General features: G+C 41.3%; 2 protein-coding genes across 2 annotated transcripts; both read left to right on the plus strand.

Annotated features, from left to right (window-relative positions):
- Positions 1–15,500: 15,500 nt before the first annotated feature.
- CALM2 (calmodulin 2) lies at positions 15,501–31,818 on the plus strand. The gene is made up of 6 exons (XM_035001619.1): positions 15,501–15,615; positions 22,049–22,079; positions 29,475–29,618; positions 29,708–29,814; positions 30,278–30,413; positions 31,175–31,818. The coding sequence occupies exons 1-6, from the start codon at positions 15,613–15,615 to the stop codon at positions 31,201–31,203; spliced, it is 450 nt and encodes a 149-aa protein (XP_034857510.1). The 5' UTR covers positions 15,501–15,612; the 3' UTR covers positions 31,204–31,818.
- A 3,315-nt stretch (positions 31,819–35,133) lies between these two features.
- Positions 35,134–48,712, plus strand: STPG4 (sperm-tail PG-rich repeat containing 4). The gene is made up of 5 exons (XM_035001620.1): positions 35,134–35,529; positions 37,653–37,712; positions 38,785–39,042; positions 47,468–47,532; positions 47,745–48,712. Exons 1-5 carry the CDS (start codon positions 35,449–35,451, stop codon positions 47,812–47,814), a joined length of 534 nt encoding a protein of 177 aa, XP_034857511.1. The 5' UTR covers positions 35,134–35,448; the 3' UTR covers positions 47,815–48,712.
- Positions 48,713–72,089: the final 23,377 nt, after the last annotated feature.

Here is a 72,089-nt window from a genome sequence, read left to right on the forward strand (position 1 = left end):
TGTTCTTGGGGGAGCACCGTCCTGGTACAAGGGGAAGATGTGGGAATATGCATGGTTGATGTGGACGACGGAGGAGAGAATTGCAGAGCAAAGAAGAGCAAATGGGTTCAAGCCTCCCAGCTGTGTACACTGAGGTACACACAGTAGCTGCTACTATTTAACATGGCAGACCACTCAAAGTTCTTCCTAGACCAGCAAAGGCAGAACAAAGGGAGCTGACGTTATGTTTAAGCAAATGACAGAATGAAGTCAGGTTTCACAGTGAGCTCCGTTATGACGAAAAAGCAAATATTCTCTGGTGAAGGTTGACTTAATTAGCCATCTTAATAATTCATGAATCTTTAAAATGTTTGCCACAAGATTCAGAGCTCATATTCTGCTTCTGGTATTTAGTTCTGGGTTTTCTCTATCACAAATTGTGCTGCCTTATGGAGCAGTGGCAGGAGCAAGCCTGGGAATGAGCAGTTTGGTTTGGCTAGACTGTGCACAGTTCTTAACCTTAACCTTGTGGGACTTAGAACTTGTTTGAGAATCTGGTGAAAGTTCTAGACCTTTGGCCTAGGAAAACATATGTAAATTCAGGGTCTTCCAGACTCCCCAAGGTCCTCCCTTGAACTCCAGCTTAAGAATCCACAGTTTAGATGATCTCTAAGAACTCTAACATTCTTTTTAACTTATCCACAAGCTAGCCTGTCAATATGTCACCTGAAAATGTTGTGACTCTTTGGGCTTGCAGGCAAGCAGCTTCATGTGGATGTTTGCAAAGTGAGAAATGCATAATGCAACATTTGTTCATTAGGCTTCAGCAGTGCTAATGCAGAAAAGAGGACTGAATGAATCAAAAGCCAATGAGTCAGCTCCCTCCCCGCCATCTGCCAGCAAAGCAGCCTGCTGAAGCTGAGGGGTGAGCTGGGGGTCAGACAGACTGGGGCCCTCAAATCCTGGCCCAGGTACTTTCTGGCTATGACTTGGGGGACCGACTTAACCTCTCTTAGCCTCAGTTTCTTCATTTGTAAAATGGGGCCAATAAGATGTATCCTATATCCCATGTTCTGAGGAAGCACTGAGCCAACCTTTGTTAATTAGGTATAGTTCCTGGGCCACAGTCATGCTTAGTAAAGGTAGTTCATTCCCCTGGTCCCACCCACAAGGAAGAGGAGTGCTGTGAATTTAATGCTGTGGGACGGGACAGACTGAGGTGTGGCTGGGAGCTCTCTCTATGAACTCTGTGGATATGTGGTCCCTCTCCCCATCCCTTGGTCCCCATAAGACTCCCCTAAAGGCATGTGGGCTGGGTTCAGCTCAGGAGGCTGGGGAGGGAGCCTGTGTAGCAGTGTAGGTCTGGAGCAGCTCCCTGTCTTCTCCCCTCTGCCGCTGCTCAGGAGTGTGGAGGCTGCAGGAAATGATGGGGGAGATCCTGGGCTTTTTTGGGCTGCAGGCCTGACTGCAGCAGAGAAGAGAAAGAGGCGGGTGGAGGAGGCACTCTCGCTTCTGAGCAGGCAGTCTGTGTGTTATTCAAAGGCCCTCAGTGAAGCTGGGGCTGGTCCTGGGGGATATGCGGAGCTGGGCAAGACACAGCTCCTGCTCTCAAAGACTGCACAACTCTGACCCGAAATAAGACAAGTCCCAGGAAGGAGAGTGGAAGGGCTGCATTTCTGGATGCAGAGCATTCTGTCCAATATGGGGTCCGGAAGGGAGGGGGTTATGAAGGCAGGATGGTGGCAAGAACGTTTGGGCAGTGCCAGGCACCTGATGTACACTAGGTCTCACTCTCACATCACCCTCCAGAGTACGTGCTCTAATCCTTTCCTGCATGACGAGGAAACTGAAGCTCAGAGAGGTAGTGCTTCACTGACGCGACAGCTGTGACGTGGCGCCAGGGCTTTTGAATCAGGTCTGCTGCCTCTGAAATCCTTTCTCCCCGTCCCCCATCCAGGCCAGCTAGGTGAAGTGGGAAGCCTCCTTGGTCGTCGCTCGGAGGCCTGTGACGCCATTACCAGCTGTGGACAATGCCATGCGCAGAATCCAGGCTCGGTAAATATTTGCCCCTTAAACGGGAAGGAGAGAATGCTCTAGGAAGCTCTAGGCAGCTCTAGGCAGTTCACATGTACTGTTTACCTTTCTTCCCACATTCTCCCATGAGGAATCATCATCCCTCCCTTCCCTCAACTCTAAACAAAGGCAGAGTGGAATGAGTGAAGTGCCTGGATTACACACAGCCTGTCCTAGAGACTGACAGTGGACCAGGGAAAAGTAGGTCTGCAGCGGGCAGCAGCAGGGAAGCTTCGGCCCAGCTTGGGCCTCTGACGAGGAGGAACCCTGTCATCCTAGGGAATTTTCTGAGCAGAGTCTCCTGACCTGATTTGTAACTAGTGATGTGACTGCGTTACCTAAAGCCGGGTGCCAAGCAGAGAGCAAAAGGAGACCACCTCTCCATTCATTTCCAGCCACTGATTCGATGATGTTGATAAACTGTGATTTGTAAATGGAAAGGGCTCTGTCATCATGATTTTTCAATAAAATTCTAGCACAGCTCTTTATTTCCTGACCAAGGCCCTAGGGATCTGTTTTAACATGCTGGATATGACCTAATCCCTAGGGTCGGCTTTTTATTTCATTGCCATTTTAAGGATATCAGAGCATATGACTAGAATTTACCTTAAATAATAGATCTGTAGATGGTAAGAGCCTATATCATTACTTATACTTAGTAAAGTCCCTTTGGATAGTAAGAACCAACATAATATTCATTTTTCTTGCTGTCACTTGACAATATGAATTGGTTTTGTGTAAGAACCAGGAGCTCATTGGATTGAATTTAGGAAATTGGAAAAACAAATTTGACTTCAGTGGGTTTGAATGATTACAATGTAATAAATGTATAAAGGCTAGGAAGTTAATTTATCATTGCTTTCAGTTTTATTTATTTGAAACTCCTTCATGGTTGGTATAAACAGGCTTTATTCAAGATTATGAATTCAATTTCCAAATGAGTTGTAAATGGCTTTCTATAGAGAGATTACTCGATTTGTTGTTTTCCTGAATAAAACATGTTTTTGCCCAGTGGGGTTATGTAGCCCACGTATTAATATTGGAACATCATTCTGTTGAGCTTGGCATCTATGATGTGCAACATTTGATTTGTTCTCTGATCTATCTGTCTTCACTTTCTTTAATAAACACTGAGACCAAATATATAACCTCTTATGACCTGCACTTCAATGAATCATAAGAGAATGTCTGTCTGTGTGGCAGTTTATCATTTGAATGATAATTCTGGTTCCCTTTAAAAATCTTAAAGGGTCTGCTCTCAAAATAGACTGCTGTGAAAGACATGAGGGATGCTGTTGGTCACTGATGGGGAATCATAATCGACCTTAGCTTTTGTTGCATGGTAACAGACTCTCTCTGGTTATTAGATCACTGCATACTGCAGAACTATCAACACATTGCCTTCAAAGGGGAACATTTTGTATTTATAATTTAGAAAACTAGATATAGCAGACGCTTGTAGAAAGGCAGCCTGTCAGTAGAGTTGGAGCCTCTGTGGAGACGGCCCTCCAGAGCCTGCCATATACTGTAAAAGCCTTTTCAATTTCAATCCTTTCACAAAAGGACTGTGACTTTTATAGCCCAGTGCCTATTGGAATAATGCACTGCACAAATGAAAACACTGAAAAGGGAATTAGTATCCATGTGAAGTATCTCAGAATGCTGAGGCTGGGGAGAACCTTGGGAGGCCATTTATTTTCATTGTCTTAAGGCCAGTTGGCATATTTTCATATATTAAAGCGATTGTCTAAAGAGCTAGGAAAGCTAATTGCCTAAAGAGAATAGATTCTACCTCTCCCCAGGAAACCCTGTTTGTTGTTGTTGTTATTTTACTATATCATAAAACTCCAGACAGAAAGATACAGAGTTCTAGTGGAGAGGAAGTCATTACCCAATGTGACTTTTGAAAGAAAGGATTCCACCATTAATGACAGTAGTATGTTCACACCATAATTCAGCAACTTTCAAGCAGTCTCCAACAAAGAGACTTGAGTATCTTAGATCAAACTAAATTGGTTCACAGACTAAACTGATTTTAAATTTATTGCCTTTAAGATTTGAAGTCGACTCGATAATTCTGAAGACTAGCCAAGATACACAGTTAAACTATTCACTCAAAAAGGTGTAGCAACCTCAAGAATGAGTCAGTCTAGAAAAAGCAGTACAATAAAAGCAAGTCAAATTCCCATCTTGAGGGAGCCTGCCCCTTGATGTGGAGGGTGGTGAGAAGGCTGGAAGATTGCTGATCTACTTTCTAAGTTCCTACTTAAACCCCAAACTTCCTCTCCTCTTTTTAAACTACCCCAACATCCAAGGTTGTCATTTTCCACCTCCCATTGGAAGATAATTCTTTTCCCAAGATGCTTCAAATAATCCTAAAGCCCAGCCCCTTCTGATCATACCAGCAATAAGGCACTGTATGGACCCCAATCCAGCCTTACCTCTGATTGGTCTGAATGTCCTAGTTGTCCTCCTTGTCTTTGAGTCTTTCCGGTGTCCATTATTGCACCTAGCATATATAGTAGATACTCAACTTTTCCTGTGGCTGTGGGACCTGCAAATTTGACATAAATTTATGACTTTAATTCGACTCTCAGCATAAACCTACTTTCTCAACTCCGACCACTATTTTTTTTATCTGACAAGAGATTATTTCCACTATCCATCTGGAGGCCACTGTATTCTAGAAACCATGGATTGAACTCTGCCTTCAGAAAGTTTTTAGTTTATTGACATAAAAAAGAATGACTTGGAATTCCTGTATCATACATGTTGCCTTGAATTGCATTCTAGTTGTTTCTTCATATTGATAGATTTTGCATCTCCAGTTTGAACAGGGACTTCTCTTTCTTTTTATTTCACATAGTGCCTAGAATGGTGCTGGGTACTAGTAGGTACTTAGTAAGCAATGAATGGGTGAGTGACTGTAAACTGTATTCACAGGCAGATAAGCGCTGTGGATAGGTGTGGATGTCAGACAGAGATGAGTTAGAAATCTAATTCTGAGAGCTACTAGCTGCGTGACTGGGCAAATTATGTAAATCCTTTAAGCCTCAGCTATTCCATCTGTAAACTTGGATGATTGTAGAACTGACTCTATTAAGTTTGCCATGAGGATTAAATGTGATACGAAATATAAAATGGCTAGCACAGAAATTAGAATTTAGTATTTGAAAAATGTTAGTAACTACGACTATAATCAGAAGTGATAAAAACACATACAAAGAGGTGAGAAGGGTGGGAGATGGGGGTTACTGGAGTTACTATGGCTGGGTTAGAGAGCAGAATTTTAAAGAGGGTGGCGGTGGGAGTTAGTCGTGTATAGTATAGAAGGGACTAGTTTGGTAGTCAGGGAAACTGGGTTCTAGACCTGGCTCTTCCTTCAACTACATACAGGACCTTGGGCAATTCCCTCATGTTTAGGGACTAAATTTCCTCATTAGACAGTTATATTAAATGACCTGTGAAATCCCTTCCCACTCAAAACAATCTATAATTTGAGGAAAAAGATTCTGATGTTTCTCCCCTTCAACCTTTACTAAAAGGGACCTCAAAATCAAGAGATCATGTGACTAATATGCAATCTGAGGTCCAGAGAGGTTATGAAAATTACCCCAAGATCACAGAGCAGTTGATGGTGACTTGGATACAAATCCCTACCTCTGAGTCCCTGTGCAGTGATGTGTCCTCTATATGATGTCAAATGACTGGGAGACAGGAGAAGGTATAGACCAAGAGACACTGGCTGCGGTGGGGGAAGTATAATGCAGGGCTTATGGGAGATAACACCACCAGATACAGAAGGACACAGCTGAAGGAGACCTCTGGTCTAAGAGTTTTAATATTATAAAGATAATTAGAAATCACTGGTAAGTAAAATTATTCCAACTCTATTTATTACTAAAAGATATAGTAAGTCCAGACAGAATATATTCAAATAAACTTGAACATGAACCCAAGAGATAAGTTAACATGGGAGTTTCCTGTACAAGTAGTCAAAATGACAGTCCTATGGGTTCATATAATATTGGGAAGGTCTTTGGGGACCTAGAGTAATAGCTATCTCCTTTTGTCTCTCCTGACCTTGGGGGTCACTCTACCCCAAATACTGAACTCTGAGATTAAAGCAAAACTCCTGTTCTGCCCCAAGTCCTCTCTGCCTTCGGGGAAGTAAGCAGGTGTGAGGATCAGAGGGGCTACCGCGGGAAGCTGTGGCCTCTCGGCCGAGGGCACTTGCACCTGTCTCCTGCTGGCTGAAGGTCTTGCTTTTCTCTTGTCCTGGCCATGCCTATTTAGGCCTTTCACTTGCAGCTTCCAAACAAGCTTTGTGATATTATCCATTTTCCAGTCTGACTCAGTACTCACATTTTACACCTTGGGAAATATGACACAAGTATGACACCTCTGGAAAGGACTGAAGGAGCTGCTACACAGAGGAAACACAAAGAACCCAGCACTGAGAGCAAGGGTCCAGAATAATAGCTGCACTGAGAAGAAAAACTTCTGAGGATCGAGGGAAAGCCATTGAAGTGTTTACAGATAGGCTGAGTGCAACAAATACAGAATGATGACTTTTTACAAGTTTGGAATGAGACGCATTGAACTTCTCTGAGGATCCTGGAATAAAATGGCTGATTCTAGATCCAGGCAAAGAGAGTAGAAGGTGAGCCTGGAATATTTTGTGTCAGAAAGCAACAAACTACTCAAAAACTGACAGAGATAGGCCAAAGGAACCTAAGAACTGGACTAAACAGCCAATATTGGCTAAATTTGGGACAACGTGAGCACCCAAACCTAAAATAAATGTAATTTATTATACTACACTGAATTAAAAAAAAACACAATTAATAGTAATGCTTAGAAAAGGAGAGAAGAGGGAAAGAAAACTTGTTTGCAAAAAGAATACCAGCTAATACATATAGAAGGGATCATAGAATTAAAAAACCATTTGCAACCCTCAGTGTAACTATATTATCAGACAATGGGGTGCCTGGGTGGCTCAGTCGGTTAAGCGGCTGCCTTTGGCTCAGATTGTGATTCCAGGGTTCTGGGATCGAGCCCCGCATCAGGCTCCCTGCTCAGCGGGGAGCCTGCTTCTCCCTCTCCCTCTGCCTGTGTGCACTCTCTCTCTCTGTCAAATAAATAAATAAATAAATCTTAAAAAGACCAAAACTATATTATCAGACAATGATCATCAATGCATGATAAAATCATAGGTGAAGAGCTGCTAAAGAAAGGATATTTACATGCTGGCAGAGTATCACCCCACAGGTTCCTTATCGATTAAATGTGGAAAACACACCCTTACAATGGTGAGGTCTGGTAGATGCCATCTTAACTAAGTGATCAAATTTATTATCATCAAGAATGAAACAATGGCTCTTATGTGCTCTTGAAATGATATGGTATAAAATACACAATATTGCCTATGAAGTATTTTTGCCAAAAGTCTTCTACCAGAATCTTGTCAAGTCTTTAGTCCTAAATTCTAGTTCATAGGAAATAAAGGGGATAGAGCAGACTGTTAAATAATACTATGAGAAAGCAATCAGACAAATCTAGAATGTGACATTGTAAAAGAAAACTGTTCTGGATCCTTCAAAATATCAATGTCGTGAACAACAAAGGTAGGGAAACTATCTAGAGTAAAATTAGAAGTCTAAAGAGATGTCACCTTGCAAAGTGCAACCCCTGTCAGATCCTAGTTAGAAAAAATAAAACAGCTATAAATAATTTTGGAGACAATTAGGGAAATTTAAGTAGAGATTGGATCAAAGATAATATTTATAGAATTTTTTAAAAGTGTGGTACCAGTGTTGTGATTTTGTTGGAGAATATCCTTATTTGTAGGAGAAATATGCTGAAATTCAGGGCTGAAGTACTATGCCAGCAACTTTCTTTCAAATGTTTCATCCAAAAATAATTTGTAGATTGGTGTGTGTGTGTGTGTGTGTGTGTGTGTGTGTGTGTGTGTGTAGAGAGAGAGACAGAGAAAGAGAAAGCAAATGTGGCAAATGCTTGCCATTGTGGTAGTTAATCGAAGTGGATAGCATATGAATGGTTTATTGTACCATTCTTTCAACTTTTCTGTACTTTTGAAATTTTTCAAAATAAATTGAGAACTAAATTTCTTAGGAAATATTTGGCAGTTTAAAAAAAAGCTTACATCCAGGAAAAAAGCAGCTCTTTCATTCCTAATCAATCCTGTTATTGTAATAGCAGCACATCTATGTCTCTGCCACCCTACCTGCCCCCCCTCCATGAGTGGCAGGGGCTGTGACTCTTTACACTTTGGAACCAACGAAAGTGATAATGTGGCAGTAAAATAAACAATATGTTTTCCCTAATGCAACTCCCGTTTTCTCATGCAGAGGGGAAACTGACCTCCCTCCTTCCAGGAAAGACCCTGGAAAGTCACAGGGATGATAATTCCCCAGCAAGTGTACTTTCTTTTATTAATATGATTTCAGGGCATCAAAAATAAAACAAATAACATGAGGAATTTAGCAAATCCAGATACTGGATTCATAGCTTTCTAATCGAGTTCTAGTAGGGAGCATCTGATTCCATAGCCACATCAAGCTGTATACCTTCTTTACAGACTGGCCCCTGGTTCTTGGTTTCTCTACAGAAGAGAGGTTGGTGAATCTCACACAGAGAGCAAAGTGGTGGATGGGCTTCCAAAATGAAATTATTATCAAGAGTTTCATGGAAGATATAGTAGATAGTATGATTCAGAGCATACTATAAAGAAAATTGAAATATGAAAATGAAGGGAAGAAAAAAGGCAAGTAGGTAGTTAAGTTTAGAACATTTTGAAATCTTTTTTCAAAGCAGACAATGATTTACTACTACAAGGTCCATGAGCAGAACCTAGAAATATTGGCTAGATGGTTAGATGGGGAATCGGAAGAGAGGACCCCAACAGTGCCAAATTTAGAGTCTTGAGAATGGGAATCCTGATTTTTTAAACCAAAGGATAACCACAAACTAAGCTAGTATGAAAAAAATGATATTAAAATTTGAGGTACAGATCTGAGGTTAAAATTTGAGGTCGCAGAGAATTCACACCTCCATGTAGGCCCCTATGCTGTCAGTACAATACCAACCATGACATAAATCACCTCTTTTCTGTGAAACCATTCACAGTTGAAAGCACAATTTTTAAAACTTAATTATGTGGTGGTTAATTGCTTTAATTCTTATTTCATTAAGCTAACGCAGTCTGAACCATAAATTCTCTAAATAAGATGAGAAAAAAAATAATTTAAAAATTGCATAAACTATTATTATACAATGACATAAAAATTCCAAGTAAGATGAAAATTACATTTGATTTAATATATATTTAGTATTTTCAAATTGACTTTAAATAGTAATTTACATTAGAAGTTGAGAATTGTCCTGCTGGCTACTTTCTCTGTTTTTATTATTTATAAGACAACTTACACTTTGTAATAATCTGTTTTTTAAAAGCCATGTGAAGAGGGCATATGCAAAATGAGAGTATCTTTGTCCATTCATCTATCTATTCATTTGACAAAATGAAAAAAATAATTTACTGGGCATCAACTGTGTCCCAGCACCAAGCAAGGTGGTGAGGGTGCAAATATAATTACAGTCCCTCACGGGACTAGTCTAGTTGGCATCACCAACCTCTAAGGACATAGTACCATAAGGTGTTATAAGGTTATTTTGAGAGAGAGTGATTATTTCTCTATGAGTCAAGGGGAGAGGGCTAGTGGATTAGGAAGACATCACAGGGGATATGATACTTGGGCCAAGGATGACGGGATGTGCAGGAGGCAGTGGGAAAGGGAGAAAGAAGGTTCTAGGCAGAGGGAGCAACATGAGGAAAGATGAGGACTGGGAAAACAGCATAGTGCATGCAGATATCTGCAAGTTGTTCAGCGTGGCTTAGGTGATAGGGTAGAGGGAGGTGCTTTTCGATGAAGCCAGAATAGAGGAGAGCAGGTTGGGGTGAAAATATGATAGGTTCAGTTTGGATGTGGTTTTAAGGCCTGAGGACCTCCACAAGGAGTTGGCAGTAGGCATTTTCAGGACTGCAAGAAAAGGCCCTGGCTTAGCCTTACTTTAGAGAGCCTGGTTATGACCCTCCTTCAGATGCACCTCTACACAAAGGGCCAAGGGGACAACCTACCTAGAGCCTACATTCCCCCACCCCTTAAGACTACTCTTTGTCCCTAGGATCACAGGATTCCTTGGTCAGATAGCACTGAGGCTGCTTCCGGGGCCCGTGTAGGCTTTTTCCTCAGGTCCAGAGAGCAACTGTGTTTCCAGAGAGCACACTGTGTCTCTAGGGTGCATGTCTCTAGGCCCTGAGGGATGGATAAGAAGCAGCCATTTGTGGGGCTATTGATGGGAGCCTGCTCAGGACTAGAGTGTCCATACAAGTGAATGCAAGACCTCTCACAGTGTGGATGGAGCTGGGGATGAGAAGAGAAATGGTGGGCTGTGGGTTAAAGGATGGCTTCCTTATACTTCCACAGTTTGGTATATAAATCCAAGGTACTAAAATTGGCCATGGCCATCCAGGTTGTTATGAAAGTTTATCTGTTAAGGTAGGAGAATAGAACATATCTGTTTGTTAGCTTGATGCACAACTTTAACATTTATAACATAGGCTATATAAGCCTCAGTTTGTACTCTTGACTGAACCCATGTCATGTAAGGGCTGGCCTGAGTGATTGGAAATACTGATCAGGAGTTTAGGAAAGACTCTGGCCATCCATATTTAGAGGTCATTGGCACAGAGTCAATGCTATGGGAGTGGAGAGTTTGCCCAGGGCAGGTGTCAAAAGTCACAAGGAAGAGAGCCATGGCTTAAACCTGGAGGAACACCATCTTTTAAGCAACAGGTGAAGGAGTCAAGGAGCTTGAAAGAAACTGCCAGAGTGGTAGGAGAAGTACTAGCAAGGCGTTGTTCCCAAAGCCAAGCAAGAAGAATGTTTCAAGAGGAATGGAATGGTCAACAAATGGACCATGCATGTAAAGGGATCAGCACAGTGCCTGGTCCACCGTGAGCACCCAGTCACCAGTCACTGTGAATGTGCTAATAATGATGTCAATGATGGAGGTGGCAATGATGATGTCTCCATTCCTCTGTGCTTCTTCTCTCTGCCTCAAACATCTTTTCCTTTTTCTCCATTTCTACTCAAATTTCTATGGATCACATTCTCTAGGAAGTCCTCCCTTTGCCCATTAGGTTGTCCTCCTACATGTTTCCATGGTCTCCTGTGCTCATTCTTACCATTGCACATTCAGCAAATAATAGGCTACTGGTATTTATTGATTGAGCGGTCACAGTTTCTCGGGTGCCCAATCATCCTGGTTTGCCTGGGACTGTCTGTTTTTAGCACTGAAAGTCCTGGGTCCCAGCAAACCCTTCAGTTTTAGGCAAACCTGGATGGTCATCCTAAAATGACATCTCAAATTTTTGAATGAGTAAATGAATAAAAAGCAGAGTGTCAATATCAAAGCTAATAACCCTCAATTTTTCCTGTGTGTATATGAGCATAAGCCCATGACAGATGTTCTTTCCATACTCTTTATCCCTTATTAAACTGAGAATGCTATGGGCAAGACATTCTCATGACGTGGTTGGATTCCTGTCCCAGCTCTGTTTTGCCCCATAATCCTGGAAAAGGATAGCTTCACTTTCTCAACCAGGGCTCCTTATCCGATCCACAGAACAAGAAAATGATTTGAGTACTATTTTCTCAATTCTCTCAAAACTGACACACAACAAGTGCCATTCTAGATGCAAAGGAGAGAAGCTGATGCATACTATTGATGCCTTAAGGCATTTAGGGCTTAATTCTTTCACCTGTCAAGAATCACACAGGCCCTACAATCAAGAATGCTGGTCTGATCATCCTCTGCCCTTGTTGGTTAGCACAGGTGGGTGGCTGGAGGAGAGAAGCTATGGAAGGAAGTATCAAAGGATAGGGCTTGTGTTATCTGTGTTCTGCAAATTGAGGAACTGGGGCCTGGAGAGGAAGTGCATTCTCATTTTCCCAAGATGGACAAAGGTAGAAAGCTATGAGGTCTCACCAGTCAGGAGGGGGGCACAGAAAGACAACCAACCACCTCCTAGGCCGAGGTGTGGTGGCTGTCATCAACATTGCTTCTCAGTTGGCAATTGCCAAAGTCAGGCTGCACTGTATGTCATCTCGTGGAAGACAAATGCTCTATAAATAAATTGACTTGGAACAGTCTCAAATACACATAAACCACAATGGCTTTAAATGTTAAGTCTTGACTTTTTTCTCATTTTCGTTCTTGGAGAGGTCAGCAAGGAAGTTTCTGCAAGAGAGGCCTTACTGAAATTGAGCCTAAGAAACCAAGAACTTTACTGTAGTCTCTATAACAGGTATATTTCATTACCAAGTATTTGTTTAAAAGCTTATTGATTCAATACATACAATGCTAAGCATGCACCTGTATGTTAGACTTAAGCTTGTGCTTGTTATACATTACACATCAATCCTCTTAAAAATTCATTTTCTAGAAGAGGTGATCATTTTGTCATTCAATTTCCTATCATTAAAAATTTCATATGTAAAATCATGCATACTTATGGGGTACTGTGTGAAGAGAGAATATTTTTAGTGACTGAGAGAAAAAATTGTTGATGGCTCTTCCATCTGAGGAGGAGTCAGAGACAAATTTCTGAGGAATACCCTGGAAAGAGTTGGAAGCTACCAGAACACAAACCAGTGGAACTGTGGCCTTAGGGCTCTTGTCTCCAGCTCAGATTCTGAAGCAGAGGTACCCACTTTTAAGTAACATTGTCTATGGTATTTTATTTGTGGGATAAAGCTAATTACCTCCTCTGATCCCACCTCATTACATCACTACATTAGCAAGGACAATAGAAGCACAGGGGTCCTGAGTTTTCATTAAAGAGTCATTCACTTGAAAGGAAGGTCACAGTGCTGCCAACACTAATTGAAAGAGCACTTACTATATGTCTGATTCGCATGACTGAAAGAAAGAGGATCCATCCCTGGCCTAGGAAATACTTTCGATGGTATGAAGAAATGTCTAAATAGGCTAAAAGAGGTTAAATTCCACGGGAGCTTTCCAAGTATGTGCAGATAGCAGTTACAGAACATCTTGGTCTTGCTGGGCAACCTTCTCAGTAGGCAAGATTTCACCTTGGCCTGCTAAAAATGCTGCTCACTTAGGTTTCAAGGGTCCACACGCCTATGCTTTTTACTGGGAAATTTAGGCTTATTGTGGCCTAAGATGATTCTTTCTGGACAACAGCTCTACCAACAACCTTCTTGAGGATCTGCAGTTTGAGCATATAACCCTAGTTCCTTTCTAACTTCCCAGCAACTCTCTCCTGTGTTTGGCTGGGTCCAGTAATGCCTAATTGCTGGCAGCTCCTCCATCATGACATGCAATCGCATGTCTCTGGGCCTCTGCTCTGTTCTTTCTTTCATCTAGAACTTGCTTCTGTCTTCCTCTTTGCCTGTTGCTTGTTGCCTAGGCCATTTATCATATCAGACTCAGTTTAAGAGTTATCTTCTTTAGAAATCCTTTTGGGAACCTCCGTGCCTTGTAAACCCCCTCTATGGGTAACAATTACACTGTAGTCAAATCAAATTCACACAGGTGTTCACAATCTGCTTATTAAATATGCCTACCCTTGCTTTTCTGGGGTGGGACCGATGAGCTAGTTAAAATGTGTGTGTGTGTGATAAAATACACATAAAATTGACCATCTTAATCATTTTTAAGTGTACAGTTCAGTGGTATTAAATACATTCATAATGTTGTGCAAACATCATCATCTCATAACTCTTTTCATTTGTAGCTCTGAAACTCCATACCCACTAAACAGTAACTCCCCATTCCCCCTGTCCCAGGCCCTGGTAACCACTATCTAACAACTTACTGGTAAGCCCCTGTGGTAAACTACTATCTGTCTCTGATTTTGACTACTCTAAGTACCTCATATAAATGGAATCATACAGTATCTTTTTCTGACTAGCTTGTTTCACTTACCACATGATGTCCTCAAGGTTCATCCATGTTGCAGCATGTTGTAGTATTTCCTTTTTGAGGCTGAATAATATTCCAACGTACTTATATGCCACATTTTGCTCATCCATTTATTTACTGATGGACATTTGGGTTGCTTCCAAGTTTTAGCTACAGCGAGTAATGCTGCCTTGAATATGGGCATACCATTATCAAGATCCTGCTTTCAGTTCTTCTGGGTACATACCTAGAAGTGAAATTATTGGATCGTATGGTAATTCTCTTTTAATTTTTAAAGGAACTGCTATACTGTTTTCCACAGTGGCTGTACCATTTTACATTCCCGCCAACAGTGCACAAGGGTTCCAGTTCCAAGGAGCCAACTCTTAAACATATTTTTTTAAATGTCCACTTAAATCTGAGAGGTTAGAGATCCAAAAGGGCAAATTTGTCCTGAGGGGAAGGTATATTACAGCGACCACTTGTTGGGTGCTTACCTTGTGCCAGATACTTTAACATTTTACATTAACTCTAATCTTTATATTATCCTAATCCTTACAATAACTTTTTCAGAGAAGTATTATTATTCCATTTTCTAAATGAGGCTAAAGATGAATGACTCATCCAAGGTCACACATCTTAAGAAAGTGCACCAACCAACCCAGGTCTGACTCCAAACCAGTGACTAATCCCACCGAATTTCGGATACCGTGGTTGCTGAGTGACTTTTCTGGGAAAGTACCCCTGGTAAGAAACGAGAATGGCAAGTATAAACGGAAGGCCCTTTCGGATTCGTCTCTCAGCTAAGCAACTGCATTTATCCTCACCTAGATTTTTATTGGTTTTGTGAGGGAGTAAAATGGAAAACGTGTGGCCTCCGCAAGGCCGAGAGGCTGAGCGCGGGGCCTTTCGGCGTCAATCTTTATCTGCCTAAGGTGTTTTCGCCTACCCCCGCACAAGGGGCGGGAAAGTGTATGAGTGTGGGAGGGAAGGATGGGTGGAGGAGGCAGATTCTCAGCCAAGCGCAAGAGAAGAGACTCTGCCGCCTGGCGCAGTTGCCAGGACAGCGCGGCCAGAGCAGCAACGGCAGAAGCCGCACCGCGTCCCGGCGGCGGCTGCGAGCCCGAGTGACGCATTGCAGGTACGAACCAGCCAATCAGAGGCCGGTTCAACGATCATCGGGCACGAATCGCCACAGTGATTCTCCTCCGCGCCGCAAAGTAGCGCCCCTCAGGCGCGACTCCCCTGGCCTTTAAACGGGCTCGCTGGGGAGTGAAACCCACTTACGTCATTCGTTCGCCTACTTTCCTTTATCTCTTGCCCCGTCGGCTAAATAACAGTGGATAAAGGAGTCCCGAGAAGAGTTAGAGAGGAGGGGGTTAGCCGGGACTCGTTTGCGATGTTCCGTTATCTGGCTTGCGGCGGAGGGATCTGGCGGAGGGAGGTGTTTATGAGGCGCTGGGGGCGGAGGGGGAGAATTAGTCCGAGTGGGGCGAGCGAGCCGAGTGGTTGTGTGGTCGCTTCTTGGAGACCGGTAGCGCTTGCAGCATGGTGAGTGCGTCGCGAAGCTGCCGGCGCTTGGCCTGAGGGGGGACGAGGCTGAAGCAAATTTGTTAAAGGGAACGCTGCTCGCCCACATCCTTTAGGAGTGGTCTTCGCCAGAGGGATGGTGCGAAAGAGACTGGGGGCACCGGGGCAGTTGCGTCGCAGGTGCTCCCCCATCGTCATTCTCCTCAGGGAGGAGTCCCCCAGTGTTTCGGGGGCCGGGAGCATTGCCTGTGAGGCGCTGAAGCTCCTCAGGGGTTTGGCTGGGTGAGGTTGATGGATCCGGGGTGGGGGGCAGCCCAGCACATGGTGGAGACGAGGGAGTGGAAGGGCGGGGGAGAGCGGGAGGGCAAAAGCCTCGGGTCGGGCATCTCGAAAGGTCAGTCCCGGGGCCGGATTCAAAAGCCCAACGGACGGTTAGTGCTGGCGCCAGGAAGCGCCTTTGTCCGCTTGCGGCCGCCATGCGCCGAGGGGGCGGGAGGTAGCGCGAAGCCCGGGGCGAGCGCCAGCGCCGCCGTTAGCCCGCATCCCCCGCGTGCCGGCTGGGGGGGGGGGGCGCGGGGGGCGCGCGAGCAGGCGCGGCGCGCTGTGTGGGCTGAGCCCGCGCGGGGCGGGGAGCAGCCGGGGGGGCGGGGCCAGGGCCGCCGCCCGCTCGGCTGGGCTCGCGCTCCAGCTGCTGCGCTGGCACCTGCAGGGCTGCGGAGGTCTCGGCGGCCCGCGAAGCTGCGGGGCTGGCTGGTTGGGAATGGGTGGGGGAGGGCGACTTCGGTAGTTTCCCATCCCCCTCCGGTGGCGCGAAGGAAGCTCGGTGGATCCTGATCTTTCCACTCGATTTGGGGTCCTGGGGCCTTCTTCCACCACCCAGGCTGGACTTTAAAAAAAAAAAAAATTAAGTGGCTTTGTCGTTGGAAGTTTGGCGCACCCTCAGAGTGCGCATCTTGTTTGAGAAAGTCGTCAGCTCCAGCTTGGGTCTGAAAGGCTTTTTCTAGTCACCTACCGAAGGCAAGCTTTGGGGTGACTGACGTTCTGTTGTGAAAGTCGCTTTTATCCTGCCGTAACATTTGAAAAGGGCCAGTGTCTCTCTCCTATTCTTAAGTACTCACGTGCACTCCTAATGTTAACCATCATCACAGCATTGCCCCTGCTCCAACTCCCTTGAAAATGAGTCGTATTTCCGTACAGAAAATGCCAGACCATGGTAACGTGCAGTTCAATTCTTTTATATAGTAATGGCTGTCAAGTACTGTAGTGATAGAAAAGTATACCGGGGACAGAGGGAGCAGGGAATTTTAAAAAGCATTTTCCTGTCACTTGAGACCGGAACCCCTGTTTTTTTCCTGTTAAAAAAAAAAAAATCTAATGAGGGCGGTAATTTGCAATACCTACTTGGTGTTTTCGTCTGCCAAGTGGTAACAGCGATGGGTGTGTCCAGAAGGCAAGGTGACATCTTAAACAGGAGTTGGGAATCCTTGCCAACTGAAACCTCCAGCCTGTATGGGTGTGGGGAGAGGAATTCACCTTGGATAAAACTAGTGTTCATTTAAGTTTGATGCACTCGTTCTATTTTGATATTTTAAATTATTTTATTCTGAATTTGCACATACTAGTTGAATTTTTTACTTTTAGATGAAACAAGGTGTACATTATATGCATGTAATCAAGGTTCTGAATTGCGCAGTAAATTTTTAAAAACTTAAATGAATGGTAAAATTTTTACCTAATCAGTCTGATACTTGAGTCAGGAACTTGGATAGATTTTCTTAGTGATGCATACAGTTTGTATTTACACTTACATGGTCCTGTGCCAGTGATGATAAGCTTTTGTAGTTACTGTTTACATCATTGTTGCTTTGGGGGTTTTCAGTTAGTTTGTTCAATTTGACAGTCATTGTTACATAAAATTAACATGGAAGTTGTCCTAAGGTAACTTCATAATTATAAGACCTGGAGATTTAAAATTAGGACTCTGTCAGGTTTAAAGAATAAGAGTTTGTGTGGAAGGGGAATAAGATTGCTCACATAGCTCTTGGGTTTACATGTAGTGTTTATGCGTGCATTGAAAGAGCCAGGGATTGCTTTAAGAGGACTTGGGGCCCAGGTGATAAGAGATATGAAGAGGTAGGAAGTTTTGTGCTTGTCTGAATAATCATTATTGTATCTCAAATTGCAAGTAGATCAGTGTGTGTTACACTGAAGAACTTCGCTATGGCCCTATTAAAAATATATAGAAAGTTCTAGATTTAGGTACAATGATCAAAGTAGGCCTTTAGTGAAAGTCCTTATTTCTGTGAAATAATTTGTCCATTATAATGGTTTCTCTTTTGGTCTAAGATGCTATATAGTAAGTGCTGTTCTGTAGAATTAAGGTAACTGTTAATTCTGAAATAATTTAAAGACTGCTTTTAATATAGGTAAAACAAATATCCTGACTTCTGAAATTGTGAAAAAATTTTTACTTAATGCTTTGTAGTATCTAAATAGAACTTGGAATAAAGACGAATGATTGAAAGCTAGAAGTTTGTGTTCCATTTTAAACCTGTGGATTCATACATTTATTCAGATAAGAATTTTGGATTATTTTTAAACTGCCATTCACTAGATAAACTCCAGGAGTATCCATATATACTTTGAATGCCGTTTAGGAAATGTTTGATAGGTACATAATGCATTCACTTTTCAGGTCACACATTAGTCTAGATTAATGTTTCTCAGTGTTTACAAATCTTCAAAATGCAGATTCTAGTTCAGTAGGTCTGGTGTGGAATCTGGGAGTATACTAATGCCCGGAAGCTTTCTCTGGAGTGATGAACAGGAGGAGGAATTCTATCAATTGTTGTAGAAATAAAGGAGTAAGAACAGTCATCTCTGTAGTGGATTATTATTTACTGAGATAAACACACATGTTAATGAGCTTGAGTTTTCCCAAAAGGATAATTCTTCTAGTTCTAAAAAAATGGCACTCTCCATAGACAGAAATAAGAACCAAATTTATTTGCATGTAGTTGGAAAAGGCTTACAAATTAGAGTGCTAGGGAATGGTGTGTTTTTGTTTTTAGTAGGCCTTAATCTGAATGTTGCTGGTAAAGTTTATTTTAAAACCCTGAACTCTGGATTAGTAGTAAATAGAAAAACTTCAAGTTTCTTGAAACATTGCAACAAAATCGAGGAGCATTTTTAAGGCTGTGTGAGTAACTTAGCATTCTGTTTGATAGTTCATTCCTTGAAGTTCTTTTGTGAATTTTTTTATTTTGGGGGAGGTGGGGGAGGGGCAAAGGGAGAGAGAATCTTAAGCAGTCTCCATGCCCAGTGGGGAGGCGGGGCTTGATCACAACCCTGAGATCGTGACCTGAGCTGAAATCAAGAGTCATCGCTTAACTGACTGGGCTACCCAGGCACCCCTCCTTTGTGAATTTTTCTAAGACTGTGTCTGCCTAGAGTTGGAGAGCTGGACGAGATGGTGTGGGGCCATTACATTTGGACTTTCCAAGCAAAATCGGATAATTTTAAAGTTTTGTTTTATAGCTAGCATCCTTTTCTTCCTTCCTTCCTTCTTAGCTTTAATATAAATGCACTTTCCCAAAATCCACCCCTACCTCCCTGTTGAGAGAACAACACTGTTTCCTTTCCTGGGCATAGCAATCATTCCTTCAGCTTTCACAATACTGTGCCTTTCCATACATTCAGCTTAACTAAGTCTTTAGTCCTAAACTGATTTTCACCTGCCACATCTGTCCCTGGGCTGCACCTCGTGCTTGCAGTTTATGGAAATGTATTTTCTCAGCTTAAATCAAAGATAACATGAACAATGGTAGGTTTGCTGTTTTTTTTTTTTTTTTAAAGATGGCTAATAAATACTTATTCATGATGTTTAATTTTATATTCTGATATCTAGGAAAGACACTAGACAATGTTATGCAACGCTTAGTTGTAAATGAATGGGAAGGGTAAATTAAATAAATTTCCATGTAGCAGTAATACGTTTTAAACTTTTTTTTTTTTAAAGATTTTATTTATTTATTTGACAGAGACATAGTGAGAGTAGGAACACAAGCAGGGGGAGTGGGAGAGGGAGAAGCAGGCTTCCCACGGAGCAGGGAGCCCGATGTGGGACTCGATCCCAGGACCCTGGGATCATGACCTGAGCCGAAGGCAGATGCTTAACAACTGAGCCACCCAGGCGCCCAATACATTTTAAACTTAATAACTTCCTAGAAAGGCTAAGTTTAAAATAGGCATCTCCATATTATATGACAAGAAAAGCACACATGTGCATATGTATATTTTGGTCCCCATAAGTATTTCTTAAGAATTGATCTGGTATACAGATGACTAGGATAAAAGACAAAGTATACCAGGAAGAAAATAAACTTCAAAATGCCTGCATATAATAACAGTCTCTATGAGGGCTTTAATGTGGGCCCTGCTAGTCTCTGAAGCAAGAGGTGATGATGCCATGCATGTTTGCTGTGTGGAAGTTGAACTAGTCAGGTTCATATTTAACATTACAGATTCTTTGATTAGTTAATATATATAAAATAATTATCACTGAACTCTTTGGGTTGGCCCTTTACATAGCTTCTCACTCTGTGCAATAACCTTGTAAGGTAGGTATTAATATTGTACGACTGAAATTGACTGAGCAGTTGAGTAACCTGTCCAAGGTCACATGGCTCTTTAAGTGGCAGAGCTAGGATACTAGTATGTCCAGCATTGATTCAAAACACTAAGCTTTTTTTCCCCACTCTGCCATGTTGCCCTTTTTTCAGAAATGATAGAAGTCCTTCAAAATGGAATCAGAGTAGAAGTAAATCCTTTATAGCCTCTAACAAAGTAATATGGAGTCAGTGGATTTACCGGGTTTTGAATCTTACTCCTTAGGGAAAACAGAGGATGACTGATTTTATATCAGATGGAGGATTGGGATTTGGAAGGATAAAAGTTGATCCTTTTTTTTTTTTTTTTTTAACTCCTGCATTTGAACTTAATTATTGCCTCTTCAATTTTAAGTTACGAGGCTTTTTGCTTTTTTTCTTTTCTAAAATAGAAACAAGTTGAGTTTGCATCGAGGTCAAATCAAAATTGTTGAGCAGGGAGAGAAACTTACGCTTTCTGGGTTCCTCCCCAAATTTTCTCATGCTGTCCCCTAGAGAAATATTATGCTATTATTTTTCATTAAGGTGTTCTTTAAAAAGAATGAAACCAGGCAGTGTTTATTCTTTCATACTGATAAATGGATTAATCACAGAATGCTTGATTCCATATAGGTAGGAATATTAGAAGGTTGGGTCTGATTAGTGGTAGTACCACATAAGCAGTTGCTTCATGGGTTTATGTACTGGTAAATGGTGAAATGTCCAAAGATGAAGGCCACATAAAGAAAAAGGAGCCTTGGTATTTTGCAGATATGTTTATTGTATATTATGGTACTCTGCATTTAAAACTTACAGGCAGTGAATACATCTAACACCTTTGTGTTTAATTCTGACTTCACTAGTTACTAATTTTGTACTCCTCCCTGAAATTTAACCTGAACCTCTTTCCCTATGTGTAAGATAGGGAAGGTTAGTGTGAAGATTGAATAAAAACAATATCTATAAAGGCCTTTAGCAAATGCCTGGCCTTTTTTTTTTTTTTTTAAAGCAAAAATAGTGACTCTTTGTATGCTAAAAACATCAAAAACCTTGGGCTCACATTGGGATTTCAAAAGTGAAGAGAAAATGAATGACTTGACTTAACATTTAGTAAATGATGTAGTTCAAATGTTGGGAATCCTGGATTCTTTGCATTTGCCTGGCAGGTGAGGAGAAGTAGTAAAAACTGGTAGCTTTCATGTTGCCCCAACCGGGACAGCTTGGATTTTTATCTTTATAATAGATGGGATTTTTGCGTAGTGTTTTGAGGTTTTTTGTTTGTTTTAGGTTTGGAAAATCATTTTCATGTCCAAATGATGTGTTTAACCATTTATAGAGGTAATTTTGAATGTAGTCCTTGGACATTTTTATTTATCAGAAGAGGTGAGCTTAAGTTTAGGTATCTTAACTTTGAGAAAGTTAACAGTGTTTTTGTTGGATTCTCTCTTTGCTTTAGAAGAATAACAACTTCCTTTAAATTTTTTAGTATGCCAAATTGCTTTTTTTTTTTTCAATTTGTGTGAAATTGAGACTTTCATATGTATTCTGAAATAATACTTGGGGTTTAGGTATTAATCTTGGTCAAGACTACTTAGTTTTGAAGATAAATCTATCTACTTAATATGCATTTTCTACCTTAAAACGTATTCATTTTCTATCTATGTTTGTTGCTCATACTAAGGAGTGTTATACTAAATGTAGTTTATGGTACAAGGTGAACGCTGAAAGTTTTGAAACTTGGTTCTTTAACTTAACTGCTGATCTACATACTCTGAAGTCACTTACCTATCTCTGTGATCTCTTTATAGGCTGACCAACTGACTGAAGAGCAGATTGCAGGTAAGAAATACTTTGCTAAACGGTACCCACTGGATTTTATTATAAATTGAACAGCCAACCTCAAACTAAGATACCTTTATGAAAGAATTGACTTTGATCTATGTAGTAGATAGTAACAGACGGTATAATACAATACAGTGATTGAACCTGCTTGGCAAATGAGAAGGTACGCTTGCCTGTGAGAGATGTATGGGGGCTAACTAATGAAAGGCAAGTTTTTAGGCTATGTGGCGGCGTACTTTGGAACTTGGTGGTGGTGGTCTTTGTTTTTCTTGAAGATTATCTTTAAAACATGAATTCTGGGCAGTTCTTTTTTTTTTTTTTTTTTAAAGATTTTATTTTTATTTATTTGAGAGAGAGAGAATGAGAGACAGAGAGCATGAGAGGGAGGAGGGTCAGAGGGAGAAGCAGACTCCCTGCCAAGCAGGGAGCCCGATGCGGGACTCGATCCTGGGACTCTAGGATCATGACCTGAGCCGAAGGCAGTCGCTTAACCAACTGAGCCACCCAGGCGCCCCAGTTCTTTTTTTTTTTTAAAGATTTTATTTATTTGACAGAGAGAGACACAGCGAGAGAGGGAACACAAGCAGGGGGAGTGGGAGAGGGAGAAGCAGGCTTCCTGCCAAGCTGGGAGCCTGATGTGGGGCTCAATCCCAGGACCCCAGGATCATGACCTGAGCTGAAGGCAGACGCTTAACGACTGAGCCACCCAGGCGCCCCATCTGGGCAGTTTTTAACACTGCAACTCCAAATTACTCTTCATAAGAAAAAAAGAGCCAGGTAGTAAGTAATAGGTAACTTGAAATGTTGAATCAGAAAGGAACATTGAATTTACCCCAGTTTAAAGTAGCTAATATTTTAACCTTAGAATTGCATGTAGAATCAGTCAGGAATAACCATTATGTCTAGAGAAAAACTTAGATCCAAAAGTTACCATTCTATTTTCTAAATGTGTAGTAAGTTGAATTTTGTCTTAAGGAACAGTAATAACAGCTGTTGAAATGAGCTTTTTAAATCTTGTCTCCTTTGGTATGTCATAGAAATATGTGAAATTGTTATGTAAAACTTGATGTCATGTTGTCTTTATGCTATAACATTAAACATTGGTACTTTTGATTTTATTCTAACACTTTGAGGTGGCTGGTTAACTTCAAAATGTTGGGGAAACCTGGGGCGCCTCGGTGGCTCAGTCATGTAAGCGTCTGCCTTCGGCTCAGGTCATGATCCCAGAGTTCTGGGATCAAGCCCTGCATCGGGCTCCCTGCTCAGCGGGAAGCCTGCTTCTCCCTCTCACACTCCCCCTGCTTGTGTTCCCTCTCTTGCTGTGTCTCTCTCTGTCAAATAAATAAAATCTTAAAAAAAAAAAAATGTTGGGGAAACCTGCTAAAGGATTTTTTTTCTTTTTTAGTTCATTGTAGTGTTGAAATGCTTTTCAAACTCTTCCTTTACTCTCTTTAGGCTTTTATTAACACAAGCATCAAGCAGTTTTAACTACCATAGTTTTCCTGGCAGGCAAGAAGTTTGAAGTGTTCAAAAGCACTAAAGCTCTTTTTTTTTTTTTTTTTTTAATGCTAGAGAAAACTGAGAAGCCCAGTTGGAACTCAGCTATATATAGCCCATTTAAAGTAAGCCCCCCTCTCCACATAAACAAATTTGGGGGACCCAGAAATCACTAATCTCAGATATTCATCACAAATACTACTTGATAGGACTATATGAAGTAGGAAGCTATTAACATGAAGGACCAAATGTAAGCAGGTTTTATTTTTATTTACTGTGCGAATTTGACTTAAATCTGGGATTTGCTTTCTAGGATTGATAAATTGCATGTATTGAGTGTTGAAGTAATCAAGCAGAGCTTGGAACTAGTTTCTTTGTTCATTTATACTATTTTAAATGTATCCATGAAATATAAATTATTCTAAAACAGTTTTGTTTTGTTTTTTAAATAATGTATCCTTAGGAAGTGACAGGCTAATTCATATATCCAGCCTTAAACTCTTAACTTCTCTAATACATTTGGCCTTCCTCTCTACCTTTAATTTCTTGGTATTCCCAGTCAGGTAGTTGTCCCTGCTGTACACAGCACAGCATTTTCACTTTAAGGTAGAAAATGTATTATTTAAGGTATCTATCACATAGTTGATGCTCATACTGATCCCAAACACACATACAACTATTAAAACTGTGTGTCTTTTAAATACAAGAGGATCAGTCTTCAAAGACTGATAGCATTTTCATAAAGAATACTAGTAGTAGTTCACTGGAACATTTACTTTAAGATAAATTTGGTCTTTTTGTTGGCTTTCATTATATAATTAAATTTCCAGTGGGGATGGGAGAAAATCTATTCTAGATTCTCTCCCTATCCTGTGTTTTCTTAGGCTTTTAAAACCAGTCCTTGTACCCCAGGTTTTAGTGAACCTTTAAAGGAGTCAAAGCTTTTATACTGTTAAAGTAAAACCCTGTGAGATTGGGGACCTTTTTGTTGCCTCTTGTATCCCCTGTGACTCCCACATAGTTAAGCACTCAAGAATGGATACACTTCTTTTCAGAGGTGTGTGACAACAAAAAATGTTCCAGAATACTACCTACCCTATCCTAAGAATTATTCTGCCTCCTTCCGAAATCCCTTCCTTCTAAATTTGATTATGTTTCAATGTCCACCTTTGAAGGGGAAACAAATTATTTTCTTTATCCTGATAAATTGTAATTGGTGGTAATCAGTAACATCTTAGAGTCTTTACCAAAAAAAGTTTACAAACTCCGTGCGTAAATCAACATTGAATATACTAAGGTTCTTTTTAAGCTATTTTAACTTTATATGATAACCATTACTACTTCAGATTTGTTTAGAAAGTCTTTTTTTTTTTTTTTTTAAGATTTTATTTATTTATTCATGAGAGACAGAGAGAGAGAGGCAGAGGGAGAAGCAGGCTCCCAAGGAGCAGGGAGCCCGATGCGGGACTCGATCCCAGGACTCTGGGATCATGACCTGAGCCGAAGGCAGACGCTTAACCATCTGAGCCACCCAGGCGCCCCATTGTTTAGAAAGTCTTCTAACAGCAAATAGAAAAAGCATGTTTAGATGAAGTTACTAGAATTGTTTACATTACCTAGTCTTAAAGAGCAATCCAAAAGTGTTCATTGTGACATCACTAACTAGTTAATTTTGTTGATGATTCTGCCATGATGTCATTAGTTGTTGGCATTTGACACTTCAGGGACTAATAGGAAAATCCTACAAGAATTTTTCTTTTTTAAAGGTCAGTGTAGGGGTAAAACTTAATTTGATGAAAGATAGTAAGCTTATTCAGTTTATATAGTGCCAACAAAAGTCTGATACAAGCCCTTTAAGAGATTATTAAGTTCAGAATTTTCTAAATAAATGGAAGTTGGTAAATAGGCACTTGATTCAAGTCATTCCTGGGAATTACAGTTTAGAATGGCATGCTTCTATACATAAAGATTATACTAGTTATGAAGTAAGGTAGTGAGCTGTAAGGGCAGGTGAATTTAAATGGTACTTTTGAGTTTATTTTTATTTCAAGGAGTTTTACAGGTATTTCTGGCTCGAGTGTAAAAATACAAATAAAAATTGGGAATAAATCTTGCCATTTGTTCCTTTCTTGTATCCATAAACTGGTAGTTATAGCATAGATATGGTCTTATTTTCTGTTTTTCACTTACTCCAGCAAGCATTTTATTTTATTTTATTTTTAAGATTTTATGTATTTGACAGAGACACAGCGAGAGAAGGAACACAAGCAGGGGGAGTAGGAGAGGGAGAGGGAGAAGCAGGCTTCCCGCCAAGCAGGGAGTCCAATGCAAGGCTCGATCCCTGGGCAGACACTTAATGACTGAGCCACCCAGGTGCCCCTCCAGCAAGCATTTTAAAATTAATGTACTTTAGGGGCACCTGGGTAGCTCAGTGGGTTAAGCATCCGACTCTTGATTTCAGCTCAGGTCTTAATCTCTCAGGGTTGAGTTCAAGCCCTGCGTGGGGCCCCATGCTGGATGTGGAGCCTGTTTTTAAAAAAAGTTAATATACTTTAAAACTCCTTGAAAATAAGAACACACACATACAAACTTACTATACATCTTAATAATTAAGTCATACAGTAAAATGATTATAGTTAGTTACACATTGGAAGCCTTTGCACGTAATGATAGTGTTAATATCTGTAGCTAAGTATTATAGCAGCAAATGTAATGTAAATAAAATCCTGTTTCTAAGCTTTAATTTTCTTGTAGCCTAAGTTATTAGGTGATAAATGCCATGTGTTCAAACCCTAATAGTTTATGCATTTCTAGACAGTATTTCTACATCCTGTTAAAAAAAAAAACAAAAAACCCTGAGTAAAATGGAAATGTCTTCGTCACATTCTGTTTGTGGGATTTATTTATCTATTTTTGTCATTGAGTCAATCTAGTTAGTCTACTGTAGGCTAATTTCATAAAATCAGTTTGCTACTAAGCTTGTGATACCAGGGGAGTTCTCTGAAAACAATTTCAAATGGAACGGAACTATGTTAATACTGAATGTAGTAAACTGCCAACTAGTCAGTGATAACCTGGTCTAAAAGGTAAGTAAGTAGTTAATAGATTTTAAACAGAAGAAAGTAATGTGGTAATCTAAAAAGGTAATATGACCCGGGTAGTTGTGTGGGTAATTTTAAATAAAGAACCCAGTTAGAAGGCTATTGTAATAGTCTAGGCAAAAGATGACGGGGCGTGAAACAAGATACTGCTTGTAGAGATGAAAAAAGAATCAGGCAATATTGACATGGGAGAATTCAAAAGGACTTGTTGACAGATTTCACAAGGGGAGAGTTAAAGTGTCTTTTGCTTGCATTCCTAGGGTTGCTGGGGAATATAGAATTGATTTTCGTAAGTCTTGCTTGGGGTCAGCCCAGGGGACATGTCCTGTAGGAAGTCAGAAATAAAGGTACAGTAGCCCCTCCCATCTGTGGTGGGAAGGATACATTCTAAGACCCCAGTGGATGCCGGAAACCACTGACAGTACCAAATTCTGGTTTTTCTTATACACATATATGTATGATAGAGTTTAATTTATGAATTAGGTGCAGTAGGAGATGAACAACAATAACATAATTATAACAATATACTGTAATGTAAGTTATATGAGTGTGGTCTCTTATATACTGTACTCACCCTTTTTGTGATGATGTGAGATGGTAAAATGCCTATGTGATGAGATGAAGTGAGGTGAATGATGTAGGCATTGTGATGTAGTGTTAGGCTGCTATTGACCTGATGGTATGCCAGAAGGATCCTCTGCTTCCGGACTGCAGTTGACTATGGGTAACTGAAATGGCAGAAAGCGAAACTGTGGATAAGGGTGGGGAATTACTGCATTATGTTGAGAGAGATGAGCAGACTAAAGAAGCCTTCATTATGAGTAGGCATAGATGAGATGGTCAGAAAGAGGAAAGGGGATAAGAAAATTGGTTACATTTACGTGTGAGAGATAAATAGGAGCAAGAGCCTTTGGCAGTGTAAGGTAGGTAAACTGAGGTACTGTTGTGAAACCCAAGGGAAGTTTAGAGTTTCTCAGTGTAGTTTTGGATGCTGTAGGAAAACGAGATCATCTTTTTCTTGACACTTAACTACTTGCCAGATATAGTTCTAAGTGCTTTATGCTTACTAATTAATGAAGTTTATAAACTTAAGTAGATAGTTATTCCAGTTAACAAAAATGAGGAGGCTGAGGTGGAAAAGGTTTAGTAACTTAACTTGCCTAGGTTACATTACTAGTAAGTAGCAGAGCTGGGATTATTTAACCCAAGCAGTTGAGTTCCAAAGTCTGCTTTTAGTTTCTATGCTATATGGCCTCATGTACTTAAACACACTTGTTTGATTGGGCAACTAGGTCGTTACTGGTAAATTTGGCATTTTCAACTGATGAGTTGGAGCTGGAAGTAATTTTAATAGTGGATTGGTAGAAGAAAGGGATACGAGTAATGGTGCTTCCCAAGATTTGGGGAGAGATAAGGGCAGGCATGCAAGAAAAAACAGAAGGTTTGAATTTAGTTTTAAGCTAAGAGACATGATACGTGTTAATGGCGAATCAGTGGAAGAGTAGTTGAGTCCAGAGAAGAGATTATGATGGATTGAAACTGGGATGTATAAATTGGAGCAAGGATAGAAAGGCAGGGGGGAATAAATAGCCTTGGACGATATAAGAGGAAGCAAACTATTAAACATGTCAGGTATGTATTTTCAAATGCATAGAAACGTTGAGGGAACTTAGCCCTGTGAACTTTGGAACTGCCTTTGGATTTGCTTGCGAAGAGGGTCTGATAGCATTTAAAAAGTACCCTACCAGAAAATACTGCCTTTTTGTTATTAGTTCATTTATATGACCTTGCACTACCAAATTCAATCTCTGCTTTAGTTTATGAAATAAATGGGGAAGCCAGGTATTCTAGACTGTTGCTTCAACAGCTTTCCATGTAATCTAGTGGTGAGTTAAAAGGAACATAATTTCACAAGATGATTTTTAAGATGTTAGGTAATAATATTCTAAAGAAAGGTCTAAATTATCTTTGTTGTCAGTGATACAATACTTAGCTAAAACTGGCCATTCATATCTTGATCATCCCATTGTTAATATCATTATAGATTTTTGGTGCTAGTTCCTTATATCTCAGAAAAGGAAACTGGCCTATTGCATATTGTTCTGAAGTTTAGAGGGTTTGTTGTTGTTGTTCTTAAATTAGTAGGGTTTTTTTTTTAAGATTTTATTTATTTGCAAGAGAGTGAACAAGAGAGAGAGCTCGAGCAGAGGGAGAGGGAGAAGCAGACTCCCTGTTGAGTAGGGAGCCCAACATGGAGCTCAATCCCAGGACTCTGTTAATATGACCTGAGCTGAAGGCAGACCTGTAACCGACTGAGCCACCAGGTGCCCCTTAAATTAGTAGGTTTTAAGAGACTTAATTTTAACTTTCGAGGATTACTCTGAATATAATGCATATAGTTGTTATAGAAACACATGTTGGGTACCAGCAGTCTTATTTTTATATTCTGAGCTTTAATAGAAAATAGAGAAGCCACTCATTTGGGGCTTTGATTCTTTGCCTCCTTCAACCCAGAATAATTTTGACTTTTATCTGGTCTAGATATTGGAGTTTTTTGTAAGATTTTAGGTGAAAGAACTTGCTGATAGGTCAATATGAATATATATTGGTATGATTAGCTAAAGATGTTTGAAATATCACAAGATTTTCCCACCTAATTCTTGAGGAATCAAAAGCTGATTTCAGGTGTTAACCTCCATATATACCTTTGCTTTAAGAGTTAATACATGTCATTTAGGAGGTTACTTTTTATTGTTAACCTGTATGTTTGGATTGTGGTCTCTCTTTAAAACAGAATTCAAAGAAGCTTTTTCACTATTTGACAAGGATGGTGATGGAACTATAACAACGAAGGAATTGGGAACTGTAATGAGGTCTCTTGGGCAAAATCCCACAGAAGCAGAGTTACAGGACATGATTAATGAAGTAGATGCTGATGGTAAGTTTTTTTAAATTGGGGCTCTGGGGAGGGGGAATTAAAGGGGGACATTTAAATTCTTTAGTACTATTTCAACTAAACTATTTCAGGTAATGGCACAATTGACTTCCCGGAATTTCTGACAATGATGGCAAGAAAAATGAAAGACACAGACAGTGAAGAAGAAATTAGAGAAGCATTCCGTGTGTTTGATAAGGTAGGTGTTCACGGATTGGATTTGTTAAATTTTGAGGATGAATCTTGGCAAAGGAGGCATCACTGACTTTAGAACTAAGAAACAGATTTTATTTTATTTAAGATTTTATTTGAGAGAGCGCGAGCGCATGAGCAGTGGGGAGGGGCAGTGAGAGAAGCAGACTCCCCACTGAGCAGGGAGCCAGACCTGGGGCTCCATCCCAGGACCCTGGGATCATGACCTGAGCCGAAGGCAGACGCTTAACTGAGCCACCGAGGCGCCCAGAAACAGTGATTTTAATGTATGATACCCTGCTTTGTTCTCCGTGACAATTTATTGGTCTGCTATAGATTGGTTTTGGTTGGTATGTATTTCTAAAGTATATTTTTCTCCCTAATGTGAAGTTTAGTGTAAACTTACTAAACTTTCATTCCAACTCTGAGTCTCTAATTTTACTTAGGTATCTTACTAAATTTTTTTCTAGGATGGCAATGGCTATATTAGTGCAGCAGAGCTTCGCCATGTGATGACAAACCTGGGAGAGAAGTTAACAGATGAAGAGGTTGATGAAATGATCAGGGAAGCAGATATTGATGGTGATGGTCAAGTAAACTATGAAGGTAAATCTTTCACTACCTCATTCTGTGCGTTGATTTTAAGTTACAGGTATTTGTTGTATATCTCATAGGTCAAAATTAGTGACTCCTCCCCCCCCCCCCACTCCCCTCCCCGCGCCAAATGAAGATGCTAAAACAGTTTTTATATTTACAAACCTTTTCCTATTCAGAGTATTTTCTACAGACTAGGCAAAAATCACAATCACCTGACAACTTTTTAGAACTGTTTACTGTCGGGTTCTACCATATACGTAGAATCTCTTCATTTTAACAAAATTGCTGGACAATTTCATATGCACATTAAAGTTTGAGAAGCACTGTACTTGAGACTGTGCTAAAACAATCTTTTTATAATGATTGTGGAACAATTTGAAAAGCTTTAAACTTATTTCAGGATCCTCAAAGTGAAAGGTGATTTTCCTTCCTTCATTGGATGTATTATCCCTCTAATTAGCTTTAGTCTGAAACTGTTTACTTATGCTTCAATTCAAAATTATCATGTTATACTAAAGAGCAAAAATGCTTAAATAGCTTGTCTAAAGCATTAATTTGGTTTATTGATTAATAATCCTAAATAATTTTGGTTTATGAAGTTCCAGCCTTGACAAAGCTTGACAACTCTAGCCTAAACTAGCATTCCTTTGTACTGTAAATTTTTGAGGAAAGAAAGGGGAATTGGAGACTGCTCAGAGATTGAGTAATGTGATTGGTTTTGCCAGTCTTTTGCCATTGACGCAACTTTTTGTGTACTTCTTCTTTTTCAGAGTTTGTACAAATGATGACAGCAAAGTGAAGACATTGTACAGAATGTGTTAAATTTCTTGTACAAAATTGTTTATTTGCCTTTTCTTTGTTTGTAACTTATCTGTAAAAGGTTCCCCCTGCTGTCAAAAAATATGCATGTATAGTAATTAGGACTTCATTCCTCCATGTTTTCTTCCCTTATCTTACTGTCATTGTCCTGAAACCTTATTTTAGAAAATTGATCAAGTAACATGTTGCATGTGGCTTACTCTGGATATATCTAAGCCCTTCTGCACATCTAAACTTAGATGGAGTTGGTCAAATGAGGGAACATCTGGGTTATGCCTTTTTTTTTAAGTAGTTTTCTTTAGGAACTGTCAGCATGTTGTTGTTGAAGTGTGGAGTTGTAACTCTGCGTGGACTATGGACAGTCAACAATATGTACTTAAAAGTTGCACTATTGCAAAACGGGTGTATTATCCAGGTACTCGTACACTATTTTTTTGTACTGCTGGTCCTGTACCAGAAACATTTTCTTTTATTGTTACTTGCTTTTTAAACTTTGTTTAGCCACGTAAAGAAAATCTGCTTATGGCACAATTTGCCTCAAATCCATTCCAAGTTGTATATTTGTTTTCCAATAAAAAAATTACAATTTACCCAACTGTTGCTCTGAATCTGAGTCCTTTAATTAACTTGAGGTCGAACAATTCTGAGAATCATATATGGGGGTGGTTTTTACTTGGTGTAATTTAGATAAGTTTTTGTTGGTATTGTTGTTTTACTGCCTAGATTGTGTTTAGTTTTTAAATTATGATATACTTCCTTCAAAAAGTTTAAGTGGAAGATTAAAAAACCTTTTATAAGTGTACCTAGCATGGGAGCTGACATAATGTAGGTGTTTATTGTTTCCAGTCTTTTTTACATATTTTTCAACTTTGGCATATCCATTTGTCCATATTAACTTTAGCCAGGCAATGATTTTTAGAAATATTTCTGTTACAAACAATCCAAAGGAGGGGGGGTGTCATTATGTTCTTACTTCTGTTTGCTAAATGTTTTATTCATAGTGCTTTTTCCTTTTTCATAAAGCAAGGGAGAATTTTCAGTTGTTCTGCGTGTCCAGGACATGCTTTATAAAAAAAAGGTATCTTTAGGAGTGGATTGGCAGTAACTAAACCTTGTTTTAGTTTTTGCTTGCTTCTAAACCATTGCTTTCTCTATAATTTTAAGCTACTCAAAAAGTGCTTATCTGGTTTTTTTGTTTTGTAGCTACCTTTTAAATACTTAATGAAAGATTCCATAGCAAACGAGAGCCAAGATTAAAACATTAAGTATAATTGTTACCTGATTATTATAGCCACAAGGTTTATCTTCCCAGGGAGCAATCCATTTGGCAGGTTACTGCCCATCTTGGACTATTTTTAATACCATTGTTAATTCTACCAGAAAATAAAAAATTGGTTATTGAAGAACAAGAGAAATAGGGAAGTTACAGGCATTGATAGGGAATGATAGTTTTAAAGGGAAGTTACAGGCATTGATAATCCTAATGGGGTATTATATTATTACATATTAGGCAGGCAGTCAAATAGGAAGAACTTCATTACATGTAACTGTTAGTCAAAAGGAAGGCCAGCAAGATATTTGGTGGGAGAAGATAAATGTGTCTGGCTACTGAGGCACAATAGTCTGCAGTGTATTAAACATGGGCTTTGGAGTTTTATTTCAACAGTGCTCAGATCACTGCTGTGGATAAACTTAAAGAGGTCAATATTATCTTAAGCTTCAGTTATGTTACCTGCAAAATGGGTATGATTTACCAACTTGGCTTTTACAATAGTGAAGGTTAAAGCACTTAGCATAGTCCTTGGCATTTGCAATAAGTGTTCAGTTGATGTTACTATGCTGTTAGGCCAATTATGACTCTGTAATATAAGGGAATTTAGTCAAAGTTATCTTTACCACTTCGGTAGTTCTTCCGATTCCTACATTTTCAAGTTTAAGTTAAGGTGAAAGGGAGCACACTATTTTGGGGTGCTTTTGTACCTCACATTAATTGCTGATTTTTATATTCACAAAAGTCACAAAGTTGGCATTATTTTGATTTTATAGGAAATCGAAGGATACAGCAGGGTTTTTTTTTTTTTTTAAGATTTATTTTTGAGAGAGTGGGGTGGTTTGGGGAGGAGGGGCAGAAGGAGCTGGAGAGAGAAACTCAAGCAGAGTCCTTGCTGAGCATGGGATCATGAGATCACGACCTGAGCTGAAACCAAGAGTCAGATGCTTAACCGACTGCACCACACACAGGCACCCCTGAATTGTATAGAGCAGTTTTATATAATTTAACTGGTCATATTGGGCACATACTGAGCTAAATTCTTACCTCAATTCTACTTACTACAACAGTCTTTTTTAATTTATTTTTTTAAAAATTTTTAAAATTTGACAGCGAGAGAGGGAACACAGCCGGGGGAGTGGGAGAGGGAGAAGCAGGCTTCCCACTGAGCAGGGAGCCCGATGCGGGGCTCGATCCCAGGACTCCGGGATCATGACCTGAGCCACAGGCAGACGCTTAACAACTGAGCCACCCAGGCGCCCCTTATTACAACAGTCTTACTGGAACTCAGGACTAGTCCTATCTTCACATCTTAACCATATTGCCTGTTTTGTTTTAGCAGGATTGTGGTAATTGATAATTCTTAACTCAGTACTGTGCAGCATGTTTGCTCTCAGATAATTCTAACAAAAATCATCACTACAGTTAAAAATCCATATTTTAGGATGTATTTTACAGAGTTTTATTAAAGATCTGATGCATAGAGAGGCACTGTTGGCCTCTACTTAGTGTAGTCCCAGAGAGAAATGCCTACCCCCCCTTTTAAAACTGCTGTTAATGATAACCTGAAAATCTTAAATTTTTCTCAGTGATACTGTACAAGACTGTGTTTTCTTAAGAGGACATTTTGTTTATCCTACATGCTTTGTCTGTCTTATTGGTAAAGTCCTTGAAGTCATTGACCTGTGCTGTTTCTATTTTTGAGATACTGAAACTTTTCTCATCTAGATGTTCTTTCTATTTCACATCTTGTATGGGTTTCTAGACTTCTCTGTACCTTTCATAGTTCTTTAGTCTCTAGGGTACCAGTCCCTAGTCGGCTGAGCCACTTTTACAGGCTCAGCCAAAATAAGAAAGTGAAATGAGGAACAGTGATGGACTTGATTGAATCTCTTACGTTTGTGAAAACTCTGGCTATTAGCCTCTTGGCCTTATAATTTCAGTTGTGATTTCAAACTTCGTGTCTGTTTGGGTTTTTTTTTTTCCCCCTCGTATTTTTTTTTTTTTTAAGGCTGTGTTAAATTTAGAATCCCATTAAGAGAAATGAAATGGAGTCTTCTAGTCTCTCACTACTCAAAAAATCACCTACAGAATCTTAGGCCCTGCCTCAGAATCCGAATCTGTATTTTCATAAGATCCCCAAATGTTTTGTATGTACATTAATTTTTGAAAAGCACTGTGCTAGTCCATTGTCTAAACTGGTCAGTCATTCAAATATTTTAATCACTCCGGTGTTCAGAAGACTCAGAATTAAGACAAAAACCTGTGTTTGGGACGTGTTTAAAAATTAAGGGAGAAATGATTTGTCCAAGTGAATCCTCCCATAAAGATAGGCACAGGGTCCTTAGGGCTACAAGAGATTAGGCCAAGGAGGACTTCTCAGAGGAGCTGACTTTTGAGGTTTGCCAGGCTGTCGAAGAAGGGAATAGCATTTTAGCATTTTAGCTAGGGAAGCCCACTGTGTCTAGTGCTCGCTCCTAAAATGAGAGGCAGAAGAGACACCCCAAAATTTCCCTCCGGAGGAGCTTAGAAACCACCTTAGAAAGTGGGCGCTAAGGCTGATTTTTGGCGCTAAAGCGAAGTATGCCTACGAAGCATACCGTCTACCTGCTTGGGGGGGGAGTAGGGTGGGGGTAACTTGGAAAAGGCCGGTGGGGATTATGGTGCGCTCTGCCTCCCACAAACCGTCTTTCAGGAGCCTCCCTTGTGGCAGCCACCCACCCCGGGCTCCGCCACGCCTCCAGAGCCCTAGACTTCTCGCCGCAGGTGTGCGTGATGGCGCCTGACGATTTCCCGTGCGCGGGGCGTGGCGCGGGGCCTCGGCGCGCCCGCCTCCCTTCCCGCACCCCTGGACACCAAGCTGGCGGGTCCCCTGCGCACGCTCGGCAGCCCGCGGCCCCGGGCGTCTCCTGGCAACCAGACGCCATCCCAGGCTGAGGGAGCGAGGAGGCCGCAATGGACCAACCAGTCATCGCCATCACCTCCAATTCCCTGAGGGAAGACCTGGGACCTGGCAGTTTGGTAGCCACCTCCTCGGTACAGACACCCTCCCCCAGCTCCCACTACCCACTGCCGTCCCCTGCCCCGGCTCCCCTGGCCGAACTCCCACTTTCTCTAACGCTGGGCCTTGGCGCCCCTTGGTTTGCTCTTCGCACCTCTCCCTGCCCTCCTACCTACCCTGCAGTCCAGTCGTCCTGATCGTTATCTGAGTCTACTTGGTTTTATTTCCGCTTCCCTTGCTCTCCCTCATCCTTCCATTCGTCCTTTATTTTCTGTATTTTCTTTCCTTCTTCCGTACTACCATCTGCGCAGGGCAACTGCTTTGATTTCCCCCTTTGCCGAGAGGATGGGTTTTTCCTTAGTCGAACGCACATGTTTTTGCCCCTGCCTCTTATTTTAGTATTTATAAAATATCTTAAATACCTTCGTTTAGTTTTTTTTTTTTTTAAAGATTTTATTTATTTATTCATAAGAGACAGAGAGAGAGAGAGGCAGAGGGAGAAGCAGGCTCCCTGCCGAGCAGGGAGCCCGATGCGGGACTTGATCCAGGGACTCGATCCCGGGACTCCAGGATCATGACCTGAGCCGAAGGCAGACGCTTAACCGACTGAGCCACCCAGGCGCCCCTTCGTTTAGTTTTTAAATATATTTGGGCGAAGGATGTTTAGTCTATCTTTTGTAAAGTGATTCACCCCTAAAATGAATTTGAAGTGATAGGTGGGTGGAGTTTAGATCGCCGCCTGGGGCAAAACAAAACAGCGGCTGCCAATCACCTTCCTTTAGAAGTGCGGTGTTTACTTCTCCCTTCTTGCCGCTTGATTTTCCTGGTCCTAGGTAGAGGTGGGAGACTTGCCTTGATCTGCCTGACAAAGTTTGATTTCTGTGACTATAAATGTGCAACACAGAAGATTCAACATAAATCTAATAAAGGGAACGTATAGGAAGAAATTCAGACTTAGCAATGTGTATGAAACCGTGGTTTTTTTTTTTAGAGAAATGCACATTTCATAGTAAAACTAAAGCTCTACTCATAAGTAGAGTGGATATAAGTTGCTAAAAAGGAAGAATGAATTATATCAGTTTTACTGATTAGTTTATTATCTCTAATGCACTGTTGCTTGAAATAACCTATATTTTGTAGTAGTAACAAAAGCATTATAAATGGAAGTACAATTCAATGATTTAATGACTTCACCTAGTCAAAGTAGCACAAAAGGAAAAAACTGAACAACCGTGTTCTGTTGGTGGTGAGGCTGAAACAAATGTGGGATAATAATAAATGGGTATAGGGTACTTACTGTAGAAACCAAGAGCGTCCTTGGAAACTAAGGAATACCAAAATCATCTGCTTTTTAACTTGGCAGGTGAGGGGTTAAAAATAAAAGGTACCGTTTATTGAGCCCTGGTTGTGGGTACAAGTCTTTAAATGTATAATGGCTTATTCTCATGCCAGCCTTGTTATGCCTTACTTTTATACTCCTAAGAGGGAGTTGAGACTCATAAGGGTTAAGTAACTTATGTAGTGCTCCTAGTTAGTAAGTGGCAGAGCTGGAGTTCAAGCCCAAGTCTGTCTGGGTCCTCTATCGTTCTGCCTCTTTAGTGTAACAGCTGGCTGGACAAGCTGAGAGAACTAGCTGTATCATATTTGTATGATACATAATAGTATATATAAAAACAGGAAAGGGCAGTTTTTAACATTTGCCATATCACTGGGAATTGGTATCCCAATATCACATTAATTTGATGACTATACACTTCTACCTTGAACTCCCAGCACAGCACCTGAACCATAAATCTATTATAATACAATTTTGGATTGTATTATAATACAATTATTATAATACACTCTGTCCTTCCTAGGAACACCAAATTTTGTGACATCTAATTTTCCTTACGACATCTCTTGTGAAATGAGGATGTTTATTACTCTCATTTTTCCAAAGGGAATTTAGATGGGAATTTAGAAGCACTTCAAGTCGTAAAATAGCAATTTAGGGGAATATGTTAGGCAAAATTTATCATTATGTAGCTTTTATTTTAATTCAGGCTGACCAATTTGATACAGGTATTGATTTCTTCAAGCAAATGTTTTATAAAATATATTTAACTTCCAGGGATCACCTCTCAAATGAATAAGCACGTTTTATGTTTGTTAATAGAAACCAACCCGAAAGACATCATCTGTTGAAAGAGAAGGATGGTGGAGAATAGCATTAACAGTATGTGTGTTTTTATTCTTTCTATTCAAGTGATTCATATTTCCGTTGATATTTTAATCAGCCTTACCTTTTAAGTCACTAACAATTGTTAAGAAAACAGTGGACCTCATTTCCTGTTTATAATTTTAGTATCATTAAATTTTAGATGCAGTATAAACTAAAACAACTCTAGGAATCTAGGTGCTTTACAGGATATCTAGATAAGGTCAATATAGCTTAAGATCTCGGTGAGATTACAGAAGAAAATGCCTCCATTCTATAAAAGGAGTTTGGGTTTCAGTTTGTATCTTAGATGGCATAGAGCTTGTGATAAGTTCTGTTAACATGGTCAGTGTAGGAAAGCAAGGTGGTAATAATGAAAGAAAAAAAGACCAGAAGATCCCCGTTCAAGAGACATCATTTCTATATTGTAGAAATATTTTCTGTCCACACCCTTCAATAATAGAGTGGCCCGTGGGCCAAAGCCTTCTTGAAGTGGAATTTTAATGGTGGAACCGAGCCGGGTGCTCAGTGGAAATTCGTCCACAAAAGCAGCAGTGACTAAACTTTCAGGTCTGGCCATTCAGCCACACTGCTTGTGATTTGAAAGAACCAAACCTCCTATTGGGCTGATGAGACCACATGCTCTGCCAGTTCATCCTCAGCCTCATGTTCTTATTTTTTAGCTGCTCTTTGAGGGCTAGAGAGAAATGTGTAGTATCTACCTAGCAGAAGTAGGCTAACTTTTTTTTTAGTCAAGAACTGTCCTGAGTGGTCTCAAGAGAGACCTGACATTTATAGGTCCAACTGCATCTCAAGTTTTAGTATCTCTGAAGTTACCTTTTAAAAAGTCAAAACTTCCAACTATGGCCGCAACCCATTTGCTATAATTCAGCAATTGTCTCAGAAAGGAAATAATTATGATTCTCTCGAAATATTGTTCTGTCGGGAGTGTTTACTATATTTGATAAAATTTTATTAAACCTTAAAACAGAAAGAAATGCTCCTTAAGAGTGACCCTTTTAAGAATGATGCTTTAGGAGATGTTACCAGTTTGCACACTGATCTGAAAAATGATGTCAATTTTCCACAGAACACTCCTATCCCTGGCACTTACCACTTGAAAACTTTCATTGAAGAATCCTCATTAAATCCAGTGATACCAACCTACAATTTTAAAAACGAAGGAAGGAAAAAACCACCTCTTGTGCAAAGAAACGATCCGGTACTAAATGACCTTCCCCTATATGCGCCTCCTGACTTCTTGGACTTACTTAAGAAGCAAATGGCCACTTACTCATTTAGAGACAAACCGCGGTCAAGCCCCAGCAAGCTGGTTTACAAAGATCAGGTAAAGTGCTACTAGCCGCCGGGTTTTTGTGGGAAAGCTACCAAGAGCCCCTGAGGAAAGTACCCTGTGTACTTTGAGTGCATCTTCCCCAGGAGAAATTGAAAACCTTTCGATGCCTTATTGCCTATAGCAATCAAACAAAGGCTCCCTGATTTGCAAGTATGTCCAGCAGGATTTTCCCTTGTGAGGCCTCCTTAACCTAAGGAGAGTACCTCTCCAGGCACTCTTGGCAGGATTCCCCTGATGTGGGGAGCTTCTGGAATCTTATCTGTGATTGGGCCATACTTCTGTTCCCTCAAGCAGTTTATACAGTGTACCCTCTTCTTTTAAAGAGAAAATTTTTCCAGTCAGTAGTGTCCTTTAATTAGAGTGTGAATATAACTGGATACCATAAGGAAAGCTTTTAAAAAATGTCTTATAGAAGTGAACACGGTGGTACCAGGAAGGCCAGATTCTACTCTCTGCTCTGTCGGTTCATTCATAACATTGGTAATAGAGAGAGCAGTGCTTGCTTACAGTCTCGGGCTAGGTTCTGTGCAGGGAAGATGTTCCTGACTGGGGAGTATTTGAGTAACAATACAAGAGCAAATATATCAAGGGCTAAGATAAATAGCATGGCAGGAAATGCCAGGGGGAGTTCAGTGTAGGCTGGGTTGAAAAGCTGGAAGGCTCCCTGGCTTAAGTAAGACCCAAGCCAGACCTTGAATAATACATGACATTTATGTGGCTCTTAATGGCTTACTGTGAGTTTCCACACGTATTCTCTTAGTTGTTCTTCCCCAGCATTCTGAAATAGGCGCAACAGATGTTATCCCCATTTTATATGTGAAAACCAAGGTGAGTAGATACTAAGTCACTTGTTCAGAGGCATGGAACTGATAGGTAGGTGAGGCAACACTTTTAACTGAGGGTTTCTGAGCCCAAATTTGGTGCTTTTTCCAGTGTGCCTCTGGCTACAAACGAGGGGCAGAGTTTGGATGTGTGGTCCAGAGTAGGTGTTTCAAGGGAGGGGCATGACCTTCTGGAAGGCCTGTTCCAGGCTGGCAGAGGTAGACTCGGGACTTGGCCTTTGGGACTTGGGACGTTAGGCCTCCCATTTATTAAAGATTTTATTTATTTATTTATTTGAGAGAGAGGGAGAGAGCATGAGTGGGGGAGGGTCAGAGAGAGAAGCAGGCTCCCCGCTGAGCCGGGAGCCTGATGCGGGGCTTGATCCCGGGTCTCTGGGATCATGACCTCAGCCGAAGGCAGACACTTAACCAACTGAGCCACCAGGCACCCAAAGATTTTTTTCTTTTTTTAATTCATGAGAGAGACAGAGAGCACACAAGCAGGGGGGAGGATCAGAGAGAGAGGGGTGCTTGACTCGGGGCTCCATCCCAGGACCCCAGGATCATGACCTGAGCCGAAGGCAGACGCATAGCTGACTGAGCCACCCAGGTACCCCTGGGCCTCCCATTTATAAAGAAGCCAGTAACAGTATCAACCTCTACAACTTTATCAGGATATTGTTGTGATAACCTGAGAAGAAATGCATTGTAACTGGAAGTTGAATGAAATACAAGGGCTGTGGTTATGAAGATGGACAAGAAATTTTCAGCAGGATGAGCACATCATAGCCAACACGGAAACCCTTCCTACTGCTCTGCAAATTATAGCTTTGAAACAGGACGGAGTGATAAATGTTCATTGGGTAAATCTTACCCTGTTTGCTTCAGTGGATGAATACAAACACTAAATTATGCTGAGACTTTTATGGCTTGGTATCGGGTAACCATGCTACATGTGAAATCATTCTGGCCACCTCCAGTGCAAAATCATTCTTCCTCATTCTGCACCACTGTTTACTGCCCTTCTACTTCCTCTCTTCTTGCTTTTAGGGGTTGTTGAGGGTAGGCCAAGTAGAAAGTAGAAAGAATTAAATGTTTTCCTAATTTTCTGTTTCAAAGGGTATACGATAATGTTCTCAGGAGGAGAGAGATTCAGATGTAACATTGTTTACTCACCAATAAAACTCACAATTCTGGTTTTTTAAAAGCAGAGCTCAGTAAAATAATAATTTGAATCTGAGGTAGATAGAGTATACATTGTTGTTATTTATTAACACAGAATAACATTCTCCAGCTTCACAATTTTTAAAAAAATTTATTTTTATTTTAGAGAGAGAGAGAGAGAGTGGGGGTGGGGAGGGAGAGGGAAAGAGAATCCCAAGCAGACTCTGCTGAGTGCAGAGCCCGATGTAGGGCTCGATCTCACAACCCTGAGATCATGACCTGAACTGAAATCAGAGTCAGATGCTCAACCGACTAAGCCACCCAGCACCCCCAAAGGATCCATTTTAATGTGTTCAAAAGACATCCTTGAACAGCCGATTGGGAGACTGAGGTTGAGAAAATCTGGCTGATTCCTTGATCATTGGTAGCTGTGTTTATAGCTGTGATGATGATGTCTCTGAACACATGTTAATTTGAAAAGCCTTCCATGGTAAAAATAATGGCTGGTGGAATTTTCAACGGAATGGTTTTGCATTGAGCAAAGTATCAATAGAGAGAAACCTTGTGCCCAAGGAGGGACTGGCAAGTAATATTGTAGGGAACTCAAGACTTCAATGTAGGGATAATGAAACACAAAATGTAGATGGAACAATTAATTGTGCATTTTTAAAAAGATTTATTTATTTATTTTAGAGAGAGAGGGCAAGCACGTGAGCAGGGGGGAGGGGCAGAGGGAGAGAGAATCTCAGGCTGACTCCTCACTGAGCACGGAGCCTGTGGTCGGGCTCCATCTTACGACCCTGTGATCGTGACCGGAACTGAAATCAAGAGTCGGTCACTCAACTGGCTGGGCCACCCAGGCCGCCCCACATCATGCGCTTAAATAAAAAACATGGCAGCCCTCAGAGTTGGCTCATTTTGCAAATAGTTTTTGAGGTTGAGCTCTCAAAGAGTACCTGCAAGGCAAAGTAATACTTGTCACATGCAAATAGGTCAAGAGAGTGGCCAGTGAAAATGAATTTTGAAAAATGGATTCACAGAACTTGTCTCAGGGACTGGGACCCACTGATAATTCTTAGTTCATTTGGAGCTGATGAAAAGTACATAGTATTGGCAAAATTAAGGACAATATCATTGCTAGTATGAGGCACGCATCTTTTTGAGAAAGTCCTGTGTCCTCTATTTCTCAGACCCAAGTGTGAGTAGTGAATCAGTGATACTTTCATATGACATAAGATACTTTACTTCTCAGAGAGAAGGTACATTTGATGAAATTTCTACCGATAGTGCCTAAAAATATTGCACCTACCAGCCCATTCGCTGCATTCACCTTGTGATTATTCTGCTAGGGCTTCTAAAGGGATGAAAATCTGTTTCCTTCCGTCCCACCTATTTATGGATCCAGGTTTTCAAAATATTGTCATACCCAGGACTTAATAAGGAGAGTTGGATGTTTTCACTTATTCCAGTTTTCTGACATTGAGGGCTCTGGTACTGAATTAAGTGTCTGCACTGATATCATCCTGCCGTATTTTATGACTCCAAGGTATTGCAAGATTTCTGAATGCCTAGTCAACTCGGACTGAAACAATTAGCTAGGGTCAGGTATTATTATGGGCACATTGTCTAGATTCTCTGAGCCTTACATTACAAATAAAGAATTAAGAAGCATATATAGGACTTAGGAAGTGTGTGTGTGTGTGTGTGTATGTGTGCATGCACATATGCATCTACATATATACACACGCATATATACATTCTTTTTCATTCATTCTCATATATATATATATGTATATATATATATTCCATTAAACCCAACCACACAGTTTGCAACAAGTTCAGCAATGTGCAAAGAAACAGTCTCTTATGTGAATCTCTATTTAAGACTGTGGAAAAAAATCAGCCCTCTCAGCTATATTAAATAGCAAAGAATGGCCAATGCAAGTAAAGTAGGACAAATAGAAAAGCTTTGGGTAATCAGTATTCCTTTCTAGATTAATGCTGTCTAAGAGTTTTTCCATGAGTACTTTATTACATAAATCTTTTGTGATTGCTGAGCATAGAACAAACAGCAGCTTAAGGGTTTTTTTTCCCCTCACTTTTCACTTCTCTTTCTTATTTCTTCTCCTGTGTATGTGTGTGTATGTGCACGAGAGAGGGAGAGTACAAGAGCAATGAGCATAAAGCATATAGCCACAGTTTAAATAGAAAGCAAATATCCATGTAACCATCATCAAAATCAAGAAATAAAATGCTATGGCCCCTAAGAAAGCCACTTGCTTAAAATACATTCCTGTGCTGCCATGGTATGATTAAACAAACTCATGTTTCCTTGGTGTTTATTATGTCAAGTGAGCAATTAACAAGCACGGTTGCATCAGAACAATGTATGTATTTCATCATAAAGTCTGTATTTACTGTTATTATCACTGTATCCATGAAAAGCTGCCTCTGCAATCAAAATTATATTAATATGTGAAGACAGCTGTGGGGTAAAATATAATAGCTGAACTTCCATGTGGCAGATAATGCCAGGATATGGATGTCTCATTTTCAGCAAAGGCAGTATTGTATCTTTAAATCTGATTTTAAAATAATAGGGGTTGGGGGAGATTGTTCACTTAAGGAAGGCTTCTTCCCAGGATTTTGTAACCCAACTCCACCCTGCCAGCTCCTTCAACATAGGAAGTTCTGGAGATCGGGTCTGTCTTCTTTTCCCTGGCTTCTAGTTCTCCTTCCTTCTCTTCCTCCCCTGTCACACATTCCACTCTCTGTGCGTGCTGGTTCCTGACACTCCCTTACCGTCACATACTCCTGGGCTAATATCTATAGATCCAGAGACAGTGGAGCTTCCCAGGTACTTTGCAACAAGTTTGGCAGTGGGCAGAGAGAGAGAGAGACAGTCTCTTCTGCAACATTCCTCAAAATATCCTCCGTGGCCCCCTTGCAGAAGTCCTGCCTTCCCTAAAACCCCACTCAAATTTCAGTCTGTGCCATCTTTAAACCACTCAGGTGGATTTAGTTATTCAATTATTTCCCCCTGGCTTTATTGAGGTATAATTGACAAGTAAAATTGTATATATTTAAGGTGTACATGATGATTTTATATTTGTATGCATTGTGTGGGGCGCCTGGGTGGCTCAGGCAGTTAAGTGTCAGACTCTTGATTTCAGCTCAGGTCATGATCTCAGGGTTGTGGGATGGAGCCCCGCAGTGGGCTCTCCCTCTCCCTCTGTCCCTCCCTCACCTCCCCCCAAAAAAGAAACTATATTTGTATGTATTGTGAAATGGTTATGACATCAGGTTAATTAACACATCCATCACTTCTCATAGCTACTATTTTGTGTGTGTGTGGTGAGAACACATAAGATCTACTCTCAACAGTTTTCAAGCATCCAGTACAGTATTAACTATAGTCAACATGCTGTCCATTATATCCCCAGAACTTATTCATATAATAACTGAAAGTTTGTACCCTTTGACAATCATCTCCCCATTTCCCCACCCCCAGCCCCTGGCAACCACCATTCTATTCTGTTTCTATGAATACCCTCTTTTTTTTTTTTCTAAAGATTTTATTTTTAAGCAATCTCTACATCCAGTGTGGGGCTCAAACTCACAACCCGAAGATCAAGAGTCACATGCTCCACCAACTGAGACAGCCAGGTGCCCCTATGAGTACCCTTTTAGGTCCCATGTATGAGTGATACAAAACTGTATTTGCCTTTCATGGCTTATTGCACTTAGCATAATGTGCTCCAGGTTCATCCATGTTGTGGCAAATGGCAGGATTCCTTTTTTCACAGTTAAATAATATTCCTGTGAGATATATATATATATACACACACACTTATACATACACACATATGATCATACACATATATATAGCATTTATATCATATATATATTCATTATTCACTCATCCATTAGTGGACACTTAGGTTGTTTCCATAGCTTGGCTATTTGTGATTACTGCTTCAGTGAACATGGCAGTATAGATATCTCTTCTAGATATTGATTTTGTTTCCTTTGGATATATACCCAGAAATAGGATTTCTAGATCATATGGTAGTTCTATTTTTTAATTTTTTGAGGAACCTCCATACTGTTTTCCATAGTGGCTGCACCACTTCACATTCCTACCAACAGTGCATGAGGGTTTCCTTTTTTCCATATCCTGACCAACACTTACCTCTTATCTTTTTGATAATAGCCTTCCTAACAGGTGTGAGGTGATAGTTCATTATGGTTCTGATTTGTATTTCCCTGATGATTAGTGATGTTGAGCACATTTTCATTTACATGTTAGCCTTTGGTATGTCTTCTTTAGAAAAATGTCTATCTAGGTCTTTTGCCCATTTTTAATCAGATTTATTATTATTATTATTATTGGCTGCTGGGTTGTCTGAGTTCCTTCTATATTTTGGATATTACCAGCTTATCAAAAAAATCCCAAAAAATCAATGATCAAACCACTGTCAAGGAGTTTTCCCCTATGTTGTCTGCTAGGAGTCTTATGGCTTCAGGTCTTACATTTAAGTATTCAGTCCATTTTGAATTAATTTTTGTGAGTGGTGTAAGATAAGGGTCTAGTTTCATTCTTTTGCATGTGGATATCCAGTTTCTCTAATACCATTTATTGAAGAGGCTATCCTTTACCCATTGTGTATTCTTGGTGCTCTTGTCAAATATTAGTTGACAACGTATGTATGGGTTTATTTCTGGGCTCTCTACTTTATTCCTTTGGTCTATGTGTCTGTTTTTATTCTAGTACCACACTGTTTTGATTACTATAACTTTGTAATATGGCTTGAAATCAGGACGTGTGATGCCTCCAGCTTTGTTATTTCTCAAGATTGCTTTGACTATTTGGAGTCTTTTGTGATTCCGTATCAATACTAGGATTTTTTTCTACATGTATGAGAAATGCAATTGGAATTTTGGTGGGGATTGCTTTGGATCTGTGGATTGCCTTGAGTAGTATGGATATTTTAACAATATTAATTCTTCTGATCCATGAACACAGGATAACTTTGCACTTATTTGTGCCTTCTTTAATTTCTTTTATCAGTGTCTTATAGTTTACAGTTTATAGATCTTTCACCTCCCTAGTTAAATTTATTCCTAAGAATATACTGTTTCTTATGCTATTGTAAATGAGATTGTTTTCTTAATTTTTTTTCAGATTGTTCATTGTTAGTCTGTGGAAACTCAACTGATTGTTGTATTTGTTTTGGTATCCTGTAAATTTACTAATTTTGTTTATTTTAACAGTTTTTTGGTGGAGTCTTTAGGGTATTTTTATGTATAAGATCATGTCATCTGGGGCACCTGGGTGGCTCAGTCAGTTAAGTGTCTGCCTTTGGCTCGGGTCATGATCCCAGAGTCCCGAGATTGGGCCCCGCATTGGGCTCCCTGCTCGGCAGGAAGCCTGCTTCTCCCTCTCCCACTCCCCCTGCTTGTGTTCCCTCTCTCACTATCTCTCTCTTTCAAATAAATAAATAAAATCTTAAAAAAACAAACAAGATCATGTCATCTGCCTACTAGGACAGTTTTGCTTCTTCTTCTTCCTTTTTTTTATCTTATTTATTTATTTGTCAGAGAGACAGAGCACAAGCAGGGGGAGCTGCAGACAGAGGGGGAAGCAGGCTCCCCACTAAGCAAAAAGCCTGATGTGGGACTTGATCCCAGGGCTCTGGGATCATGACCAGAGCTGAAGGCAGACGCTTAACTGACTGAGCCACCCAGGCATCCCTCAGTTTTGCTTCTTTCTTTACAATTTGATTGCCTTTTATTTCTTCTTCTTGCCTAATTATTCTGGCTAGAGCTTCTAATACTATGTTGAATAGGAATGGAGAAAGTGGGCACCCTTGTCCTATTCCTGACCTTAGGGTAAAAGCTTTTAGCTTTCTACGATTGAGTATGTGATTAGCTGTGGGTCACTCAGTTGGATTTAATCTCTCCCGACCCTCAAGTCTCCAATCTGTCTTTTATAATTTTATTTATAGTATTTTATATTAGAATAGTTTATGTACGTGCCTTCTCATTCCTGCGGGCCAGGGGCCATATCTCTCTCACCATTGTATTCCCCACCACACCCAGCAGTACTTTACTCACAGAGCAGGCTCACCAAATGGTAGGTGAATGGATTTGTTGAATTTAGTACATTTAAAATATGATCAATTGTACAGCATTTTTCTATGCATCATCTCAGGCACACTATCATAAAATGTACCGTGAAAAGGGAATATTTGTTGAATGTTTTGAAGCTCCATCTTTGAAAATGTAACTTTTCCACTATTAAGATCAAGAAAAAATTACATAATGCTGTATGGTCATAAAATAAAGGATTATGAATGACAGGTGATAAGATAAAGTGAGCTTAAGACCTGTATTAATCTATTTTTGGTGTCCTTGTCCATTCTATGTAGTCAGTTAAGCTTTCACCAGGGCAATATGATCTCCTTCCTGCACCGGTTCCCAAGCACGCTTCCAGGTAATTATATACTTATTAAATTGCTTTTAATAATTTCACTCATGCCTTTTTATTTACATACTTAACCAATACTAATGGCTTTTAACCTTATTTATGCCCATCATATCTAGAATAGCATTTTTAAAAATTTAATGAGAGATAGGGAATAAGTTAACAAAGTTCCCACATTAAAAAATAGATTTAGTACATCGTCTTTTTTTTTTTTTATATAGGAGCTTCGTATTTCGTTCTACAGTTCAAAGATTTCCAACAAGCTGCTTCACTCCTGTAAGTATATTGTAGACAATTAACTCATGATGAATTTGATGTTTAAAATATGCAGTGGTTCATTTTGATATATCAAAATTGACATTTTGATCACTGTAGTAGATAAGCAATGAATGATTAATGTAATTGATTTAAGATATACTTGAAGTATATCTGAAGATATACCAGGGATTTCAAGACAAGTAACCCATTTGTGTCAAGTTATAGAAGAAAAGTAAAACCTCCTTTCCTTTCTGTAGGTCTTGACTCATATCACCTTCTCAGTGAAGTCATCCCTAGTCACTTGTTCAGAATTTCCTGTGCCCTCTTCCTTGGTTTATTTTTCTCTGTAATGCTCATCACTGTCTGATACACTACACTCAGACATTAATCTGTCCTGTTTTATCTGTCTCCCCGCAGTGGAATATATGCTTCATGAAGGTGGAGACTTTTACCCGGTTTTGTCCTGTATACATAACACCTAGAAAAATGGCTGCCACATGGTATTTATTGATTTAATTAATAAAATCCTCAGAGATACTCGATAGATCATTGTATTAACAACAAGAAGGAAAAGTATCTCTGGTTTCTTTCAAAAATGTGAAAATGCCTTCCTGTTTCTACAAATTTCCAAGTATATGATGTGTTTTGATAAAATGAACTCCTTTAGGTAATTAACTAACTGATAGGATGCCAAAAAACAAATAATTATATAAACATTTTGAAGGATTAAGACAAGATGAAATTATTTTAGGGTGGTTTGATGGACTTGAGTTACCTATTTGTAACTAGAAACCCAGATGGAGAAAGACATGTTCAGTGAACATTTGAAAGAGGAATTTAGATAAGAGTTCAGAAACAGACCCTAGACTATATAAGATTTTTATATTTAATAAAGATGGTATGACAAATCAGTAGGGAAAGGAAGAGAATATTTTATGCTGGGCAATTGATTAACTTAGAAATTAAGTTAGATTCTTCCTACCACATCTTAAAATAAATTCCATATTGATAAAAGAATTAAATGAAGCATAAAACCAGAAGAAAATATATTAGCCTCTATCTAATTTTAGGATTTTCTGAGATCAGAGCAGTGGGTGAACTGCAAAGGAGAAGTATTTGATTTGACCACACAACATTTAACATTTCTTGTATATTAGAAGACAAACTGTAAACAAAGCTAACAGGCAAGTGCAAATTCGGAAAAAAGTATTTTCAACATATATGGCAGATAAAGGGCTAATGGCCTTATTTAAACTCTTAACAATCTAGAGGAAAAACATCAATAGAAAAGTAAAACAGATGAAGGCTAGGAGTGGACCATTCATGTAACAAGAAGTTCAGATACACAACAAAGGTGAAAAAATTTTGATCCCACTAACAAATGTGAGAAACTAAAAGGCTGACTGAAAACTTTCTGTATGTGGGTGGTGTGCTGGGCTGAATAATAGCCCCAGAGATGTGGCCATGTCCTAATTGGTAGAACCTGTGAATGTTCCCTTGCGTGGCAGGAACCGTCCTGCCCACTTGATTACGTGAAGGATCTTGAGATGGGGAGATTGTTCTGGATTCTCTGTTGGGCTCACATGCACACACAAGTGTCCTTATATGAGGGAGGCAGGGGGAGATTTGAGAAGGGGGAGGAAGCAGTGTGGTCACAGAGGCAGAGGTTGGAGTGATGCGACCACAAGCCAAGGAAGGTGGCTGTCACCAGAAGCTGGAAGAGGCAAGGACAGACTCTCCCCCAGAGCCTCCAGAGGGAGCAGCACCCAGCCAACACCCTGAGTTTCGCCCAGTGACACTGATTTCAGACTTCTGGCCTCCAGAATGATGAGAGAATAAAATTCTGTTGTTTTAAACCACCAAATTTGTGGTAATTTGTCACAGCAGGCACAGGACATTAATACAGGTGGGGAGTATGTCCAGTGGATTTCACAGTTGATTGACGAGAGGAGGACATGGTTTTGGTTTTTCCTTTGGCTATCCCTAGGCCTTTTCTCTTGCACATGTCAGAAGCTTGGGGTACAGCCAGCTGCCAGTGTTCTGGGAGCTGAGTCAGGGAAGAGGCTGGGGGGTCTCACCGTTTGGTGTGTGGAGAAGTTCACTTAATTTCTGTTTTTGGTAAAGGCTCCTGTCCTTAGAGTTCCTGGGGCTCCTGCGTCCAGTTGTCTGGTACAGTCTCCCCAGAAATACACCCCCTGCCCCGCCTGGGATGCACGAGTGGGGGTAGGTGGAGGGACCTGGAGAGAAGAGGTCTACCAGTCCTCTTACTTTCAGCCCCCCCCTTTCCATTCCCACCTCACAGGGGTCTCATGCCTAAAATTCCTGACCTTCTCTTGGGTTCTGTGGAGCAAATCAGCCTGCTCCCCTGGCAGTTTCAGCGGTCTCCACTGTGCTCCATCAGGTCCCATTCCTCCAGGGTGCTTCACGTCCTCCCACAATACGTTCTCTCCGTTGGCTCTTGTCTCTTCTCTTGGCTCTGTGTGTGTGTGTGTGTGTGTGTGTCTAGAATGGGAGGTGGATCATTATTTGATGGGAAGAAGGGAAATAGATGCATATGTAAGTTGGCTTTGGCAGCAAGCAGTCAAGACAACTGGGTTTTTTTCGCTGGGTAATAACTCTGTCTCCCTTGAACTATATGTTTTAAATGAATGCTGCGAGCTAATAATGATTTGTTTACTACCAGTAAGGAGGGACTCAGTCAAAAATAATTGGATTTTAGTTCAGGTTAGGCGTCCTGGACGAGCAGCCTGGGATGTGAAATAGCACAAGCCAGTTGATTCGGACAGTTTTTGCTTTTGTTCTCATTGCTTTGACGGAGAGAAGATTTTTCGAGATCCTTATTCTGCCATTTTCATTGAAGTCACCTCATCCCTTCTATTTTATAAATAAAAGTGATTCACTGATTTGGAACATCCTGTCCTTCAACAAAGTGAAAAGAATACTTTCATGAAAAATGTTCTAAGACAAAGAAATAGCCCAGGGCTGTGATTCATGTCTGTCCTAAACATGCATTCCCAGAGCAGAATGTGGGCTTGGTTTAGATCTACAAACTTGTAAACTGTAGAAAACAAATTCCGTTGATCCCAACAGTGGGAGATGGTGGTGCACTGTGTGAGTATGGCACAGAAATACTGCTTACCATTCTCAAAACTTTTTGAGATAAATGCAGTAATCTTCAGGCCATTATAATATGGCCACTTAACCTTTATCTGAAAAATCTCATTGGGTTGATTTTATCCTTTAGTCTCGTTGTTCTAGAAATTAACATTATAATCACAGAACTGTTAAGGACTCTTAGAACTGGAAGAACCTATCAATGAGCTACTGTGGACTCTTGAACAGCATGGATTTGAACTGTGGGGGCCCACATATATGTAGGTTTTTTCCAGTAAACGCAGTATAGTACTGTAAATGTATTTTCTCTTTTCTTATGATCCTCTTCATGTTTTTTCTATAGCTTACCTTAGTGTAAGAATACAGTATATAATCCATGCAACATACAAAATACATGCTAATCCACTATATATGTTATGGGTAAGGCTTTCAGTCAACAGTAGGCTAGTAGTAGTTAATTTTTGGGGGAGTGTGAAGTTATACATGGATTTTCCACTGCTTGGGGGCCGGCAGCCTTAACCCCCACGCTGTGCAAGGGTCAACTGTACTCTGTTAGGGTTGGCTTTGATGATGAGGGCCACCATCATTCATTGAGTATTTTCTGGTGCAGGTGCATTTAATCCTCACAGCAACTCGGTGGGTTAGTATTTCACCTCTACTCCACAGGTCAGGAAATGGAAGTTAGTTTACAGAGGTCACACGGTTATTTAGGAAGCGGAGCCATGACTTAGACCCCATCTCTAAACCTGGTGACCTCAAAACCTGGGCTGTAAGCTGTGCTGCCTAGTGCATGAGCATGAGCAAGTGACTTGCTTAGTGCCTTTGGACATTTAGAGCTGGTCTGGGGTCAAATCCAAGTGGCAGACTTTGTGTTGTCTCTGGCGTCACCATTCCTCACTGATGACTAAGGCTTGTTCATGGGCCCAGGTTGGCCTGCTTGACCGTTTTTGCAGTAGGATGAGTTCACATGCAGGAGACTTCTGTCTCCTGGGAGGGCCATCTACCAGCCCGCCTGTTAGGCCCTGAGCATCTAAGGTCCTTACAATGGATGGAGGCAGCTTAGGCTCCAGCTAGGAGCCTTGCTACACTGGCTTTTCTTAATTGGCCGTATTTTTTCCCTGGGACACCTTTAGGATGTTAGAACTTCCAGTCTTTTCTCAGCAAAGTCTCTTTGTAAAAAGCTGGGCTCAACTGAGTCTAGCTGACTTCAATAGAAGTTCTTTCATCTGCTCTACATATCTTTTTTGGGCGGCTGTGTGTGTGAAGCCCTAAGCCAGGTAGCTATTGTTGAGTATTCAGTGGCAAATGGGACATTTTATCAGTGCTCTCCCTTCCCTCTTGAAGGGCAAGGACACACTGAGGTCAATACCCCAACCAAGGTGTACCCATACAGGCACACAGAAACTTACACAGATGAAATGAGAGTCCGGGGATTCACAATGCATGTGTCTGACTAGTGTGAGACCAAATGGCTTGGCACACAAAACTTGAAACGTGGCACCCAAAATTAGACACTGATGACTCAAGTTTAATATTATCTGTTGATAGAAGCACATGTACCTTCTTCCTTCTGAGAGCCATCTCCAGAATCTTCTGATACATTCACTTGTAAGCTTCTTAGCAATTGCTGACTCCAGGCTGAGGAAGGAGGTAAGGGCAGGAGTGAAGAAAAGGCTTGAACAAGGAAAGGGACACCCATCCTTGTCCCTTCAGAGCCTGTATCCGAAGCCAAACTCAAAGAAATCAAAGGGCTAGTTGTCCTGTCAGGCTTTGGATCCAAAGGCTTTTCCACAAGGCATTTATTAGTTGCTGGGTCCAGAAGGGAAATCTGGATTTATACTTCCCCACCCACTGCAGCAATGCCTGAAACTCCATAGTAGGGATCTTTTTTAAAAAGATTTTATTTTCAAGGAATCTCTAGACCCAATGTGGGGCTTGAACTTACAACCCCTGAAATCAAGAGTTGCATGCTCTACCAACTGAGCCAGCCAGGGGCCCCCATAGTAAGGATTTTGATATGAGAGCCTAAGATCTGAGGCATGAGACATGTGCCACTCTTGATTTAATTGTAGAAAAATCTTTTGGAGGGATTTCTCCTTTTCACATGTCTTCTTTTAAATGCAAAAGTCTTAGAAGGAGAAATATATTGATCCAATTCATACTAAGGAATTAGTGACTTATTAGATTCTCCCTACCGCCCCCCCATCCTCGAGGAATATAGATGAGATGACAAGAATTAGGGTACCTGGGATAAAGGAAAGGAAATGAAGGGGTGCCTGAGTGGCTTAGTTCTTAAGCGTCTGCCTTTGACTCAGGTCATGATCCCAGGGTCCTGGGATCAAGCCCCGTGTTGGGCTCCCTGCTCGGCGGAGAGCCTGCTTCTCCCTCTCCCACTCCCCCTACTTGTGTTCCCTCTCTCTCTGTGTCTCTCTCTGTCACATGGATCAAATCTTAAAAACAAAACAAAACAAAGGAACTGTAAAGAGGGAGAATTATAAGAAAGAGTTCCAGTTTTTAGTTACTTATATCATTAACTATTTTGTGCACAAAACATGTGTTACAGTTTTTGATGTTAACTCAAGATAATTCCATAAAAGAATCTACAAAATAAAGAAAAATAAAATTCACAAAGAGTTGCTGTGTTGGGAATTTTTATAGACATTTTCCTTAGATAAGTCTGTTGATTCTTTTTTTTCTTTTTTAAGATTTTATTTATTTATTTGAGAGAGAGCACATGAGAGCGGGGAGGGTCAGAGGGAGAAGCAGACTCCCTGCCGAGCAGGGAGCCCGATGCGGGACTCAATCTAGGGACTCCAGGATCATGACCTGAGCCGAAGGCAGTTGCTTAACCAACTGAGCCACCCAGGTGCCCAAGTCTGTTGATTCTTACGAGAGGATGCAACTTTGACATAACTGAAGTAGCAAGCCTCAGAACAAATCTACAAGAATTAATATTAAATAGGGGTGCCTGGGTGGCTCAGTCAGTTAAGCGTCTGCCTCTGGCTCAGGTCATGATCCCAGGGTCCTGGGATCGAGCCCCACATCATTGGGGTCCCCCCGCTCAGCGGGAAGCCTGCTTCTCGCTCTCCCTCTGCCTGCCACTCCCCATGCTTGTGCTCTCTCTCTGTCAAATAAATAAATAAATTCTTAAAAAAAAAAGAATGAATGTTAAATAGATTGAATTCCTGTTTATGTGGAATATTTGAATATCAATTTGAATATCCTTGTTTTATGTAATTATGGTCATAATAGCTATTTGAATTTAAAGTTTATATTTTCAATTCTAAAAGTAATGCATGATTTCCTGCTCAGTATGGCAAATTGGCCATACATCAATCTCTTCTCACTCTCAAATCCCAATAAAATGGTAGTAAAAGAATAAATAAATCGACATGGTTAAACAGAAAAGAAGGGAAACATTGGCAGACAAAAGATTTCAACAATTTTTGGACGAAGTAGAGGAAGCCACGGGCTAAAAAAGCAGGCAGGGGGTCGTGCAGAAGAGAAGGGATTCTGTTTGTCCCTTAGAACTGCAGGGAGTTTCTGGCCTTGGGGGGAAGGTAAGGTGAGGCATAGGGAATTAGTTGAACACCAGGGAATTAATTGAAACTGTACATACAGAGTAATTTAAGTCTGGGGCTCCCTTTCTTCTCCTAATGTAAAATGCTGGCCTTTGGACATTTGCCCCTCAAGCAAAAAAATAGTAGAATTTATCCTCTAGAAAAACTCAATGAGCTTAGAGGAAAGAGAACCACATCCTGATATTTAGGGAACCCCAGGAAAAAGACTGGCTCACCATTCAGTTGCCTGATCTCCACATATCCTAGCCATATAACCAAGCTTCCACCAGGCAAGTGTGAAAAGCCTGTAACATGAATGAGAGATGGAAGTAAACACACAGAAGGATGGAAACCTGGGTGAAAAACAGAATGCAGGGAATAGAGGGAAGATTTTTTAAAAATCCAGTTAGCATGCATAGACAGAGGAAAAAGGGAAAATTATTTTCAACTTAGAAATCTGTGTTCAGCCAAACAATCAATTGTGAAGACAAAATAAAGACATTTTCCAACATGCAAGAACTCATAAAACTTGCCTTCTGAATACCCTTTTTAAAGATGCCACTGGTGATAAAATACCGCAAAACAAAGGAATAAATCCAAAAGGAGGGAGGCATGGGATTTAGGACAAAGTGGGTCCACACTGGGAGAGCAGTTAAAAGATGTCCCAGGCGGACCACTGTGCAGCAGGCTGAGAGAGAAGCCAATCAGATTGAGAAAGAAAAGAATGAACTCCGGAAGGAATGTTTTTAAGGGAAAAAAGATTTAAGAACAGCTGATATGATGGGAAAAATTAAAAAAATATGTATAGCAAAATGTGCAAGTGAAAAAATAAGGCACATAATTAACCGCAGATAAAGCAAAAGACTGTCTAAGCAAAGGAATTCTATTATGTAACCTGGCTCTGCAAGGAATATATTTTTTAATTTTTTTAAATTTTTTTTACTTATTTATTTTTTTAAAAGATTTATTTATTTGACAGAAACACAGCGAGAGAGGGAACACAAGCAGAGGGAGTGGGAGAGGGAGAAGCAGGCTTCCCGCCGAACAGGGAGCCTGATGTGGGGCTGGATCCCAGGACCCTGGGACCATGACCGGAGCCAAAGGCAGACGCTTAACGACTGAACCACCCAGGCGCCCCAGGAATATATTTTTTTAATAAACATTGCTTAGGGATTTAAAATGCTACTTTGGGGGCACCTGGGTGGCTCAGTTGGTTAAGCATCCATCCGGCTCTCGATTTCGGCTCAGGTCATGATCTCAGGGTCCTGGGATCGAGCCCTGAGTCAGGCTCTGCACTCAACGGGGAGTCTGCTTGAGGATTCTCTCTCTTCCTCTGCCTCTTCCCCTGCTTGCACTCTCTCTTTCCCTCTCTCTAAAATAAATAAATAAATCTTTAAAAACAATTAAAATGCTACTTGAAAAAAAGGAAAAGAAAATGCTACTTCAGATGAGGAGAGAGGAATATTGGACAGGGCAAATGCCGTATCTTCATTCATTCCAGGAGGCCACCAATAGATAATTTCTAAAATACAAATTAAGAAATAACAATATGAACATACCATTTAGTGATAAGGTAACTTTTTTTTAAATATTTTATTTATTTATTTGAGAGAGAGAGCATGAGTGGAGGGTAGAGGGAGAGGCAGAGAGAGAAGCAGACTCCCCGCTGAGCAGGGAGCCTGACATTGGGCTTAACCCCAGGACCCTGGGATCATGACCTGAGCCGAAGGCAGATGCTTAACTGACTGACCCACCCAGGCACCTCAAGATAACTTCTGTAAGAGCAGTTAAGAGTTAAAAATAGTTGTCTTCGGCTCTTTTTTTTTTTTTTAAAGAAGGTACGGCAGAGAGGGGGCAGAGAGAATCTTAAGCAGGGTCCATGCCCAGCGTGGAGCCCCACACGGGGCTGGATCTCACAGCCCTGAGATCATGACCTGAGCTGAAATCAAGAGTTGGTAGCCTAGGGGCACCTGGGTGGCTCAGTTGTTAAGCGTCTGCCTTCAGCTCAGGTCATGATCCCAGGGTCCTGGGATCGAGCCCAGCATCGGGCTCCCTGCTCCGCATGAAGCCTGCTTCTCCCTCTCCCACTCCCCCTGCTTGTGTGCCCTCTCTGTGTCTTTCTCTGTCAAATAAATAAATAAATAATCTTAAAAAAAAAAAGTTGGTAGCTTAACCAACTGAGCCACCCAAAGATTTTATTTATTTGACACACAGAGAGAGGAAGCACAAGCAGGGGAAGAGGGAGAAGCAGACTCTCTGCTGAGCAGGGAGCCCAACGCAGGGCTCCTTCTCAGGACCCTGGGATCATGACCTGAGCCGAAGGCAGACACTTAACCGACTTAGTCACCCAGGCACCCCAGTTCCAATTGATTTTTAAAACTATATTTCTCTATAAATTTAATAAAATGTCTTGAAATTTAAGTAAAAAATATATAAAAATTTAAAATTAGAGTAAAAATAAATGAATAAATTATAGATAACTTGGAAAATATAGAAAATTATGTTTAAAAATTTTGTTATTGCTCATATGCAGCCATTAATGTTAATTTTAATTTTTCTCTGCAATCTTAAAAATAGTTGTGATCATGGTGCACAATAATTTATATCCTTTTTTTTTTACTTAGCACGTTTTACTTTCATATTATTACAAATCCCTTTAAAGTTTATTTTCGCTAGGTAAATAATCAAGTTATCAAATCATAATTTATTCAACCATCCCCCTCTTTTTTTGTTTTTTTAAGTAGGCTCCACTGGACCCAGCATGGAGCCCAATGTGGGGTTTGAACTCACAACCCTGAGATCAAGACCCTGAGATCAAAAGTCAGACATTTAACCGACCCAGGTGCCCCTCAACCATTCCTCTCTTGATGGTTAATCTTGTTTTCAGTTATTCCATATACAGGGGTCTTCAGTATCCAAGTATAACTTGATCCACAAAAAAGACCTATTAAAGTGAACCCACTTCAAGTAGAATCAAAATCTCAAAGTAGTCAACCAAGTTTGATTTGGTCTTTACTTAAAAAAAAAATTGAACTAAAAATTAGGAAAATATCCTATAATTGCAACTACGTATTAATTCCTAAATTAAAAAGGAGGCTGTGTTGAGTTTAGTTTTTCTGACAATATCTTATGATAGTATAGTGACATCCTTCGCGTCATATTGTTAGCTAATTTAACTTTGTTGGATCCTCACTGGGCAATGAAAGGCTTTTCCTGTGATTTAGGCACTTTTCCATCATTTTCATCAACTTCATGAAATCCTGCATTTTTGGATAAAATTTTCATTTTCATTTGCAATTGGATTTGCATTTCATTTGCAATGTATTATTAAATATCATTTAATGATGACAGAGAAAAACTGACTTACAAAGACACCGATCTGTCTGCAATGGTGGATGCCAGTGTTAAGCAGGGAGAGATGCTTGAATAGGATATAATTTTGTAAGAGGTCAGTTTATTGGAGAACTCTTCTATATTATGACAACTTTGTTTACATTCACAACTTTGTTACGTAAGGATAATGGTACCAAATACTCAGATCAAGAGATTAATGCTAACATAAAACTCAATGCATAAAATCTTTTCTAAGTTTTGGCATCATTTTTTATGGATTATCACAAGTGATATTTACTAGAGATGATATACGGCTTCTTCATCTAGATTGCCAAACCTTTTAAAAAAGTATTACATTCATTTATCTTCAAGTGAGTGACCATTTCATAAAATTTGTATAAATTTTATTTATCTTTAATTTAAAAAAATTTGTTGACTTGATAGTAAAAGAATGGTATCTCATTATTCTAATTTAATCTGTAGGATCTGAGACTGTACATTCTAATTATTTGTTAATCAGGGATTTGTGGTTCTTCCTGCATACTTTCTGGTCATAGTCTTTACCCCTATTGGGTGGAGTTTTAACATTCTTTTTTGTTGATTTGTACAAACTCTACAGTGAAAAGATATTAGCACTTGTACTTGCTGAAGCTTTTCGGGGATTTTGCCTTTTACTTTTGTGTGTTTATATAGAGAGAAGTTTAAAGTGTAAAATATTTATGTCATCAAATTAGAGAGTTTGTCATCACCTTCTGGAATGTAAGTTCCATGAAAGGGGGACTGTCTTATTCATCAATGCCCAGAGCCGAGTACAGTGCTCAGAAAATGTGTTGAATGAATGAATGAAATCTATCTTTTCCACCACTTAAAAAATTCCCTCCAGAGATATGTTCACTTTAATTTTCTTTCATGTATTTGGCATTTTGATTTTTTTACAATTCTTTGGTTCTTCTGAAATGTGTTTGTGTACAGTTGCACGGTAAGGTTGTGGTGTCATTTGAGCCCGACTGGCGTAGGACATGTTGCCTCATTGCTGGTATACCTGAAACCTACAGTCACCCGAAATCTGACCTGTAGATCTGGTGCCATATAGGACGACCTATAGACACCCACTGAGTCACTTGAAACCTTTTGAGAATGAGGCAAGTAATAAAAGATGGTTCCATATAGGTGTGCCTCTCCTCCTCCTTTCTTTCCATCATCTGTGAAAAGTAGCCCGTGGAAATGTGTTAACCATTCACACATAAAATCTCCAGGAGCAGCCAGTTAAAAGACAAATAAATGACCATGTGAATGCATATCAGATCAGTACATGATTTTTTAGTTCTAAAAAGTACATTAACTTTGGATTTGAAGATCCTCTAGGATTGTAAGTGTCTGAAGGCCTCTCAGTGTGGAGAAGCTGTTCTCCCTTGTTAAAAAAACACAGCCTCTTGGGTGCTCAGTGGGTGGCTCAGTGGGTTAAGCGTCTGACTCTTGATTTCCGCTCAGGTCATGATCTCAGAGTCATGATCTCCGGGTTGTGAGATCAAGCCCTGCATCAGGCTCCATGCTCAGCAGGGAGTCTGCTTGGGATTCTCCCTCTCTCTCTCCCTCTGTCCCTCCCCCCACCATGTGCATGCTCTGTCTCTCAAATAAAGAAATAAATCTTAAAAAAATAAACAAAAACCCAAACCAAACCAAACCAACAACAATAGTAAAAACCCACAGTCTTCTTGTTTGTGTCAGGGATTCAGTTGGTGAATTACATTTTGTCCCCAAAGTGTAGGTAGCTCTCAAGAGAAGCTGTTGGTAAGGGATTTGTTGGGTTGGAAAATGGTTTTTAATCTTCAGATTACCAGTGTAAGGTTGTATACTCATTGGCTATTTCAGTTATTGTTGAAGTAATAATAATTGGTTATGGATCGGCACAATTGTTTTGTCCATAGTTAAGATTGTGAGGAGGATATTTATGTGAGCATTTTGGGATTGATGCCAGGAGACATGGTCTACCATTAATAAAAAGGACCTTTTTGCACCCATAAAAAGAATTGTATTGGCAACTTCTGCCACCTTTTAGCATCTTGATAATAATGACCAAGCTCCACAAATCCCAAGCCCTAAAGGTACAGTTGCTTCATAGTGGGATTGTTTTAAAGAGGAGAAAACTGCAACAAATCCTGGTCATTCTTAATCAAGGGAATTGGACAAAGTAAAACTTGTCATTTGTGGTTTCTCCTCCCCTTACCCTTCCCTTTAATTGATTTAATTGCTCTCATAAATGACCCAAATAAATCTCTTGACCTACCAAAAAATTGCATGGATTTTGTTCCCTCTTGAGTGTGTTTCCAAGTGTGGGCATTAAGGATATCAGAGATTCTGCACAACTTCTTTGAACATATTGGGGACACGGATGACTTTATTTAATACTCCCATTAGGGTAAAGAGGACTAAGGAAGATTCTATTTTTCCAGGTCTTTTTCCCCCAGTATCTTTTTCCCCCAGTATCTTTTTCCCCCAGTATCTTTTTCCCCCAGTATCTACTTGGCATGTGGTCCGTACAGACCCAGTGCTTCTCTTGTCTATTGCTGGCAGCAGCACATACTAATACAACCCCTTGAAAGGCAGTTGGGCAGTGTGTTATCTCATGGCCTGCTGATTCCATTTTGAGAAAACCCTCCTAAAGTAATAATCTTTTTTTTTTTTTTTTTAAGATTTTATTTATTTATCTGACAGAGAGAGACACAGCGAGAGAGGGAACACAAGCAGGGGGAGTGGGAGAGGGAGAAGCAGGCTCCCCGCAGAGCAGGGAGCCCGATGCGGGACTCGATCCCGGGACTCCAGGATCATGACCCGAGCCGAAGGCAGTCGTCCAACCAACTGAGCCACCCAGGCGCCCTAAAGTAATAATCTTATGTACAGAAATATTCATCTATACAAAGATATCATGAAGGGATTACTTATAATAACAAGATGACAACAGCAGTGATGTAGGAAAAATTATGTGTATAGAAACCAGGAAATGCACCAAAATCCGTTTAGTGGTAGTGGCTATGCTGAGGTGTTGTGATTAAGGGTGGTTGTTTACTTCCTTTCTTTTCCATTGCTTTTATAGTTTTTCAAAATATAAGTTCTAGAAGTCAGAAAAGAGGCAGGGTACTTGCGTGGCTCGGTTGGTTGAGCGATGGATTTTTGATTTTGGCTCAGGTCATAATCTCAACGTGGTGAGAATGAGCCTGGCATCGGGCTGGCGCTCAGCGTGGAGCCTCCTTGGGATTCTCTCTCTCTCTCCCTCTCCCTCTGCCGGCCGCCCCCCTCATGCTCACACCCTCTTTCTCTCTAAAAAAAAAAAAAAAAAGTCAGAAAAGAGACCGTGTTTAAAAAAAGAAAAAAGAAAAAGAAAGAAAAGAGGTAGTAGTGTTTGAGGAAAAGAGCCATCAAAATGGTCAACATAAAAATATTTTGTTACTGGGACGCCTGGGTGGCTCAGTCGGTTAAGCGGCTGCCTTCGGCCCGGGTCATGATCCCAGGGTCCTGGGATCGAGTCCCACATCAGGCTCCTTGTTCAGCAGGGAGCCTGCTTCTCTGTCTCTCTCCTTCTGCTTGTGCTCTCTCTGTCAAATAAATAAAAATCTTAAAAAAAAAAAACAAAAAACTTTGTTACTTAAATAAAAATAGCGCCACTCACTACTACTTAATTAGGACTCAGTCATTCCCATGATTTGGGGCTTCCAGTGATTTGCTGAGCAGATTCTTTACAGTTATTAATTCTCACAGTTGTATATAAAGTGAAAAACAAGACATGCACACCTTTCCTGACAGTAGAAATAAAATCTTACAGTGTCAAACGAAAATGAGTTTCTTTTATTTGATGTCAGAAATATTTCAAGATGTTTCTGTATTTTTTAAAACCTGACAAGCCTATAAAGAATAAGGAAAGGATTAGATAAACAGGAAAGAGTCTGTACAGATAGGAGTGAGCGTTATATGATTTGTCTGTTTTAGTCACATTTAATAGTAGTTTGAAAAGGGGATAGCAGATCTGTGCCATACTCTCTGCATTAAAACTAGCACTCTGAAAGTATGCTGAATCATCCCAGCTGCTTTTGCATTTACGAAATTAGTTCAATTAAAAACTAAGCTGATAGTTTGAAATTCCACGAGGAACAGAATAATTAGTAAACATGGTCAGACTGAATCAAGCCAAACAGAAATTGATTTCTGCTTGAATGGAATCTGAAATATGATTAATGCAGGTCCCAGTCTCAATCTCCTCAAAGATGAGTTCACTTGTAAGTAACATTTCTGGAAAAATATAACCTTTTAAATATAGCTACAGATGTACTAGGATTTTTTATTTTTTTTTTTATTTTTTATTTTTTATGAAAAGATATCCTGGCAGTCTTTCTTTTTAAAAAATTTGTGCAAATTTTCCAGTGGTATTAACACCAGCAGAGTCCTATATCCCTGTTTGGCTGCGAGGGTAAAGAATTTCCTGCTCTCCTTTCTTATAACAATATCTTGACTGGGAACAGGAACGAGAATGTAATCGGTAGGATTTTTTTTTCAGTTGCAAGTGACAGAAGCCCATCCTGGCGTAAGCAAACAATTAGAACATAAAAGTGGCATGGAATTCCCTGGCGCACACAGCCTCTGGGACTTTTACCACTGATTTACCTTCCTCCGGCCTTTACGCATGCTCTGTTTATGAGCTGAGCAAGAGCGGCCACGAGCAGTCCCAGGCGCACACCTGCCAGCCGAGCCACCTGAGTGTGAAAATGCAGGCTCTTCGGATTGGCCAGGCGACAGTCACGTGTCTGCCCTGGGCCAATCGCCGTGACCAGGAGTGGCTAGCTCAGCTGAAGTTCCTGCGCTCAAGTACCGCCTGAGGTTTCTAAGGCTGGTGGGTCTCCGGGGTCATCCAGAAAAGGGAGGATGGGCCAGTGAACACCTGCAGCAATGCTGAATTGCCTGGGCGTCCCCGGCAGGTGCATTCCTGCAAAAGCTGCCTTTTTTACGGTGGGCAGGTTGGTGATCACTCAGTGTTGCCCGCTCATCGGGCCCCTCCTGGGAACCCCAGACTGCCGTGGTTTCTCTCCCAGCAGGAATAAACAGTACTGAGCTACACTTAAGAGGTACGGTCAGTTCCTAATTTAGCAAATGTGACTAACTTTTGCCCTGAAAATTTTGCATCTACCCTACTCAACAGCACGCATGTCTCCCTTCTTTCTTTCTCCTGTGAACTTGTAGACCAACAGTTACCGAATTCTAGAGTTGAGGACGCTCTGCTGGCAGGCCTCCTCCTGAATTCCCAGAGAGGCAGCTCCAGCTTGTCTCTGTGCCCACCTCCACACAGGATTCTACTGTCCCTGCTGGGGCACCTGTTGTCTTTTTTGGGCAATGTATTCCAGCTATTACACACATGTCACCAAATTGGGGGGAGATCCTTTTTACCACCCCATCTAATAATTTCTGTTTATGCTGCTTATTGTGTTATACATGTGTATAGATAGATATTTGGGGCCATACATTTTATTTCTGACCTTTTCTCTCTTCAAGTATGATTCACTGAAAGTTGTGCCTAGGATCAATGGGGACAGACTATGTGCTTTTCCTAGGTTCCCTTTAGCTTTGTGGTTTTAAAGAAAGATAGCTTAGAACTGAGCAGTGAGGCCTCCCAGTAGTGAGAGGCAAGGTCAGTAACTGGCTCTGGATCCCACAGCCCAGGCGCTCAAGCATTTGTTTGTAGCCCTCACCCAGCCTCACTTTCTCGGGTTACATGGAGGTGATAGGTTGTGAGCATCGGGTGACCAGAGTGGGTACTGGGCTAGAGACGGCACAGGGCTGGGCAGCTGCCCTGGCAGTGGCGAGGGACCAGGGGAGTTCTCAGTGGGCAGCCGTGGAGCCTGCTGCACCTGCTGCAGACCAGGCTGGAGAGGTGCCCTGAAACCTGCAAACCGGAGGCGGACGGCTTGCAGAGATTGGAAATACAAGGGTGACATTCAGCATTTTACACCTGCAGTTAAAACCATTCTTAGTGTTAATACACGTGTAAAAAATAATGAAGTGGTAACTGTCTGGAGAAAGTTGAATTTCAGGTCCCTATTTTTTTTTTGGACGGGAGCCTATGCACATTTTATTTTATTTCTTCAATGCACTGAATTTGTCTGAATGGTTAAAATGAATGGCATTTTCCTCCCTAGGTGGCTTTCCCTAACCTTTCCTGTTACTGCTTCTGTACAGACCCTTCCTCCAGCCTCTTTGCCTGAAAACTCCACCCCCTCCTTACTCCTTAGGTCTTAGCTCATCTGTACTTCCTTAAGAGCTTCTCAGGCCCTCAGACCAGATCAGTGTACCCTCTTTCATGCTCTCCCATAGCATCCTGTATGTCCTTTTGTGTCATATGCCACACATTTGTCATGCTTTTTGCATGGCACATATATATATTCCCTGCTAGAATGTGAGCCCCATGGGAGTAAGGAACATGTCTATCTTGTCAATTAAGACTGAGTTCTGCTGCTAGGAACAGAGACCCCAAATAACAATCTTATAAATGAGAGAAGAACATATTTCTGTCTTGCATAAATTTCCTGCAGTAGGCAGTTTAGGGCTGGTGGGCCAATCCAGCAGCACCACATTTCTGCGTGCAGCTCTGCTAAGCATGGCTTCCATTCCCATGACCCCAGAGAGCTGAGAACATGGGACCAACCAACCGGGGGGAGGGATGAATAAGCTGCCCTCTCCATAAGGATGCTCTGGAATTTGTACATACCTCTTCACCTCTGTCCTGTTAGCCAAAAAATTAGTCACACCTAGCTTCAGAGGAAGCTGGGAAATGTAGCCTTTATGCTGGGTAGACATGTGCCCAGTTTAAAATTGTTCTCATACTAAGGGATAGAATGGATATTGGGAGACAGTCGTATACCACTCTATTCCCAACTCCCAGCATGCTGTGTGGTGCACTGTATATTGGCCGAATGAAGAAATGAGCTGAGCACTTATGTATCCGTTTGCTAGGGCTGCCATTACAAAGTACTACAAACTGAGTGGCTTAAACAACAGAAATTTATTGTCTCACGGTTCTAGAGGAAGTCCAAGAGGGAGGTGCAAGCAGTGTTCGTTCCTTCTTATTGCCGTGAGGGAAAATCTGTTCCGTTCCTCTCTCCTAGCTTCTGGTGGTACACTGACAATCTTTGGCCTCTCTTGGTTTGTAGACCCCTGCCTTCGTCTTTGTATGGTGTTTTCCCTGTGTGCGTGTCTCTGTGCCCTAAATTCCCCTTTTGATAAAGGATAGCATTCATATAGGATTAGGGCCCATCCTAATGATCTCATCTTAACAATTACACCTGCAAGGACCTTATATCCATAGAGGGTCACATTCTGAGGTACTAGTAATTCAGAATTCACAGGAGCTATGAATTTTGGGGGGACACCATTCAACACAATAAAAATGTGTAGGGTTTGTGAATTTTGAGGGGATCACAATTCAACACATAATAACGTGGGATCATTTCATCTACCCTCACACAGTCTTTCCAAGGTACCTGGCATTTTGCTGCTCGGGGATGCCCCCGAGTGATACACCCTTTAGTTCCAGAGCAGTGTGGTGTAGCTTAGCCAGTCCCACTCTCCCAGCTCCGGAGGAGAAGTGTGTTACATGGAGGCACGGCAGGGCTTACCAAAGGCCTACAGTGGTACTGAGCGTTACTGCCCATTGGGAAGCTCCTTCATGGTATGACAGGGTCCCAGGAGCACTCCAGAAAAGTCAGTAGGGCCCATGCATTCTTAGCCCTTTGTAGTAAGTGGAAAGTGGCCGCTCTTGGCACCCTCCCGTGGCCCACTGACATCACACTTAGCACTTGGCACAGGCCAGAGACAGCAGGGCCTCGCGTAGAACCTTGAAGCCAGGCAGTTAGCTCAGCCCTCCCTCAGCACCGTCCTCACTCCTCACACCTTTTGGGATAAAAAGTATCCCAAAAGGGATAAACTCCTCTGAGGTTGAATCTAGTATTTTATTCATTTGTGCTGTCCCTACAGCTCCCATCGATTAAAGTGGCTCTTGAGTAGAAACTCAATGACGTTTTCAAAGAGAAGAGAAAGTTATTATCATCTTGTCAGGAGATGATAATAGTTGAGATGTAATCACGCCCCAAAGCAGAAGAATGGGTAACTCTGAAAGTTTTCCTGTAGTTTATTTTGGCAGCAGGTCCTGGGACCCTAGGAATGTGACCGTTCTGTTGGCTCTTGGCATCGAATGTCAGTGGTCTTTGAAAGGCGTAGCTTTGGGAAACCCAGAGCTGCCAAATCATGACCCTGACAAAAACAAGGGTTAAGAAATGGCTCATCTGATTTGTGTGAGAGGTGCTTAGGCCTGCCTGATGAACCTGGGTGCCGCCCCTCACCCATGCATCCCACATAATGTGAACCAAAGCTCCAAGTCATGCTCATTGATCCCCAGTAATTGAGGGAGCAGCCCTAAGCATTCCTATGTTCTTGTTTTAAACACCCTCCCGTCGAACTGGATCCATTATCTCAACCCACATTCCGAGCCATGCTGCCCCCTTCCCTCCATTCCTGCTCTGCCCACTCGCATTGTCCTCCGAAGTAGGGACTCTGCTGGGGCTGCTGCCCGCCCATTGCAGGATGTTGGCCCAATCATTACTTCTCACTTGGAACATTCCTGTGGCTTCTGGAATATGAATTTGGGCGTGTATCCACTTCCCTAATGTTGCCTTTTTAAAAGATTCCATCGGACACGTGTGGGGCAATTAGCATGTAGTCATTTCTTTCTGCCCCAAGTCGTAGACCCTTTGACTTAGATGACCAAGCCCCCAAGCCCAAATAGGGAGGCTCTGCATAGCACAGGCCTACATCAGTGCTTCGCCAAGCCTGGCGCCTGGACTCCCGAGGAGCTCCTGATTTGGAAACTCAGAAAGGGAAGCCACATCAGGCTTGGGGGAAAGGGCGCATGTGGGAGCATTTCTCCGCCGTCCTGCAAGTGGCTCATGTAGGCAAGGAGTCAACGGTGGCACATGTGGCAGCATCTTTTGCCCCAGCTACCACTGTGGCGTGAAAGTACGGCATTTACCATGGCCAACCCCACGGGGGGTTTGTTGCTTACACTGTTCCCATCGGATTCCCCTGGATTTCTATGCTTTGGTTTTTATGGCAGCTCAGATTGCTCCAGTGGGAGCATAGAGGTCACTCCATACAGAGATCCTCACCCTTGTAGCGATCTTTGTCCCACGTATGTATCAGTTTCAAAGCATTACTGTTTTCATCTCTCTGCAGTGAGTTGTAGAACTAGGAGGTGCATCCATCCCTTGATTTTCAGACTTGCGCTTGACTGTTAATAACAGATTCCATTCATGGAGGAGTAATGGAGAATAGCAGCCCGAACGACACAGCTTTGCCACCCACAGGAGGGAACAAGGGAAAGTCCTGCTCTGAAATCCCTCGGAGGGTCTGCAGTTGGGCACCTGTTCTGCCGCATCTGATGGGCTCATTTGCAGCCCAGCCTTACCTATGAGAAAGATCTCACAGGATACAGTTCTCTGTTCTAACCTTTTTGTTAATTTTATCTTTTTTCTCCTTTGCTCATTTTTCACGTTCATTTATCTATACAGTAGGTACAATTTTTTTTTTCATATCTCAAGAGCGCTCAAGTCCATTGTAGAAAAATTAGAAAATGCAGATAAGAAAAACAAAATTCTTTTTACACAACATGCTGCCACCTAGGGAAAACAGTCCGTGAACATTCCATTCCCTGTGTTTTTAGGCACATTTTTTTTTTAAGCTTGCATTTGCCCTTAACAGTACTTGGGAGGGGCGCCTGGGTGGCTCAGTCGTTAAGCATCTGCCTTCGGCTCAGGTCATGATCCCAGGGTCCTGGGATCGAGCCCCGCATCGGGCTCCCTGTTTGGCGGGAAGCCTGCTTCTCCCTCTCCCACTCCCCCTGCTTGTGTTCCCTCTCTCGCTGTGTCTCTCTCTGTCAAATAAATAAATAAAATCTTAAAAAAAAAAACAAACAGTATTTGGGAGTAGCTTTATGTCTGTAAAAATTCATCACTAGACAGCTGGATGGAAGAATCGCGATGTATTTAGACAGCCACACATTACTGGTCATTTAGTTGATTTCCAGTTTTCAATATTTAGAATCAGCAGTTGTGGCCAAATACTTGCACCCATTCTCAATTGTTTTCTTAGGATGAATTCCTAAATGTGGACTTGCTGGGTCAGAATAATAAACATACATCCTCTCTAACTTTGTATTGTAAAAACTTTAGACGTATATACCACACAGACACAATACTCCAGCGAACCCCTGTGCACCCATTCAACAATTGTAGCTTCTGATCAGTGTGTACTCCCACCCACTTCCCCTCGTCCCTGCATGATTCAGGAACAGATCCGAGACATTATGCCAGAAAGACTCATTTCTATCAAATAGCACAGGTATTTGAAAATGGGAGAGAAAAAGTGAACTGCTAGAAAAAAAAAATAAGAAGTTAACATCTTGTCCAGATTATCCACTGTGATGTTTGGGCCCTTTCCATTTTCCCTGCTGTATGTGGGCTCAGGACTCTCCATTTGTCTTCAGATTCCTGAAGCAATCTGGTAACTAGCCTCCTTTCTCTCCCTCTGGATAGGTGTAGACATTTACAAGCCATTTCGTGTCTTGCCAAATTGCCCTCTAAAAAGGCTGATCAGGGCGCCTGGGTGGCTCAGATGGTTAAGCGTCTGCCTTCGGCTCAGGTCATGATCCCAGGGTCCTGGGATCGAGTCCCGCATCAGGCTCCCTGCTAGGCGGGGAGCCTGCTTCTCCCTCTGCCTCTGCGTCTCTCTCTGACTCTCATGAATAAATAAATAAAATATTAAAAAAAAAATAAAAAAATAAAAAGGCTGATCAAATTTATACTTGCACCAGAATCGTAGAGAAGTGTCCATGATGGTGGTTAACGTTTTGGATCTTTCTCTTCTTTTTTCTTTTCTTTTCTTTTCTTTCCTTTTCCTTTTCCTTTTCCTTTTCTTTTCTTTTTCCCCTCTTTCCTTCCCCCTTCTTCCTTTCTTCTTTCTTCATGAATTTTTAGACCCTGAAACAAGAATCATATCCTTGTTTTAATTAGAACTTATTTGGTTATTAGTGAGGTTAAAACTCCGCCCCCCCGCCACCGTTTCCCATATGAACAGTTGTATTTCCTCTTTGTGAATTGCCTTTTACTAATTTTTCTATTAGGATGATTGTCTTTTAAAAATTGTGTTCATTTTATGTTGATGTCATAGTGTTGTGCTTTTGTCAGTGAATTGCTGTGAAGAGTTGTTTGGACTAAGGTAACACATACTATACTCATGGGAAAGAATATGTGCGCTTTATAAAGCTAACAGCTCAATGTAGCAGTCATTAACAGTCTGAAGGACAGGTATGGAGTGAGGCGCACCAGTGTGGGGCGGCGGGTCCAGGCAGGACCGAGGGGGAATTTTACAGGTCATTTAATCTTCAGTCTGAGACACCCACAAGGCAGGTAAAGCAGGTAAAGCAGGTATCGTTCCCACTTCACAATGGCTTGTGCAAGGGCACACCTTCATATCTTCCAAGCAAGGGATTTTTCTACCATTTCACAAGTGATCTGTGCGTTTATTTGTGGAAGGCAAATAAAGCATTAAAATATAACAAACATTAGTGATTATAAAAAACTCTTTTTCTCCCCTATAGCATGAAGGCCCAGGACCAGGTCATTATGACTTGAAAATACCTCCAGTAAATTCTGTTACTTCCTGTTTTCAATCCAAAGTACCTCGATTCCTGCCCACTTGTTCTGTAAGTACTCTAAAAGATGATGGTTGTAGGTTTTGTGACTGGAGTGGGGAGGGCAGTGGGGGTTGGATTAGAGTTCTAGACAATTCTAGTGTGTATGTATGTATCTAATTGCTTGTCGAGGTGGGAAAGAGCACAGAGCTAAAAAATCTGGCAAGCCCCCAGCCTGTTTCATGCTCGGAGTGACTCCAGACCCAAAGGTGGTGGCAGAATTTTGGGTCCAGTTGACAACATCCAGCATAGTAATTAGCCATCAGTGTTATGACCTGGGTGCTCTGTGGGAAAACATGTTTAATGAACTGAGGCAAGCACTGGGCAGTGGCTGGCCCCATCCATCTGCTGTTCATTGTGTATGTGGCTTCCGGGGGTGTGTGTGGCTTCAGAGCAGAAACATTGGACCAAAGGGGACCATGAAGGCATGAGCCACCATCCTGCCCCCAAGAACTCAGGATAGACAGCAAAGGGGGTCAAGTCCCTGGAGAGACACAGGTACATCGGGGGAGCGCTTGAGCCTCAGAGGCCTAGAGAGGACCAAGAAAAATTGCAAAAGCACAACATGGAGCTTATGAACAGTGGCTATTTTTGTAAAAAAAAAAAAAAAATGCTGACAGTTTTTATTCCCATGGCCTTGTTGTTCCCAGTCTGCACCCCAGTTTGAGAGTCCCCAGAACTCACTGGTATGTAGCCTTATTTGAGGTGGTTGGGGAGACAGAAATACAAGTTCTGCCCATCCCGGGGGTTCAAGGAAGGGTGGGTGTTCCAGGCCGGCGTCTTGAGGATCTCGCTCCAGAGCTACCAACTCTGGTGGCGGGTAGTGTGGTCTTTATCTGGAGGAATACTGGGGAGTCCCTGTTAGTAAAATTAAAAACAGACCCAACAGCAGGAGGTGGTGAGTCCCTCCTGCAGGTCCTCGCACCCTAGTGGCATTAGCATGATCCAGACACAGATTTCTGTCCAAGCTCACAGGGCTGAGCATCCTCAGGAAGTTGGAATTATGCTAACCAAACTCCCAGGAAGCTGATAGAGAAGCCAGAAGTTGTAGTTTTGGTTTTTTTTTTTTTTTTTAAAGAATTTATTTATTTATTTGACAGAGAGAGACACAGCGAGAGAGGGAACACAAGCAGGGGGAGTGGGAGAGGGAGAAGCAGGCTCCCCGCAGAGCAGGGAGCCCGATGCGGGACTCGATCCCAGGACCCTGGGATCATGACCTGAGCTGAAGGCAGTCGCTTAACCAACTGAGCCACCCAGGCGCCCCAGAAGTTGTAGTTTATAAGTAATTTACAAGTGTCCAGTAAGGGGGCTGGTGTGTGGAGCCACTGCTCTATGGGGTGTCTCCCCTTATAAGAAACTCTTCATCGGAGCCAAGGACAATCCCAAGTTTGCTCAGTGACAGTGAAATCAGGGCCGGGGGATGGAGCCAGATGTTCTCAAGGTCTGAGAACCACCACCGGTAGCCTCCTGAGGGGTAGCCTTGTGAGACCGAGGCCCACAGACCTCCTGTTCTGTGGGCTGACTTTCCAGGACTCCACATGCATGTTGCTTCCTCATTAATAGCACTAATAAAGGCGTCAGCTTCCTTTGACATCTGGCCAGGACTTGATTAGATTTCCAGGGTGCTCCTCTGCTTTTGGCAAGGGAAACATCCTGTCATTTACAGCAGCTTCGGTAGGCAGCTGACTTCATCCACTCTGGGCTGTCCACTTGGTCCCACTCTCAGGGTAATCCTATTTCCACTGTCTCCGTCTCCGGGAGAGATAACACACTGCAAAGAAGGATGGAAATGACAAGCCCATGATAATAGGGAATAATAACAGCCCTGGTAGCTAACGTGCCGAGCTGTGTCTGCCGGCCTGGGGCTCTCTGTCCGGGAGGGTCTCCAGCAAGCCTCATCGCCTCATCTGTCGGGTGAGGCTGAGGAGGCCCAGGGCCCAGGGTCACACCCAGCCGTTGGCAGTGGGACGGTCACAACCCTTCCCTGAGCCACATGCTCAGACACCGATGCTTCAACAGACCCAAGATAAAATCCCTTCAGGCTTCAAGAACATGTCCGTGGCCCCCAGCATGGGAAATGCTGACCTAAGAAATCGAAGTCTTTGTCTGAGTCTATGAAAATGACATTCAGTTGAATTTGATCACTATAGAAGCTTCATTGACATCACTGGCAAATTTTCTCAAGAATTTCATCCAAAGGAAAACATGACTTTTATTTTTTATTTTATTTTTTTTTAAAGATTTTATTTATTTATTCATGAGAGACAGAGAGAGAGAGAGAGAGGCAGAGGGAGAAGCAGGCTCCCAAGGAGCAGGGAGCCCGATGTGGGACTCGATCCCAGGACCCTGGGATCATGACCTGAGCCGAAGGCAGACGCTTAACCATCTGAGCCACCCAGGCGCCTGGAAAACATGACTTTTAAAAATGGGAACTCGTAGATCCCTTGAGACTACTTTGGACCCCGGGGTCCCTTGAGGTACAGAAACCTGAGTTGAGGCTTGTGAGGTCAATCATC

This window comes from Mirounga leonina, unplaced genomic scaffold (genome assembly GCF_011800145.1).
Source record: "Mirounga leonina isolate KUSES-001 unplaced genomic scaffold, KU_Mleo_1.0 Mir_125, whole genome shotgun sequence".
NCBI classification, from domain to species: Eukaryota; Metazoa; Chordata; class Mammalia; order Carnivora; family Phocidae; genus Mirounga; species Mirounga leonina.

Excerpts from the sequence above, each read along its gene's own strand:
- CALM2 (XM_035001619.1), top strand. Across the intron at positions 29,815-30,277 it reads CATTCCGTGTGTTTGATAAG|GATGGCAATGGCTATATTAG; the intron begins GTAGGTGTTCAC and ends ATTTTTTTCTAG. Across the intron at positions 30,414-31,174 it reads TGGTCAAGTAAACTATGAAG|AGTTTGTACAAATGATGACA; the intron begins GTAAATCTTTCA and ends CTTCTTTTTCAG.
- STPG4 (XM_035001620.1), top strand. The coding sequence starts at position 35,449 with ATGGACCAACCAGTCATCGCCATCACCTCCAATTCCCTGAGGGAAGAC. Across the intron at positions 35,530-37,652 it reads GTTTGGTAGCCACCTCCTCG|AAACCAACCCGAAAGACATC; the intron begins GTACAGACACCC and ends GTTTGTTAATAG. Across the intron at positions 37,713-38,784 it reads GGTGGAGAATAGCATTAACA|AACACTCCTATCCCTGGCAC; the intron begins GTATGTGTGTTT and ends AATTTTCCACAG.